The 72,089-nt window shown below is 38.8% G+C and overlaps 1 protein-coding gene across 3 annotated transcripts; it reads left to right on the top strand.

Annotated features, from left to right (window-relative positions):
* The first annotated feature begins 15,724 nt into the window (after window positions 1-15,724).
* Window positions 15,725-51,639, top strand: LOC133778060 (uncharacterized). Of its 3 annotated transcripts, none has more exons than XM_062217882.1 (35): window positions 15,725-16,025; window positions 16,293-16,383; window positions 17,107-17,204; window positions 17,335-17,840; window positions 17,957-18,170; window positions 18,277-18,585; window positions 18,786-18,936; window positions 19,045-19,182; window positions 20,828-20,909; window positions 21,796-22,082; window positions 22,193-22,306; window positions 26,296-26,558; window positions 26,737-26,985; window positions 27,095-27,247; window positions 27,758-27,895; window positions 28,006-28,245; window positions 28,335-28,462; window positions 29,082-29,205; window positions 29,670-29,831; window positions 29,919-30,066; window positions 30,160-30,260; window positions 30,411-30,572; window positions 37,307-37,354; window positions 37,702-37,809; window positions 37,930-38,004; window positions 38,117-38,167; window positions 38,809-38,952; window positions 39,087-39,217; window positions 46,474-46,561; window positions 49,122-49,181; window positions 49,245-49,497; window positions 49,631-49,782; window positions 49,888-49,958; window positions 50,449-50,605; window positions 50,964-51,639. In XM_062217882.1, exons 1-35 carry the CDS (start codon window positions 15,849-15,851, stop codon window positions 51,123-51,125), a joined length of 5,535 nt encoding a protein of 1,844 aa, XP_062073866.1. In that variant the 5' UTR covers window positions 15,725-15,848; the 3' UTR covers window positions 51,126-51,639. The 3 variants fall into 3 exon arrangements, with proteins under 3 accessions (XP_062073866.1, XP_062073869.1, XP_062073868.1); XM_062217885.1 differs by having other exon boundaries at window positions 17,335-17,674; window positions 18,076-18,170; XM_062217884.1 differs by having other exon boundaries at window positions 17,110-17,204.
* The last annotated feature ends 20,450 nt before the right edge of the window (window positions 51,640-72,089 follow it).

Raw genomic sequence — 72,089 nt, forward strand, 5'->3', positions numbered from 1 at the left:
GACCCCTAGTCATCACGCTTTAGCTCACGAACAGGAGGGTACGTAGAGTCTTGATTGATAACAGGAGCTCTATGAATATCCTTTACAAGGTCACTCTAGAAAAAGATGGGACTCACGCTTCGAGATTTGAAAGCTTGTGCGACCACGTTGTATGAATTTTCGGGAGAAGGGATTGCCTGTACGGGATCCATTGAACTCCCTATAACATTGGGAGACTATCCAGACTCGGTAACCAAGATGATGGAGTTCGTGGTGGTGGATACCCCGTCAGCCTATAACATATTGCTCGGGAGACTAGCCCTGATTGGTCTGGGGGCAGTATCATCTATCAGGCATTTGGCCATCAACTTCTCGACTTCTAGTGGCATCGGGGCGCTGAAGGGAGACAGCCTCGTGGGAAGGGAGACCAGCTCACGGGAAGGGAATGCTACAACATTTCCATAAGGGGGAAAAACCAAACAAGTGCCCAGACACTTCTGATCATTTAGGAGATGGATGGATCCATCTTCGAGATGGAAGAAGAGATCGACCCTAGAGTCGAAGAAAAGGTCGATCTCAAACCACTGAAGGAGCTCGAAGAAGTAGAGCTCAATGAAAAGGATACCATGAGGGTGGTAAAAATAGGAAAAAGCCTTTCTAGAAATGCAAGATAGCAATTAACCTGCTTTTTGAAAGAAAACCAAGATGTATTTGCGTGGTCACACTCGGACATGGTAGGGATTAGTCCAAATGTCATAAGCCATGCACTTAACATCGATAAAAGCTTCCCCCCGAAGTAACAAAAACAGAGGCTCCTGGACGATGACAGAAAGAAGGCCCTAAAAGAGGAGGTCGAGAGGTTAAAAGCAAATCGGTTTATACGAGATGCTTGTTATCCTGATTGGATTGCCAACCCGGTCCTGGTACCAAAACCCAATGGAAGATGGCAAACTTGCATCGACTATTCAGACCTTAACAAGACGTGCCCCTGCTTTCCCTTGCCTCGAATAGACCAGCTCGTAGATGCCACTGCAGGCCACAACATCATGTCATTCATGGATGCTTATTCTGCATATAACCAGAATGCCATGCATGCACCTGACCAAGAACATACGAGCTTTGTAACTGATAAGGGATTGTATTGCTACAACGCCATGTCTTTCGGGCTCAAAAATGCTAGAGCCACATACCAAAGGCTGGTAAATAAGATGTTTGTTGAACAAATAGGGAATAACATGGAAGTTTATGTGGACGATATGTTGGTCAAATCAAAACATAATAATAACTATGTGGATAATCTCGCTGACTATTTTGATGTACTTAGAAAATACAACATGAAACTCAACCCACAAAAATGCTCATTCGAAATATCTTCGGGTAAGTTCCTTGGATTTATAGTAAATGCTCGGGGAATAGAGGTTAATCCAGACAAGATCAAGGCGTTAATAGACATGCCCTCACCTCAAAAACATAAAGATGTCCAAAGCCTAACTGGACGAATGGCGACCTTAAGTAGGTTTATCTCAAAATCTACAGACTGTTGCCTTCCATTCTTTAATCTTTTAAGAGGGCGCAAAAAGTTCGAGTGGACGGAGGAGTGTGAACTCACATTTTAAAATCTCAAGGAACACCTCGCCAAACCACCGATCTTGTCCAAACCTAATATAGGAGAAATATTGTACTTATACCTCGCCACGACCGAGCACGCCATTAGTGCAGTACTGGTGCGGGAGGATGAGAAAGTACAAAAATCTGTATACTACGTTAGCAAGAGATTATTAGGGGCAGAATCAAGATATCCATTAATGGAGAAGCTAGCTTTGTGCCTAATGCACGCATCTCAAAAGCTTCGACTCTATTTCCAAGCACACCATATCCATGTGTTAACTGTCCAGCCACTAAGGCAGATTTTATCCAAGCCTGAAGCGTCCGGAAGACTATTGAAGTGGGCTGTCGAGCTCAGAAAGTTTGAGAACACTTATCACCCAAGAACGATAATCAAAGGACAGGCTCTGGAAGATTTTATTGTCCAATGTACTGGGATATCCAACGATGAAGTTTTAACCCCAGTCCCGGGAGTTGTGGAAACTTTATGTCGATGGATCCTCTAATAAAATTGGATTGGGGGTAAGCATCATTCTAATTACCCCAATAGGAAATCGCTTCCACTCAGTACTAAGGTTTGGATTCGAGGCGTCAAACAACGAGGCTGAATATGAGGCATTATTAGCAGGACTTCGAGTAGCCACCGAGCTCAAAGCAAAGGCTATACATTGCTATAGCGACTCCCAGTTGGTGGTTAACCAAGTCTTGGGGGAGTATCAGGCTCGTGGTATAAAAATGGCTGCATACTTAGAGAAAGTAAAGGCAGCCCTCGAAGAGTTTGAGTTCTACGCTATAGAGCAAGTCCCTCGAGAACAAAATTCAAATGCAGACGCAATAGCCAGGCTGACACACTGAACATGGTCCCAGTAGAATTTCTACCGACCCCAAGTATTAATGAGCCTGATGAAGAAGATGTATGTATGATTGACTCACAACCAACCTGGATGGCCCCAATAGTTGACTACCTCAAAACCGGAAGTCTCCCAGCGGAACAGAACGAGGCTAGAAAGTTGATGTACCAAATTTCAAGGTACACTATTGTGGAAGGGAAGTTGTATAGAAGGGGGTACTCTATGCCATTACTTCGGTGTGTAGCTCCTCCCGAGGCGAAAAATATTTTGGAAGAAATCCATGAAGGGTTTTGTGGAGATCACACTGGGGGGCATAGTTTGTCGAAAAATGTGATTAGGCAGGGGTACTTCTGGCCCACAGTCAAAGCAAACTCGTTCGAGTATGTAAAAAGATGTGATAAATGTCAACAGTTTGCCTCAATTCCACGAGCTCCACCCACCGAGCCCACCATGATGAGCTCCCCATGGCCATTCGCAGTATGGGGAGTTGACCTCATAGGCTCCTTGCCAACTGCGAAAGGTGGAGTAAGGTATGTTGTGGTTGTAGTTGATTATTTTACAAAATGGACCGAACCTGAACCCTCAACCACTATTACCTCGAACAAAGTCCTAGATTTCGTAGTAAAGAATATCATCTACAGATATGGGATGCCCAGGGAGATAGTACCAGATAATGGGACCAAGTTCGATAGCGATTTATTTACACATTTCTGCGAAAAAAATGGGATAATAAAAAGTTTCTCCTCTATGGCCCATCCCTAGTCAAACGGCCAGGTCGAAGTAGTCAATAAAACCTTAAAGAGCTCCATGAAGAAAAGTTTAGAAGAGGCAAAGGGGAAATGGCAAGAGGATTTGCCTAAAGTCTTGTGGGCTTATAGAACCACAGCGCGGACTTCAACGGGGCAGACTCCCTTCTCCTTAGCTTATGGATGCGAGCCCATGTTGCCTATTGAGGACGAAATCCCAACAATAAGGCACAATGCGTACAATCAGGCCTCGAACATGTCCCAGCTCGAAGAAAGTTTGGACCTCATTGAAGAAAGACGAGATGAAGCCTTATTAAAAAATGTTGCATACCAGCAATGAGCTACTAGATATTTTAACAAGAGGGTATGAGATAGAAAATTTGGATTGGGAGACCTGGTGCTAAGGCGCGTATTCTTAGCCACACGAGACTCGTCTGCTGGGGTACTTGGACCTAACTAGGAAGGACCTTACCAGATCGAGTCCATTATTCGACCTGGAGTGTATAAGCTGGCGAGGTTAAACAAAAAATTGGTTCCGTGAGCTTGGAAGGGTGAACATCTACAACCTTACTATCAATAATGAAGGGGTGATGTTTTCATTTGTAACCAAGCATCTGCTTGATTTTTTGCTTTTTATCAATAAAATTCTAAATTTCGTTCAAAAGTTGTATTGTTTATTGTTATACTTTTTTGCAAACCCTCATATTGTAATAACCTAAGATCATAATCATAGGATATTAATGGGGCATAAGTGGTATACAATCATACCATAGGTTTGAAAAAATATAACATAAAAAGTAATGTCTGGATTATCAACCTGACATGAAAAATGTATAAGTGTATGGATCATTAACCAAACACGCAAACTCAAAATGTTTGGATAATTAACCCGACATGAAAAAATAATCAAAATGTTTGGATAATTAACCTGACATGAAAAAATAATTAATAAGTGTATGGATTATAAACCAAACACACAAGCTAAACAAGTCTGGAACAAACCAGCAAAACCTAACCAATGGTAAAAAGTTGGAATTCTAGATAAACCAACTGTAAACCAAGTCGACTCTAGGGCTGGAAAATTTTGCAAACAAGTTTCGACCTCGCAACCTCGAGACAATACTCGAGATGAGGAAAAGTGGCTGGAAAAGCAAAATTTAATTAGACTACTAAGATTACATGCCAATTGAGTACTTTCAAGTACATGGTGAAAGTAAGGTTCGACCTTGACACTAACGAAGTCGAACATGGATTTTTTTGAATAAACTGTGTGTGAATGCATTGAAATTCAAACTTAAATCAAATAGATATATTTGTACGAATAAACAAGTATAAAAGCAAGTCATTAATAGTGGCAGGCTCGAATTATTTCGATCTAGAAATGTAAAGCATAACATTAAGGCAAAAAGCTAAAAGTAAAATTGAGTGCATAAAGATTTTCGAGCTAGAAAGTTGTGTGCATAAAAATTACTATTGTTATAAGTTGATAATTAAGATAGCTCAAAATCAAGCTATAAATTGTCATTGCCTCAAGGGCACAAAAATTATAATGGGTCGCAACCCATAATCTTGGCCTCAAGACTTAGATGTCTCCAACCGCAACCCCTGAGGCCTCTGCCGCCTCCTTAGCCTCGAGCCTGGCCTCCTCCTACTCAAGTCAAGTTGACATTTGGTGATAAATTCTGTCTCTAAGTTGTCCAGGAAGTTGGTGTCGAGGTCGGGGTTGTTCACCCAAATCTGATACATCACCATGTCTACGGCGCGATCTTTTTTGGTTTTGAACTTCTTTAGAAGATAAGCCTTCTCACCTTCAATAACTTTGAAGGTCATCTTCTTTTCCTCTTCTAGCTTGGCATTGAGTTCCCAAATTTCCTTGATCTTGGAATTCTTAGCCTCGACATTCTTCAAGGTCACTGCCAGCGTCAATTCAAGGTCGGGGACCTTCTGGACCTCTTTCAGAGCAACCTCCAGCTTTGACTCGAGTTTAGAAACCTTCTGAATGGTTGCATCCCTTGCTGCCACCTCCAGCTTCACTACTTTAAGCTCATCCTAAAGCCTCAGTTGGGCATCTCTAGCCTCTTGTGCAAGCGCCTTGCTCGCGGTCACTTCGTTATTCAGTATAAAGTTGTGCTGAACGAAGGATGTAAGTGCCTACACACAAAAAGAAACACAAGTTAGCAAAGCTCAGCCTAAGTTAGTGAAAGTGAGAAGGTCAAAGCAAAACAAACTAACCGAGGAGAGAAGCTCACCACCCTTGTAAACAATAGTGTTGGCATCTCGGCAGAAGGTCAAAAACTCCAATTGAGGAGCCCCGAGGTGGCTGAGACTTTGACCCACGCAAGTCAAGGTGTTAGAGCCTAGGTTGACTCCATGAGTTCTGGCTGCATTGTCGACTACAAACTCAAGAATGTGAGTCAAGATCGACAGGAAGCACTCCCACACAAGAGCCTAGCCTTTTCGAGCTAGGACTGTAGAGATTCCTTGAATTTGTTGGGCAGTAGGAAGAGGCAAAGTGGTGGGAGGCTCCGTGGGCTCAGTACCTGTACTTGGACTGACCTCAAGGCCAGGCTTGAAAGCTTGATTCAAATCCTGGGGAACCGAGACTGGAGGGACTATCTCAGTCTTTTTGGGTATCTTGGAGGGGCGACCTCCTCTTTACGAAGCTCGTTGGCACTTACTCGCCTTCGCGACCATAGGCTGGTTGAGCACATTATCTAAGTCTGAGTTCATTTCACCTAAAAAACATAAAGATCATACTTTAGTAATCAAGCAAGTGTTATTGAAAGAGATAAGACTCAAGGATAATATAAACCTAACTGGTACTCTCAACCGAGCTTGAGCTCGAGGACTAGGAAATTCCCCTATCTTTTGATGACACTGGGGGAGTCCCCTCTCTATAAGTGGGAGATAGCCTTGAAAGGTCTCTATAATCATTGGTCTCGTATTGAACGGCTACCCCATCCCAGACTTCATTTAAACTATACATGGTCTTGTACTGCCCTAACTAGCTATCGAACCTACGGACTCTAAGGTCCACCCTTGACCATGCTAAAAAGTTATTTCTAGGATCTTCACATACCACTATCATGTCAGGCTTGTGTTTAAGCATTGACGGAGACCACATGGAGTGGTCTAATACAACTTTACCTCCATCAGCCGAGCTCGGTGAGGCCTTGTCATGGGCTTCATTGCCCGAGCCTGGTCGCTCGTGTAGACGGGAGACAGTGGCATGGAATCGCGAGCCTGAAGGTTTCCTCATGGGGGGAAGTCTAGCAGTGGGGAATGGCACATGCTCCCACTTCAGGTATTTGCGATACCCCGAGTCATTAGTGGACTCGCCTTCGCCTAAAAGGACACAAGCTTGGAGCTTATCTTTGTGAAGGAGGTAGGACAGGGACCTTCGACTGTAGGGAATTCGAAGGATGGCGGCCTTATGTTCCATCATCGCTTATGATGGAGTGGGGCGATGGTAGTTGGTTGCATGAACAAACAAGTGTTAATATTTCGAGCATGACTATTTAATAAGTATGTTGAAATACTTACATATGCGTTGTAAGGAGTAAAATCTGGAAGGAGCGAGACCATCCGTCTAGAAGAAGGCGAGCTTGAAGTTTGGAGGATGATTTGGCATATCTTCGAAGAGCCATTTTTCCTTTGGATAGCTCGATAAATAATAGAAGTCGCCTCCTCCACAAGCTCGAGAAGGATCGCTCTTAAGACAGAAGAGATATAATATATCTTGTGCTGAAGGCCCTTCCCACTTCATTTTGTGATACAACAATCTGACGGCTGAGAAGACCCTAAAGGAGTTGGTCTGGAGCTGGAAGGGGGCGAGCCTGACAAAGTCCAAAAAATTCTTGAAGTATGTCTTCAGTGGTAGCAGAGCCTCAGCCTTCATGTGCTCGCGACTCCATGCGGGGAGCTTGATTTTGCTGTCGGGATTGCCATCCCTCGGGGCATTGCAGCTCCTCTCGTTTGAGATCACTGGTTGGCACATCAAGGTCCCAGAGAGCTTAAGGCCATGATAAGCCAGCAACTCGGATATTTGGCTGGTGGACGTAACTGAGCTTCAGTAGTGCTCATCCCCAAAAAACTCCTCCTTCGAGGTGGGGATTGAGAGAGCTTAGGAGGTGGAAGGATGCGTTGAAGAGTCCTCCATTAGGGAGAATTAAAGTACACCAGTTACGAAGGCGACAGTGACTTTGAGTTTGGGATCTAGCGGAATAGGCCTGATCTCGGGGTTTGGGTCAGGATAAGCCGCCACTCAGAGTCTTTTCCTCTTTTTCTCTTCGACCTTGTCTATTTGACGTCGAAATCGGTCTCATATATCCTCTCGCTCACACCTTTCTTTGTGTTCGCGGATCAGTCGCTGGTTTCAGGTAAAAGGTGACTCAGGACTGGGTGTTGATGGGTGGTAAGGGATAGCGAACTCGGGCCCCCATCGATTCTCAGAGTACTGCGACATCTAACAAGGAAGAAAAAGGTGAGGGCTCAGCATACAGGAAATCATAAGGAACTTATAATTTTGATAACTCGAGCTTGAAAGATCGAGATAATAAGATTGCTACAATCGAGGCTGAAGGCTCGAAAGGGCGAGATTGACTTAGATGTCTTTCCCGAACTATTGTAAAGTTCAGGCATCAAGGTCGCACCCACGCGATAGTGGGGAAGTTAATACCAGTTTTAAAAAAAATCCCATGTTTCAAGGGAAAAAGTTGGCAGTTACCTAAAAAGGTGATATTTTCAGGATTTGTGCATTAAAACCCTATACCAAAACCCTATTTCTTAAGCTACACGAAACCTTTAACCAAAAATTCCCCATTCTAGAAAAACTCCATTTTTACACATTTTTACCAGGCAGTTTTTGGTCTAACACCATGATTCTAAGCATACTATGGCTATATACAGCGGGAAAAAAAAAACTTGCCTAATGTAAGAATAAAGGTCTTATAAAACTGGTAAAAATCAGTGAAGATATTATCACAAAACAGAGGAAACATAGAAAAAGGAAAATAAGCGAATGAGGATCAGAGCACTTACACAAATTGGTTCGTGGGAACGAGAAGATCATCGATTGAAATATGGGAAGTAGGAATGATTCCACTGAGCCGGAAGATTTGGAGTTGCTTTGTTTCTTTGGTTTGGAAAACATACACAGATGTCCTGGTCGTGACGTATGGTCTGAGCGTATCGCTCCCTTGCCTTCCCACTATCTCCTACAAGGGGTGGGCCACCACAGATGGTGAGTAACGTACCTGCCACAAGAGCTGGCTGTAAAGGTGGCGAGCGTTGGCGTGCAGACGCCTGCTCGTTGCCTCCTTGAGTGTCACGACCCGAATTTGCTAATCGGGTTTAGGGCCTTGATTAATGTGCCTGGAGGGCAATAAATGGATTAATATGCTAATATGTGGATTTATGTGTATATTTGATAATGATGCATGTTTAGATGAGCTAAATGTGCATGTGGGCCCCGTCTGAATATTAGGGGCATAAATGTGATAAATTGTTATACCCAGATTTTGAGCCATGTTAAATGTGACCTCGAAAGCTGGATTCGCAGCGAATAAACTCGTAAAGTTCGAAGTATGCTCCAGGACTAAATATCGAGCCAGCAAGACTGAGACGACCTCGAATGTGGTGGCCTCGAAATGTTCACGATCTCGAAGGGTAGCTCTCGAGACGCATCTATCCTCAGGGATGACCTCGGGTCAGGGGTTCCGAGCCTGACACACGAACGATCTCGAAAGCCATGTGACCTCGGGAGATGTCATTAGCTCGAAAGCTGATGAGAAACCTGGGAGAATAAGGCCTTGGGGATATATGATAATAACCTTGAACATCTACAAGTGTTATTTATAAGGGACGTGTTCTGCATTTATTATTGTAAATCCCATAAAATCATGGGATATTATTTGATTAGTTATACACCCCCTGGTTTTCAGGGGACGTTTCCTTTTATATCGGATTACAGGCATTTAAAGCCATTTAATTTATTTACACAAAAAGAGTAACTACCCAAGATATGTGGGATAATATTCTGCATACTTCTCTATAAATAGAGAGGTCATGCACCATTGTAAAGGACCGAAATTCTAAACCTGGAGAGAAAACTCTGAAGAATTCATGCTTAAGAATTTTCAGAGATAATCTTGAGTTTAATAACAGAGACTCGTGGACTAGGCAGATTTAACTGCTGAACCACGTAAAAAATCGTGTTTTGAATTGTCATATTTTAATTGGCCATTACTAGTAATTGTTTACGTGCTCTTCTTTCACTGTTGACGAAAAACGGCATCAACATAAATGTTATATATATGTGATATGTATGTGCAGCACGATCCGAGACAATCCTGGGGAGCGGTTAGCCAGGAAGTCACAACGGGGTTGAGAATCCGACTCGGGGCGAGTCGAGGGGTAGTTTGGGTACTAGGTGTTATGGGATTATCGGGTTATGAAAATAAATATTTGGAGATATATTTGAGGATAGAATGTCTAGGAGGGGACATTGGGGAAAATTTACCATTTTTCCCTCGGGGACGTTTTGGTACCCCGAGCCTTGAGGTAACCACATAGACTTAAGTTAAGTAAAACAAAACTTAGAACTGTGTAGAGCATTCAGAAACCGACTCTTTCCCGTTTCTCTCTTTTTAGGTGGTCTTTCTTCTTCTCTCCATTTGAAGATTGGGAGAATCCTTGGTGGAATCAAGAATAAGGTCTAAGGAGTTCAATTGGGAATTTAGGGAGCTTGGAGCATAAAGGGCTGGTTCTAAGGTTTAATTCAGCAAGGGGGTAAGCTTTAATTATAAAGATTATGTGTAGAATTGCAGCTGGTTGTTAGAGTTTGCATGCGAGTTAAGTTTGGATTGTTCTTAAGTGTTTTAGTTGAGTTTGGAGTAGATTTTAATGGGTTCTTGATGTTGATATTGAGTTGGTATGTTGTGTTAATTATCAGGGATTGCTAGCTAAGTTCTAGGGTCAATTGGCTTGAGGAAATATAGGAAATTGGTGAAGAATTCTGGGTTTGGAGGTGAGGGCCACGACCCTAGGAGGGGCGCGCCGCGGCCCGTGTGCGCGCGTGGCCATGGGAGGCCGAGAAGTTCATGCGCGCCGTGGCGCTTCGTGTGCGCGCCGCAGCCCGTGTGTGTTGTAGGGGAGTGCTAGTCTCTGTTTTAAGGCTAGCCGCGACGCTTGAGGGAGGGGCCACGGCTCTTAGTGCCAGTTTGTGTTTTTAAGGGTGTTTAAGCTTGGGGACTCAATGGTTAAGGCTCGGGATGGATTTTATCACCCGGATTGATAGAATTCAAGGTCCTGGAGGTTAGGGTTATGGCTCAAAGTTATTTATCGGATTAGAACTTGATGGATGGATGTTGTTGATGTGTTGTGACTAGGGTTTCAGCGAGGCTCAAGTTAGAGGACTATGCTCGGGACATCGGTGCTCGGTGAGCTCGGAACTCTGGTAAGAAAACCCTTGTTCCCATAGAGCTTGTATGCAGGGCTGAGCCCAATGTGTTTGAATAGAACTGGTATGCAGGGCTGAGCCCAATGTGTTTGAATTGCGGGGAGTAGCCCTTTAACTGACTTTGCTAGAATTCTGTACTTGCTTGCTATGCTATGAATGTTATTATGTGAGTGTTCGGCAAGAGCCAGGAACGGCGTTAGGCACGTTGAGTGCAAGGCCGAGTACGACAAGGGGCCGGGAGCAACGTTGAGCACGTGGAGTGCAAGTTGCTAGGGTGAGTCCCTAAAAGGATACTTGGGATATCCTCACGGTGTGGACCGCGAGCCCAGGGCTTGGTAAACGCTTGGGACGGCTAGGCCGTATGTGTTTAGCCCATTGGTGGGCTGTTTATATGCTTGATATATGTGTTGCATATGTTATCTGTTTGTGGGTTTTCTTGCTGGGCTTCGACTCACAGATGCTCTGTGGTGCAGGTAAGGGTAAGGAGAAAGCCAACCGACCATGAGTGTAGCAGGTGTGAGGCGGCGTGTACATGTTTGGCCAGCCTGGCTGCCACAGCCAGTGGATTTTGGGAGACGTTTGTAAACAACCCTAGATTTTGTCGTTTAGTCGACTTGGTTCAATTTATATGTTGTAAATATTTCTAAACTGTATTTTGGGATCCCAAGTGTTAAAATTTTATGATTTTCAATGAAATTAATTTATTTCTAAAGTTTTTCCTCTGTTTATGGCTTAATTACATTGTTTGACCTAAAACCTCGATTAGCGAGTTGAAAGCACATTTTTAAACTCACTTAGTAACGGCTCTAAGGAAGTAGGGCGTTACATTGAGCCTCTCGCTGAGACCCTCCTACGGCTCGTACATTCCTCCTTAGGTATCCCTGTCTGATAAGGAACTCAATCTCGTCCTTCAACTGGTTACACTCACTGGTGTCATGTCCGTAGTCGTTGTGAAAATGATCGAATTTTGTTGTATATCTCTTAGAGATATCCTTTCTTATAGGTGTTGGTCGCTTATAAGGGACATTGGCATTGGCCGCCTGGCAGACCTCTGCTCTACTCTCGACAAGGGCCGTATAGTTGGTGAATCTCGGCTTGTATCTATTGCCTTTGGGGCGTTTATTTTCGGACGTTGATGGCTCATTGTTCGCCCTTTTTTCACCATTCTTACCATTTTCATTCTCGTTGCCTTTGCTGTTGCCATTGGGTTTATCCAACCCGTTGGTAGCTTTGGTGGGATCTTCCTTTGGTTCCTTGTCTTTCGTAGGCGATTTCCCCTCGTTGGCAATCGCGTCCTCGAGCTTGATGTATCGATGAGCTCGATCAAGAAACTCCTAGGTACTTTTTACCCCATTCTTTCTTAGGTTGTTCCAGAGGGGAGAATGGCGCCTAACCCCTGTAGTTAGCGCCATCATCTTTCCCTCACCGCCCACTGTTTTGGCTCCAGCTGCTACTCGCATGAAATGCTGGACATATTCCTTTAAGGGTTCTCCCTCCTTTTGGCGTATCTCGACCAGCTGGTTGGCCTCATTGGGGTGTACGCGACCCGCGTAGAATTGTTCGTAAAATTCCTTTACGAACATTTCCCATGATACTATACTAGCAGGAGGGAACTTAAAGAACCACTTCTGAGTAGTGTCGGATAGGGTGGCAGGGAAGATTCTGCAGCGGGCATCGTCCGACACCTTCTGAATATCCATTTGTATCTCAAATTTGTTTACGTGAGATACTAGGTCCCCGTACCCATCAAAGTTTGGCAGCACTGGCATCTTGAACTTGCTGGGGGTTTCTGCCACAGCAATCTTCTACACAAATGGAGTGCCTCTCCTCCGATCGTACTCAATGTGGGATGTTCGACTCCCCACCAGTTGTTGTACCGCCTGATTTGGAACATCAATTTGAGCATGAACAACGTCTGGGATCGCTGGGGCGACTGGTGTCGAAGGAGCGTACTCATCATGCCTCTTGCACCTGTCGTTGAGCACGTCCCTCAGGTCATCATCTCTGCGCCTTTGTTCGCTAGCGCCCAACCGATCAAAGACGTTATGCTGTTTGGGCTACCCCCCAACGTTATGGCTCGCAGGCCTATTTTCTCTTGGTGGGGGGTTTCTGTCTCCACCTCTTTCCTCACGCCCTCGACCAGCATTCCTCTTGCCGGAATCGACCTCATTATAGCATGCCCATCCCTAAACTGCGACCGACTATGGCGCGACCGGCTGGTCACGCTATTTCTTGCTCTAGCTGGCATCTCTCGAGCGTCAGGGGGAGGCCTGCGTTGGTCGGTGGGTCCTCGTGCATTATTATGCCGTGGGGGGCCCCTGACCGCAGAGCCTGACTCATTGTGCCTTCTGTTAGTAGAAGGACGCTACCCCCTGCTCGGTGGATTTGGCTCATCACCCCCTGGGCGTCTAGGGCTTCGGGGAGGCTGCCCGACCCTATTCTGCCTCTGGCGCTGGGAATTGTCGCGACCAGCTTGAGAGGGTGGCTGTTGCTCAGGATCTTGAATTGGGACATCCTCCTGAGCAACAGGCGGTTGCTCTGGCCTTTGAGGGCTTGCTGGCTAGAGCGGAGGACTCAGATTTGGGGCTCGTTGCGGTGGTGCATTTGGTGGCTGATCCGGTTGAGAGGCCGGCGCAGCTTGTCCTTGGCCCAACTGAATGGCTGCTTCAAGAGCGGCCATGGCATCTCTCTGTCGACGGTCCATGTCCACCTACCGCTCATTCAGCTCCTGACGCTGATGCTCAATCTCCCTCTGCTGCAGTGCCAAGGTCTCTGTCGCATTCTCCTAATTAGCCCTCAATTGGCCAACTCGTCTAGCAACACACTCATTGTTGTCCTCAACGTTTCCGAGTCCATTTCTTCCTCCTCAAAATCCAAATGTGGCTCATTTTCAGCCACATTTGGAGGAGGAGGTTAAGTGGATGCAGCGCCGGAAGCCTGTCCAGCTCTCTTGGATGTCTTAGCCATTTGATCTTCTTGAAGTTTTCTGAATAATCTCTCAATGAAAGCACCAAATGTTGACCCTTGATTCGGTCAACGACACAGAGTCAAATAAAAGACAAAGAACAAATAGGAAATCAAGAAGAGAATCAAATGGAAAGAAAGTGTTCGGCCCCAATTGGATGATAATGACCTACGCCCACTTAGTGTTCTTATTGATATTGAATCCCAATACTGTGATCAAAGAACTAGGGTTATTGAGTTTCACCAGTCTTAGCAGAATTACAATTTTGGTGGATAATCACACTATGCTTTTCTCTCTGAATCCCAAAATTAAAAATTCAAAAGTCCCTTCCTTGAGCCCTCTCATTCTTATTTATAGGCTCAAGTAGGTTCATGGGCCGATGGGCCTTAATTACCATTAAGATCAGCGTATCAAGGTAATAAAAAGAAATACAATGAATGTAATTATTACAAGATTGCGTATCTCAAAGGAAGTAAATGGAAGTATGCGACCAGGCTGGTCGCACTTAACCGCGAGACTTGATGAATCAACAACTATCTGATCGATGATCGAACAGGATCCCTTCACTCAGAACTGCCACGTGCCAGCCACGTGTAAGAAATTCCTGCCACATCATCAGGAGCCATTTTTGGGTAAACAATATGATAGATGGGGTTTGGTTATAGCATTGGCGGCAAAAAATTGGAATGTACGTGCACGGAAAACGAGGGTACTCAAGTACTCTGCATGCGCAATCCCTGAGTGACGCGTGTCCATATTCGAGTACAATAAGTGGCACGTTTTTCGAAAGGAGAAGTTCAAAAGTTTCCTTCTCATAGGATTCGAACCAACACTTTTGAGGAGGCAAAATGTTACACCCAAATTTCGAGAATATAAATTTTTGGTCTCGAAAGATAGGCTTGTAAAATGTAAGCTCGAAATAAGCAAGTATGCCACATCATCAGCATATGCGCGAATTGAGTTTGACAGTTTCTCTTGGTATCAAGGTGACGACGATGGAATTGGTGAGCTCGAAGCTACACGCGGTCTTGAATGTGTTTCGAGGTTACAAGTCAAGCTCAAAGCCACAACTGATCAACTGCAAGGGTTCAACACTTGTATAAATTTCCTAATTTGTTCTTATTGGCGATTGAGCACTAGTCGGGAAGGTTCGAGCTTGGGCATTGCAAGCTCGAAGGGGATGATCTCGATAAAGTTACTGGTTAAGGGTGAGGTTAACCAGAATGACGAGCTCGTGATGATTGGTTGATCTCGAAGGCGTGTAAATTATGCGTTCGAGGTCGGTAATCTAGTTTGAACACGGTTATTGTTTGAAAATCCCTATATCTTGGGGATTTGTTGTAATCTAATAATAAATCCCTAATATAATGTGATATTATGTATTTAATGCATTTATTTGTATTTATTTCAAATTAGAATTGTAACTTCCCGAAATAAGAGGGAATATATTTTGTAAACTAGTCTATAAATAGATTGGAGAATTTTATTTATAGATATGCACAATTTGGTACCAAGAATACTCTGCAGAATTGCTTTAAAAAAACTTTAAGAGAATTCATCCACTCAATAATATTGACTCGTGGACCAGGCAGATTTTATCTGCTGGAGTACGTAAAATCTCGTATGTTTTTTATTAGTTTTCTTAAATCAGTGTTTAGTGTTCTTCTTATCTAAGTTGACGAAAATCAGCATAAATTCAAATATTATTATTATAATGATATTTAATACAAGACTAAATATTTAATACTTATATCAATATACATTTAAATATTATAAAATATTATTATAATAATAATCTATAATATACAATCTTAATTTTATTAAAAAAATTATTATTTATGTTTAAAAAATTTATCATATTATATATATTTAAAAATAATTATAAACAATATTTTAGTCTAATTTTTTATTAAATATGTTTATATTATTTTTTATATATAATATTATTTATTTATTTAAAATATTTATATGACGATAATACATTTAATAAATATAATTAATAAATTATATAAATAAAACTCAACCAACCAACAATGACACTACTGTTACTAGGTAGCCACCTAATAAAATATATATATAAAAAATGAATTTAGCTTTGAGGGTTTATGTATGATTAGGGTTTATAGTTTAACTGAGAAAATGAAGGAAAGAAGAATAGTCACCTGAAAAACAAATACGGTTATTGTTTTCCCGCTCTTTGACCAGAACACAGAGAGGACGCTCTCTGCCACCATTTGAAGATTATGGCTATAAACGACAACATTGCTACGGCTCGTGTGATTACTTCTCTATGTAATAGCTTCCGCCAAGTACCTCCAGCTGCTGTTCCGGTAGTTCTGGATTGTGTTCTGGCTTCTACTGGGTTATCTTCGTCGACCCTTTTCGCTGCTCTCATTGAAACTTCTCCAGATTTTGATAAGGTAATAACCACATTTCATTGAATTCCCTCTTCTACACAAAGTGGATTACTATGTTTAGCTGTTAAAAAAAATGCAAATTGAACAAGATAAAGAGGTATCCATTTTCGTTGAAATTCATGCAATTCTGTATTTTGATCAATATTCAGTTCTTGGTATGTTCATTTGTTTTGGTCAAGGTCCTTTTAGGCTCAATTTTCATTTGTGATAAATGTAGGGTGGTTGGTTAAATGGGCCAATCCTGTAATATTGTCTAATTGTCATTGCTAGGAGGAAAGAAATGGCGACAACTTGGATTCTGATCAGTGTAGATACCTGGCTTCGTTTGTCAGCGCGCTTTGCCACCTTCTAAGAAAACTTGGTGAGTGATGATTCTAAAGCAAATACAAGAATTGGGTTCTTCTTTGAGTTACTCATACTTATTATATTTATTTATTTTTATTATTCTTCTTTATTGGAAAAGGTTTGAAAATTTCTTTGAATCTGTTCAGTGTCTTATATGCGACCAAGTTGATTGTCATTGATATTTTGAGTTATTTCCTTTTAAATTTTAAGCAATTTATGTTCAATTACGTCAACTGAATGTTGTTAACCTGGTTCATGCAAGTTAAATCTTGTATCTTGAACACCATATATATATATGTGTGTGGCGCTAAATATGACAGGGAGCATTATATTGAACACCGTACTGTGATTTCGTATTAATTTATTTTTTGATAAGAAACGAAACTTGTATTAATGAGTAAAAATAATACAAGTAAAAGTGTAGAAAAGAAAACCAGACAATAACACCGTACTGGGATGTTGAAAATTTAGAGCCAATAGTTATTATTTTTTCCCCCTAGTGTTCTGTTACGATTTCTAGCTAACTTGTGATAACATTGTGATCATAATTGTACTCAAACTTTTTTCGTTTGTCAAAATGCAGTGTTATTGCTTTAGTGTCGTTTTTTCTTGTGAAAAAAAAGTACTTAGTTTTCCTTTTATAAGTAGATTGGGGAGGTTTGTACTGTTAATAGCTTTCAAGGGTGCAGACAATATGTTGGTTTTTAGTCTTAACCTGGCGACTGATAAATTTTCTCAGCAGGCTCTGATCACAATGCTTTTAAGTTATTCATCTGGAGGAGTTTCCTTCCAATGGTGAATGCCCTACATAGTTTCAACCGTGAATTCGTTAACCAGGTAAATGGTTAAAGCTGGCCTGTTGTATATCTTGTTTTAGTTTCTCTCTCTCTCTCTCTCTTGTTTTTTGTATCTAATAATTGCTTATTGCCTTTGCTGTTGTTTCTTTTGCATGAAACTTTGTCATCAGGTTGCAGAAACATTCGTTTATGTTGTGGTTGAGACAAACAGCTGGGTGGTTGCAGAGGCAAACTTGGTTCCATTTTTATTAAGATCAGTTTATCATTCTTTATGCATACTTCAAAATGAAGAATTGGAAAACATGGAATGGGATTTGTGCCCTAGTTATGTTTTTAGTTGTTTAGGGCTGGATAAAGAGCAAGTTCGCTATCCGAATTGGTCAATTCCACCGCCTATATCATGCTACATTCTTTCTATAATGCTTGATGCTGCACTTTCAAACCTGCAAACAGCTGTTGCGTCAGAACTAGTGGTGGCAAATGGGTGTGTTGATTCTTTACATTTTGCAGGTAATTTGATTTGGAGTCTTTGTAGTATGGCTGAACATATGCTTTCACAAAGTTTGGAGCATCGCTCTTGTACTATTAGCTTTCTTCTCCCTCTTGTTTCCAAAGCATTTGCCTCTTACCACTCCTTTGAAGTTGTAATTCAAGGGAAAAAGTTTTTGTTTTCCAGGTAAGATCTACTTCTTTTGAACACGTTTGTTTTACACATACATCTCGTAATTATCAGGCATGCATGCGCTATAGTTTAGTATTCTGCTGTACTAAATAAATCTGATCGGCATCCAGGAATGATTTTTTTGTGAAAGTTTGGAAGTGCTGTAGAACACTATTTTCTCTTGGACCTATAGAGAGGAGAGATGCCTATAGTGTACTGTCTCTGTATTTGTCTTTCTTGCCTTGTACAGAAGAATCTGAAGATGCCGACATCAGGAGTGATAAAGTCAAAGGATTGGATATAAGAGCTGAAAAAGAATTTTGGAATGAAATTAAAAGAGGCTTGGTACTTGAGCAGTATCTCTTTAAAATTTTGTGGTAATCACTTGAGCTAATAAACATGGTTCACAATCATAATGAAAAACACTTTCTTTTCTGGTGTCACTGTTTAGGTTGATAAGGAGAGCTTTGTGAGGAAGCAGTCATTATATATGCTCAAGAAAGCAGTGCTCATAAACAAGAGCAGCCAGTCCTCCAGTGTTTCGGAGATTACATTGCAAAATAAACAATCAGCACCTCAGGGCATGACAAAGAGAGAGCTGTGGGCTGAAATGGAAGCCCAGTCACTGGGTCTAGGGAGAATTCGCAATTCAGTTGAGCCTGATTTAAACAGTCAGCAGAAGTGGGAGGCCTTTGTCCTGCTATATGAGATGCTTGAAGAGTATGGTACTCACTTGGTTGAAGCAGCTTGGAATCATCAGGTCTACTCTAATGTTTTGATTGGGTCTCTTGTATTTATGTGTTCTAAACTCCGGATGAGATAAGGTTTATTAATAGATACAATGAATGTGCAGCAGCATTTCTAAAAGCCCATTTGTGTGCCGAGATTTTTATTTCATTATTATTTTTTAGAAGTTCATTTATCTCACTTATCTCATATGTATACTGCTTCTTGTTGCAGGTTTCCTTGTTGCTCCAATCTTCCACCTCACATGTAGATTTTGCAAGCTCTAATGGAGGAAAAAATCAAAATCATCTTGAAATTTCAGGTGAAATCTTTGATTGGTTAGCGATTTTGTGGGAGCGTGGTCTCCAACATGATAATCCACAAGGTAATGGTGACTTTAAGGTCGTCTATGCATGCAGTGTTGTTATTATTATGCTAAATAATATTTTAGATGTAGTCTTTTGTTGTCTTCGCATCTAATGGATATGTGCAGTTAGGTGCTTGATCATGCAGTCAATTTTAAGCATTAAATGGAGGGATAATGGAAATTGTGCAAACTCAGTACCTGAAACTTTTATTCATGGTTCATTCCTACAAGCATTGAATGATCCTGTGCACCACAAGGAATTTGGTATGCATTTTAAAATTTTAGTCTGGCAACTCTTCAAGATTATTTAATGATGTTGTTAATAAATCGAATGATATTTTACAAAAGAAAGGAAGTAAGTTATTTGTTATCTGTAGTGCTATGAATATTGGAACATGGTTGTGCATGTGCTCTAAACCTACTTAATGTAGATGGTAGAAATTTGAGTGCCTTGCCAACGATATTATAACAAAGCAATATTCTGCATGAGTTGTAATGTATATATGCCTACAATTAGACAATCTATAAGTAATGCAAGTAGGATGGGCTTAGTTGTTGATAGTTATAGTGATTGCACTTGTCATTAATGTTATTTCTTATGTCTTAATTTTTTTTTACTTGCCATGCTTTTCTTAAGATCATATTTGTTGTGGAGGGGACTTCCTGTGCATTTTTTTTTCGTGTTTCAACTCTTCTAGTGGATATATATATAAATTATTTTTTAAAAGAAACAAAACTTGTAGTGTTGTTGTTGTTTTTTTTTTAAAAAGAGACAGAGGCCTTTGTCTTAGACTGGCCTCCTCTCACGTATATAAATAACCTTCACTTTTGGCGGAGGAAAACCGTGGTAACAATAAAAAACAAACACAACAGAAATAAAGATACAGACAACAAGAAAACACCCTCAACAACTTAACACTCCAACTACTACACAAACAAAAAACTGCTCCACTCCCTAGTGAGGTCTAAAAAGGATAACCCCTCAAAACCTTTGGTACGATACACCCAAGTGGCAACCCAGAACTTAACCCTCTCCCAAATTTGATTACACGAAGATGCCTTATCATAAAAAATTATGCTATTACGCTCTAACCAAATCAACCAAAAACAAACCAAAATCGTAGACCTCCAGAACTTATTCAATCGCTTATCCCCCACTAAGCTACAACATAACAACTGAGAGCAGGAACTCGAAAAACACCAACTCAAGCCAAACTCACCCGAAACTCTTGACCAGAATAACTGAGCCAAGTCACAATACAGAAATAGACAACTGAGAGATTCAGCCCGCCTTTTACAACAAACACACTAGCTGGGAGAAAGACACTGATGAGGACGGCGACGTTGAAGAACATCATTAACGCTAAGCTTCTCAACAAACAACAAACAGCCAAATACCTTAACTTTAGAAGGAACTTGACTCCTCCACAAAATCTTAGCCCGCAACACATCAATCCGCCCATCAGCATATCTAAGATGATGAAACTTGTATTCATGATGAAGAACACTAAAACAAATACCTACTAGTATATATATATATGTAGATTATTCAGTTGATAGAAAATAAGAACAATAATTATTTTAGAGGAAAATAAATAAAAATGTACTGAAGATTTTTGACACACGACAAAAAGGTATGCCTAGAAACCAAGTTATCTATTTCTCCAATCTCTCTAAGTTATAAACGCTTATCTTAAAAAAATGACTTCGAAAAAATGTCATTAGTCATGATTTAATTTTGTGCCTAACAAAATTTATAAGATTCAACAGAGGGCCTGTCAAATAAATATTGTTTTTATTATTTTGATGTTTCATGCCTTATTCCACTATGTTTACTTGCTGCTTTTAGCCCTCCTTATGTGTTCCACTATGTTGATGATTGAGTGTCGCCTTAATGTTTCTCTAATAGGTGTAAAAGGAGTATACTCATCAAAGACAATGGAAGGTGCTGCTGAGTTCTTAAGCCAATATGCTAGCTGCCTGAGCTCAAGGTAATGCTTTGTTTGACTTTTTTTTCTCTTGCATTTTCTTTAGTAGCTGTAAATGTAAGTTGATATGCTATGCAAGTTGCTTGAACTCACTTTGTAAATGTAAGTTGATATCCTATGCAAGTTGCTTGAACTCACTTTAGGCTGTAGCTGCATCTCCAGTATGTAACCTAGACAATTATATGTACATATTTTGGGTTATTGGAAGCAATAGAAGAGCTCTATTAAATTACCTTTTATTCTAATAAATATGTCATGCATTTTTAATGTTCGAATGCCTAGTGTTCGACCTTGTGCCTTGTTACAGTTTATGTTGCATTCAACTTCAAGTGAAGAACTATCTTGAGAAATTACTCAAGGATACTTTATTGTACATGTATACCTATTGGGATTTGAGCTTTAGAAGCATATTGTGAAGTATGAATCAATAAATCACATATGTATGAATTAAGCAGGAGGATTCTAATAAATTAACTAAATTTTTTTTATTCATAATTGAGTCCTCCACTAAATGTTAAAATTAATTTGTTTTATTCAGAACTCATATTCCTAATGTCTAAGTTATTGTTCTAATGTTCATTGTCCTTGTTTTGTCAACAAAACTAATCTGATTAATCCAGAATTTGCTTTTGAATGCTCTTTTTTACCTTGACCCTCGCCGGCGAATTTTTTTGCCTTTACTGAACTTTTGTTTCTTGTTTTCCCCTTATTTTATTTATTATTATATAAAATTAGTGTTTGGCTGAACATGCAAGGGATATGAAGGGTTGTATTAGTTGTTCATGTTTACATGATCAAGGAAAATGTATCTCTGTTGAATTGATGAAAGAAAATTGTTATTGGTTCCAATAAGAGAATGATATCTAGTAAATATTTGAAATGGTAACAGGAAATGGATGGTTTTCCTGATCAATTTAGCATCTGCTACAAAGCAGCAGTCATTTAGTAGAGCTGGGTTGATGGGACTTGCTGAATGCATTGCTTTAGCTGCTAGCAGAGTTAGAACACATGATAATGAAAGTGAAGCAGAAAGAGATGATATGTATGCTGACATGACAAATCTGGAATGTAACTCGGAGTGTTTTCTTCAAAATGACAAAATTGTTTTGCTTAACGCCTTGCGATTTATCATTGAGAGCAGCAAACAACACTTCAATCCTAATTATCGCCTTCGAGGTCTCAAATCACTCAATTGATTGGATTATAACTCTCATTTGCAGGTCAATATTCACATTATAATTAAAACCAAGAGAACTAACAATGTATTTTCTTTCTTATAACTCCAGTTTGTGAGAAAGTCCTTGAAGTTGGTGATTCTGTTGTGTGTACATTTGAGGTGCCTCTTGAGATACTATTGCACTTTATTTCAACTGTGCCACGAGATTTTACTGATTATGGTGGTAAGTTTGATGTTATAGCAACTTTTAATTTTTAGCTTCCCATTTCAATCTCTACAGTTATTGGAATGTGTTTGTATGTGTAAGTATACGCTGATATAGCTCACCTTTACCTGCGGGTCCTACAAAGAATATATGTTGAAACAGAAATGAGCCAAACTGAACATTATTTAGTGAAAAAGTAAGGATAATACATCAGTGCAACTTGTTTGTTGAAGATCTAGGCTCATGTAGTGGTTCAGGAGATTAATTTACATCTAATTGCTCTGCACTATGACCCAAATGTAGATTTCAAATTTATTTTATGTCAGGTCAGGTTCTAATTAATCAATACATCATAGGTTCTATGTTAGATCATTCATTAACTTGTCCATCTATTTTTTGGTTACTCTATGTTAGATATATATTAGCTATAAATTAGGACTAATTAGGTTTTTTTATTCTCCTAGTTTCCTAGAATAGCTTCCCAAGTTTGTGTATAAATACATGTTATTTTCTCAATAAAATATACAAGAATACAATTCTCTTCACCATTGTTTACATGGTATTAGAGAATAATTCGAAATTCGAAATTAGGGTTTATCACAAAATTAGGATTTGCAATTAGGGTTTGTTATTTATCTTTCTTAGGGTTCCATTTTTCGGAAACCCTATTTAGAGAGTACTTGGACTCTCACCGCTGGCACCATCAGACTGCCCAGCCGCTGATCGACAAATCCCCGGAGTTTGGTCGCCGGAATCCTAGGGCGTGAGCCCCATGCACCGCCTAAAGAATCGGCGACGACACCCACGCGCTAGCGTGTGCACGCGTGTGAGCCTCCTTTTTCTGGCCGTTTTGCTGCAGTTGCCTTTTTCGGTGTTTCCGACTCAGTGCTGCATTTGTTTCTACCATCGCTTTCTTGTTTTGTGATTGTTGAGGTTTGTTCGTCATCCTTTGTTGTGGTTCTTCCTTTTCTGTGCTCACTGTCCTTGTGTCGTTTTAGCATCATGGTAGACAATAAATCTTCTATTGTGATGGATGTGGTGCCAGTAATGTCTAAAATTATCGACCATAAACTCAATGGTTCGAACTCTTTGGATTGGAGCAAGACTATTCACCTTTATCTACGGAGTATTGACAAAGATGATCACTTGACGAGTGATCCTCCAAAAGCAGATTCGAAGGAGAAAGCATATTAGGGAGGATGCTTGCTTATTCCTTCAGATTCGAAATTCTATTGATAATGAGGTAATTGACTTGATCAATCACTGTGAATTTGTTAAAGAACTAATCGATTATTTGGAATTTTTGTACTCTGGAAAAGGAAATCTCTCCCGTATGTATGAGTTGTGCAAAGCATTTTATCATGTGGAAAAACAAGATCAATCCCTCGTAAACTATTTTATGGCATTCAAAAAAACGTACGAGGAACTTAGTACGTTGTTGCCCTTTAGTCCTGATGTGAAGGTTCAACAACGTCAGCGGGAGCAGATGGCTATCATAAGCTTTCTAGCAGGGCTCTCCTCTGAATTTGATTATGCTAAAACACAAGTTATTTCTGGGTCTGGTATCTCATCTGTGCAAGACGTCTTTAGTCGTGTTCTCCGCACTGAAATTACTCCATCTGTTCCGCTTACTAGAGCTTTGGTAAGTCGCATGCCATCCTCTGTTCTTAATGGTGAGATTCCCTGTAAAGCTCTTTTTCCCAGCAAGTCATTATTTCCAATTGATCCGAGGATATTTGGTAGTACTTGTTTTTTTCGAGATGTTCGTCCACATGTCACTAAGTTAGATCCCAATTCATTGAAGTGTGTTTTTCTTGGTTATTCTCGTCTTCAGAAATGTTACAGATGTTATTGTCCTAGTCTTAATAAATATCTTGTCTCAATTGATGTTACCTTCATGGAAGATACACCATACTTTCTGTCATTGCATAATCTTACTAGTCAGAGGGAGGATGATGATTTGTTGGTCTATGCAATCACATCCTCTAAACCTATCCCGACACCAGCTCATGCTAAACCTCCTATCATTCAAGTCTACTCCAGACATCCACCTCCTGATTCATGTCCTGCATCTGCTCCTTCGTCATCAGGTCCAGACCCGAGCAATGATCTTCCTATTGCATTGCACAAAGGTAAACGTCAGTACTTATCCTATTTCTTCTTTTTGTTTCGTATAATGACTTGCTGTCTTCTTCTTGTTCCTTTATTGCTTCCCTGGATTCTATATCTATTCTTAAAACTGTTTGTGAAGCCATCTCTCACTCTGGTTGGCACAATGCAATGATAGAAGAGACGAGTTTGTCGTCTTAAAAAATCTTTATATGGTTTGAAACAGAGTCCTTGTGCTTGGTTTGAAAAATTTAGTCAAGTTGTTGAGAAATTTGGTATAATGAAAAGCAAGTCTGACCATTCGGTGTTCTACAAACAATCAGAGGCTGGTATTATTCTGTTAGTTGTGTATGTGGATGACATTGTTATTACTGGAAGTGATGATATAGGAATCTCATCTCTCAAGTCTTTCATCCATACTCAGTTTTACATGAAGGATTTGGGGTGCTAAAGTGTTTCATGGGTGTTGAAGTTACGAGAAGTAAAAGATGTATCTTTCTATCTCAGAGAAAATATCTCTTTTGATTTGTTAACTGAGACAGGAAAACTGGGAGCAAAGCCTTGTAATACTCCAATGACTCCGAACATGAACTTTATAGGAGATGGGGAACTATTTGAAGATCCTAAGAGATATTGAAGATTGGTTGGGAAGTTGAATTATCTTACTGTAACTCGTCCAGATATTGCATATTTCGTCAGCGTTGTGAGTTCGTTTATGTCATCTCTAACAGTTCATTATTGGGCAGCGTTAGGGTAAATTTTGTGTTACTTGAAAGGAGCACTTGGACGTGGTATTGTGTATACAAATCATGGGCACACTCATATTGAATGTTTTTCAGATGCTGATTGGGCAGGTTCCAAAATGGATAGAAGATCCACTTCGGATTATTGTGTCTTTGTTGGAGGGAATTTGGTCTCATGGAAGAGTAAGAAGCAAAACGTTGTGTCACGATCCAGTTTAGAGTCGGAATATTGAGCTGTGACACAGTCTGTGTGTGAGATATGTGGATATATCAGCTCTTGATTGAAGTAGGACTTAAAACTTCAGTACCCGCAAAATTGTGGTGTGATAACCAAGCTGCTCTTCACATTGCATCTAATTCTGAATTTCACGAGCGAACTAAACACATCGAAATTGATTGTCAATTTGTTCGCTAGAAAATTCAGTAAGGTTTAATTTCCACAGGATATGTGAATACTGGAGAACAACTAGGGGACATCTTCACAAAACTTTTAATAGGGTGCGGGTTGATTATTTTTGTAACAAGCTGGGCATGATTAACATATATGCTCCAGCTTGAGGGAAGTGTTAGATATATATTAGCTATAAATTAGGACTAATTAGTTTCCTTTATTCTCCTAGTGTCCTAGAATAGCTTCCCAAGTTTGTGTATAAATACATGTTATTTTCTCAATGAAATATACAAGACCACAATTCTCTTCACCATTGTTTACACTCTACATGTCTCTACTCTATACCAAAAGAAATCAAACAATAAACATAGAAGAGGGGCAATTTTTCCTTCTTATTGACACTAAGTTTGAGAAAATGATAATTATTCCAAGTTGTCGTGTTTGGATGTTTATATGATTGTTGCTCTATGCAATGTCAACAAGGTTGCAATCTTTCTGTTTGGACTTCACAAGGTATGACTCTATACAATGTAGGCTATAGATTTATCATATCATATTCCATATTACATGGACTCAAGCATGGCTACATGTTGTTGTCTTGGATTTTTCTGCTCCCCCGTTTTTGGGGGTGTCTAATAAATACTTATTTTATAGGAAAATAACACTGTTATAGTGGCAAAAATTCTTTATTTTTCCCATCACTTGTATGTGCCTCCTTTTATAGTTTGATTGAGACATTGAATCTCTCCATCTCTAATTTCTAGGCTCTTTAAGAGTTAAAGTACAAGGATGGCTTATGGGGTGTGGAAGGAAGCATTGCAGAGTCAACTGTTCTAGTACTGAGTTTAAGTTTCCGAAGAGCCTCCATGACTTCCCCAGCAGGTTTACGAGTCCTCACTATATAGATAATGCATTTTCTACTTATGGCGATGAAGACTTAGATGCATGGGAATCTGAAGCAAAGAGATGGGCAAGAGTACTTTTTCTAGCAATCAAGGAGGAGTTTCATTTGAAGCCCATATGGATGGTGAGCCTTCATTTTGTTTCCCCCTGTTTTCATTTGTTATCTGCATTGATAATTATTTGGCATTTCTGCTGTCAGTTAGTGTATGGATTGTTATTTCTTACTTTTAAGAATTTTCATGCAATGTTGCTTTTTTCTCTCAGCGGAAGATATTGATAAATTATACCAATTTTATATGCAGTTTATTCAAAATCATGGTACTACTGTCTGCAGTCAAAATGAAAATTTGGAGTATCTACCTATTAAGTTTCTCATCCTTATCTTGAGCTTGGTTCTGGAGCTTCAGATAATGCAAGACAGGACTACTGTATTTGGAATCAAGTTTAGAACCAGAGCAGAATTTTCTTCACGTGAGACAATAAAAAAGCTGGGTTATGCAGAGTCTGCTGCTTTATATAAGAAGTTTACTAATGTTTTCCATTCTATCATGGTATGGCCTACTTTTTGGACCAAGCTTTTAAAAGATTTTAAATTACTTGGTGCTTCATATTGACTTGCTGTTATGATCTTGTGGTATGATTGTTTTGTCTGATTTGCAGGAAGAGCTGGTTTCATATGCAACCTTGTCTTCATCAATATTCTCTTCTAGCATTAAGATGGAGAGTAATATCCCCAGTTCTGTGAAAGGAAAACTTGGGGGCCCGAGCCAACGCCGATTATCATCTTCCACTACCACTCTGGTGCTTCAAGCTGTATGATTCTATGAACAAATCATCTTTTGGTTGTTGCTGTTGTGTGTGTGTGTACAAACTTATCTGTACTTTGTAAATTCTGTCTAAGTTCTTTAGTTATATAATGCAAAGGATTTAAAGGGCTTTTTGTTCTTTGATTTGATTTGATTAGAGTCTGGAGTTTGTAATGATATATTGTTTCTTGATCTTTTGGTGTGATTCGCCCACTCCTTCCATGCTTTAATTTCTTATTAATACAAATTAATTATTCTTTCCAGGAAAAAAAATCCAATGGTTCCTGACTTTCTAGTTGAATTTTTTGTAATTTTTTTGTCATCTGTTCAAACTTAAACGTTAGAAGCTTGCATTTCTGAGTCATCTTCTGTTGGCAATTAATTGTTTTATGCCTTTTTATGTAGTAGAAATCCATTTCTTCCTTTAATATATGTTTTATTTTTTTCCTTCTTTTTTTTTTCAATTTTTTTGAAGAAACTACTTCGTTGGTAATTTTGAATTTCTATGGATTAACAGATAACATCCATGAAGACTGTTGCACTTGTATCATCTTGGTGTGCACAGTTTGAAAGTGATTATCCTTTAGATTTTGCTTTCGAGTTTTTATGGAATTTCTTTCGGAGCACTATTTCATCTCCAGCTTGTGATTCAGAGGTGTGTACCAAGTTATTTAGTTTAAAATATTTTTAGATTTGTGCTCGATTAAGATTTACTTTCGAAGATTTTAGTTTTTATGATATTATTTCTGTGGGAACTGTGTGCAGACTGGAGCAGAGATTTGTCTTGCAGCATATGAAGTATTAACTTTTGCCCTCAGAGCTTTAGTGTCTGTGTTTTCTACTCAAACTTTGGATTTTATCAGAGAAAATGACAAGTTGCTGTCAAAAGTAGAAGGCAAAGCTATGCTCGATTTTTTGGTTCTTTCTTTTCTTGAGAATATCAATGGTCTTCTTGGTGTTGGAGTTTTGGTGCGAACAAGACGTGCAGTTCTAATGAATTGGAAGGTGAATAATTCATCAGATTCCTAAAAGTATTTTTTATAATTCTCTCTCTCTCTCAGGTCTTTTAAACTGATTTGTTGTTAATAATGCAGTGGCTTTGCCTAGAATCTTTGTTATCTATTCCTGGTTATGCTATTACGCACGGGCTTAATTTAGAGGACATGAAGCCTTCCTTCTCAGATGCTGCTCTGAGACAGATTTTTAATGATATTGTTGAAAAGTAAGAAATGATGAGATTCTATGTGATATGCTATTTTAATGTGAGTACTCAGCAATATAAGTTTTGCTGATTAACAGCCTGATTATTAGTTGGAGTATGTGAGTTAATAAATAGTATTTCATAACTGAACCAGTTGTTGGCTGTTATTATAATTATTATTTCGTATTGTGACTTTGGAGATTTATTTTACTTTTATGAGGTTTATTGTGGTGCTGAAGTTTTCCAAGCTAGATTTGTGAATTGAAAAAAAAAAGTGTAAAGTAGATGTATAAAGAAATAGGCTAATTATTGCAATTTGAGTTTAAGTGGAGCAAATAGACTTTCTTCTATAAATATGTATATATATATATATATATATATAATAAATGTAATAGTTTTCAATGGTTACGGTGGTTGTTCTTATTTTTTTTTTAAGAAAAAGAGACTGGATTGTCATTAATCCCAGATACTGAGTTGACATGCTTAATAGAATTTTTTTAGTCAATTACCAAATTGGTTACTACCATTGAATAATAATCTAACAGCTGAAATTAAGTACTAACATATAAATATATATATATAATTGGACAAGAAAAGAGAGCACTAGTGAATATAATTGTCAACTTCCATTATCTTGCAGCCTTGAAAACGCAGGAGAAGGTTCTGTTTTACCTATACTGAGATCAGTAAGATTAGCTTTGGACCTCTTTGCAGAAGGAAAGTCAGGTTCACTTGTCTCCTCTAGCAACGGAATTGAAGCCCAGGTTCGATTGTAGCATGTGCTCTTGGCAGTTGAAAATCTAGGAGACTTTAGTTTATGCTATCTTAGGAATATAGTATACCATAAGTATTAAATAACATATAGTACTTCTATTTTGTGATTGAAGTTTGTTGGAAGAACAGAGGATTTTAATCTTGGTCTGTACTCTATGTTTTTATAAACGAGACCTCTGCATATGCCTTCTTTTTGTTGCTCCCGTCAGTATTTTTTCTTTTTCTGCTAAGTCAAATGTCTACTAAATATCAAGGGCATGTTTTTTTTCCCTTCTTTTTGTACTTGACACGAATCCCAAATAACTAAAAAATATGATAAGTATATGGTTTAAATATGATTTAGAGTATTTTGTTGTCAAGTTCAAACAAGAGTTATGATTAGTTGAAAAAGTTTAATCTGATGAAATGAGGGAACTAACTGTTCATAATCATTTGGGTCCTGAAATTAATTCAGATGATTTGGAATTTGGTTCGTTCTTCTTGGATACTGCATGTCAGCTGCAACAAGCGTAAGGTTGCACCCATTGCTGCACTCTTATCTTCCATTCTGCATTCCTCCCTGTTTACTGATGAAAGCATGCATATGTCTGAGAATACACCTGGACCTCTCAAGTGGGTGTGTGGTCTCTCTCTCTCTCTCTCTTCTGTAGTATGCCAATTAGTAGTTGAAGGTTATTAATTGTTATCTCTCAACCATTGACAGTTCATTGAAAAAATTCTTGAGGAAGGTACAAAAAGCCCTCGTACAATTCGTCTTGCAGCACTACACTTAACGGGAATGTGGTTGTCAAACCCGGAGTTTATAAAATACTACATGAAGGAGTTGAAACTTCTCTCACTCTATGGTTCTGGTTCGTCATGCACCCTTCGTAATTGGTATTCCTTTTGTGGTTTTACATCAATTTTTTCTAGTTATAACTATAATTTGGAATATTTCTTTCCAGTTGCATTTGATGAGGATTTTGAAGCTGAAATAGCTGATAATCATGATACAAGGATTGAACTCTCCTTGCTGGCAAAAAGCCCTGATTCTGAACTGACTGAGGTGAGTAATTTGTTCATTTGAGTTTTTTAATTGTTAAATACTCCTAGTGGCTCTGGCATTGTCATGTAACTTGAATGGCCTTTTATTGTAAACAGATTTGTGGGGTTTTTTCGTTTAAAGTGTAACCTATTTAATCTGGGTTTTTTTTAGGTTTTTATCAACACCGAGTTATATGCACGGGTGTCTGTTGCTGTTTTGTTTTCCAAATTAGCTGATTCGGCCGAGATGGTTGGATTAAGAAAAGAAAAAAAGGAATGCCTTGCTGCTTTGGAATCTGGAAAATTGTTTCTGCTTGAGCTTCTTGATGCTGCGGTAATTATGTTTTGCAATTGGAATTTTAAGTTTGGGATTCTTAAACTAGTCTTAAATTAGAGTATCCAATAACCCACACGAGAAAATTATCTGCATCATTTATTATATTTTTTTTAAACAAAAGAAAGAGTTTATTCTATCTTTTTGAAAAGATGAGTCAGAGGTCAGAAAGACCTCTCAAAAACAATTATAAATCTCACTTTTGGTGGAGGAATACCGTGGAAACAAAAATAAGACAAAAACAAGGCCCTAGAAAAAGAACCAGAACAAAAAGATTAAGACCACAAATACATCCATTCCCTACAAAGATCCAAAAAGAAAACATCCTCAAATCCTTTCGACCTATAACCCCAGGTAGCCACCCAGAATCTAATTTTATCCCAAAGAGAATCAACAGAACAAGGGGACTCATCAAAGATCTTGCTATTTCTTTCCAGCCAAATAATCCAAAAAGTTGCCATGACTGTACTTTGCCAAAGACGAGCCATTCTTTTCTCTCTCTCTAGTTGACACAAGAACAGTTGCGAACACGAAGAAGGCATACACCAAGATACCCCAAACTCTTTTAACACTTTACTCCACAAAGCCGTGGAGAAAGAGCATTCAAGGAAAAGATGGGTAATTGATTCGCCATTGTTTTTACAGCAAACACACCAACTTGGTGACAAATATTGAAAAGGTCTTCTTTTCTGCAAAATGTCGAAGACACTTAATTTATTCGAAAATAACAGCCAGCCAAACACTTTCACTTTGTAAGGGACCACACTCTTCCATAACCTCTTAGCCCAAGGTAACTCTGGACCTAAATTAGCATAGGACAAAGATTGAAATGCAGTCTTGCAATTGAAAACTCCACTAGTATCTGGAATCCAAATCCTCTTATCCTCCAAAATCTGGGATAAATCTACAAACTTAACCAAATTAAAGATCTCAACCAAACTTGGAATCTCCCAATCAAAAAGATTCCTTTTGTATCTAAAGTCCAAGCAACGACCTTACGAACTGTTGATCTCCTCCCCCACTAACACGTCCTTAATCAAATAATTCTTGGCCTCCGATACCCTGAACAAATCTGGGTATTTCAGTTTGAAAGATGAATCACCAATCCAAACATCCTCCAAAAAACGAATTCTGTCTCCCCTTCCTACTTTAAAATAAACCAAGCTTCTATACTCCTCGTACAAAGACGAGATGTCTTTCCAAGGGCCACGAGTCGAAAATCTTCCTCCAACATTAGTGTCCCAATGGCCCCCATCACTCCCATATCTGCTTCTGACCACCCTATGCCACAAAGAAGTACTCTCCATAGGAAACCGCCACAACCACTTGAAAAGAAAAGCCTTGTTCCGCAGCGCTAAATTTCCAATACCCAAGCCCCCCGTGACTACGTGATTTACAAACTTCGTTCCAAGATACCAAGTGGTCAGCCCCTGAATGTTCTGCCCCTTCCCACAAGAAATCACGCATCAGCTTTTCTATAATCCCCACCACACTCTTAGGGATACAGAACAAAGACAAATAATAAACGGGAATTGAAGACAAAACTGATTGAATAAGAGTCAATCTGCCATCTCTAGACAAAAAAGCGCTCTTCCAAGAATCCAAACGATTAGCACATTTCGAAATAACAGGCTCCCAAAAACCCTTGGAACGAGGAGAATCCCCCAAAGGAAGACCCAAATACTGAATTGGCCATTGACCTACCTCACAACACATCTCTTTAGCTTGCCGTTCCACGATCTCCTTATTCAAATTGATTCCCAACAATTGACATTTCTGCAGATTGATAGATAATCCAGACACCACACTGAACACCTTGAGAATATCCAAAAGTACAACCAAAGACTCCTCATCGTTCACAAAAAATATCGTATCATCGGCAAACTGAAGATGACTGACATCCACTTTATCCTTTCCTACTGAAAAACCTCTAAAAGCTGAATTACTTTTAGTCGTATCAATCATTCTTCCCAGAACATCTGCTACCAGAGTGAACAAGAACGGGGATAAGGAATCCCCTTGCCGCAGACCCCGTGAACCTTTGAACTTACCCCTTGGACGACCATTTAAAAATATTGAAAAAGAAGTGGAGGAGAGACAACCACGAATCCACCTTCTTCAGAGATCGTCAAACCCTTTCTTTTTCATAACTAAATCCAGGAATCCCCAATCCACGCAATCATAAGCCTTAGTGAAATCAATTTTGAAAACCCAACCCTTCCTACCCTTGCTCCTGTACTCCTCTATTGCCTCATTTGCTATCAAAACTGTATCCAGAATTTGCCTACCTTCTACAAAAGCTCCTTGCGATTCTGCAATTGTGTCCGAAAGAACCCCCCTAAGTCTATAAGCCAACACCTTAGATATTACTTTGTAAAGACTAGTCACTAGGCTAATAGGCCTATAATCCCTCACTCGGCAGCTATTTAATTTCTTAGGAATAAGACAAATGAACGTTTCATTAGTCCTTCCATGAATGATTCCGTCGTTGAAAAAATCTTGAAAGACTGCGAGAAGATCATTTTTGACAACATCCCAATTATTCTGATACACAGCCATGGAGAAACCATCTGGCCCCGGGGACTTAGAGCCATCACAAGCGAAAACCACTTGTTTGATTTCATCTTCCTCGAAAGGCCGCTCTAAAAAGGAAGCCATAACTGTTGAGATCGGTGACCACGAAATGCCCTCCACTCCAATCCATTCTCTGGGGATCGCTGAATACAAAGCAGAATAGAAAACCAAAATAGCCTTTTCAATATCCTACCATCTTCTTCCTCAATCCTAGAGATAAAGCTTCTCGCTTTCCGCGCACTGAGGATGCTATGGAAAAGTTTGGAATTAGCATCCCCTTCCTTGGCCCATTGACACTTCACTTTAAACCAAACACTCCTTTCCTCCTCAAAGACAATCTGCTGCCATTCTTCCTTTACCTTAGAACGCTCCTTTCGAAAATGGTCATTCCACGATCCCCCCTCCTCTAATCTGTCTAAATCAAGCAACCTTCTTTCGAGCTCAAATTTTTGCACTTTCCTAGCCTCAAAGACCTCCCGACTCCACTTCTTTATTTTATCTCGAACCATTGCAAGCTTAGACATAAAGTGACAATCCGGCCAACCATGCACTTTAGTCGACTCCCACCACTTTTTGAAATAGCTAGAGAACTCCTTATGCTCCAGCCATGAATTGTCAAAGCAGATAGGAGCGGGACCCCAAGAAGGAGGGCTCGTATCTAACACCACCGGACTATGATCAGAAACTATTCGAACCATAACTTCCTGGCGAACGAAGGAATATAGTCCTGACCAAGAGAGAGTATGCAGGAATCTATCCAATCTACAGCAAACAGGCTTAAGTCTAAAATTTGACCACGTGAACTGCCCATTTTGCAGTTTAGGGTCAACCAACTTTAACTCTCTAATCAAAGCATCAAACTTCTTCATACTCCTTGTATTTGACTTGCTATTTAGTTTCTCATCAACCCTCCTAACCACATTAAATTCTCCACCAACGCACCAATTATTACCACAAATAGCACTCAAACTAGCTAATTCATCCCAAAAACTCTCTCTTACCATACACTACTGGTCCATAAACACCTGATAGCCACCACGGATCCTTCCCTTCAGCCTTCAAGAAAATAGAAACGGAGAAATCCCCAACTAACGAATCAATAATGGAAACACTCCTTGTATCCCAGACCACCAAAGTACCTCCTGATCGACCAATCGCCTCCTGCAGAATCCAACCTTTAAACCTAGATCTCCAAATACTACCAATGAACCTCCTATCTATAGACGCCTTTTTAATCTCTTGAAGAATAATAATATCTGGATTAATTTTGCAGATTAACTCCTTAATCGCTTTACGTTTTTCTTTGGAACCACAACTCCTCACATTCCAAGAAAGAATCTTCATAAGTCCAGATTATAACCCCCAACATTCCTCTTTCTTTTGTCATAGTTGACATTAAAGCTGAGCTTTCGTAATTCGCGGCGACTTTTCTTAGAAAGACTTACAGAACCCCCTTTATCTACCTTTTCCAAGACACAAGGAATGACTGAGATACCAAGAGACTGCATGGAATTAATAAGTCTCAGAGACTCAGACAAGCTCTTGTCCTCCATTTCCGCGGAGATGCCCAAAGCTACTGAATTGTCCTGTATCGTCTCTTCCACCAGTACCTCATTCATGTTCTCCTGAGTAGAGCCTTCCTCCAGTACCTCATCCTTGACCTCAGCGCCAAGCAAGTCATCTTCTTTACTAATATTTTCCTCCCACAAACTTCTAATTTGTAATCCTATATCATCCCCGTCCACATTTCCATCATTGGAAAGAACATCGATAAATTCTTCTTCTGAGCTTCCAGAATCAAGCTCTTCAACCACTGGATAAATAAAATTATCCTCCTCCAAAACAGGGTTAGGGAAAGACAAGGCCCCTCCCTCTTCCTCTTCTGAGACAGGACTTACTGTGCTCCTTTGAGAAGATTTGCGGGAATACACCTTCCAGCCATTCAAGTCTGCTACAAGCTGTGAATCATTGTCCTCTGTGCTTTTCGACAAGACACAGTGTTTACTAGACTGGGTCTTCCTGACCGAATCATTCCAGTAATTTATTTGTCCATGAGAGAATCTACCCCTTCCCAATGGATTAAAACCCCGGTGGAGTCTAATACAGTCAGAAAAAAGAGGCCCAGCAACAATTTCATGGCCCAGAAAATTAAAGCCCAACCTTGGATGGAAGAGAGCCCTTATTCTTAAATCAACTTTGAACAAACAAGGCCCATCAGCCTTAAAAACTGAGAACCAGCCCAAATCCTTGGTCAAGAAAGAGACTTTTAAACCCTCCAATTGCCACGTGAAGAAGGAAATCTTTCCCTTTTTAAAAACTGAACACGTGTCTTGCTTTTTTGAATTTTTAAAAGATAAGTCTAACTTTAATCTTTTAAAAATCTCCTTTAATGGCATGCACCCGTTACGTGATCCCTGGGATTCTACCAAAAGAGGCGCCTGTAACTGCTTTGCATTAAAAGCTCCCAGATCACCGCCGGCCACCGAAACTCCTCCCCTAACACCAGCGGCTTCCTCCCTAGACTCCATTCTACCACGACTGAAGCCCTTTGAGACCGTCGCACTGAGCTTCGCTGGACATTTCTGACCACTGAAAGACTTCGAAGGGAATTTCCTCATCCACACTTGTCTGGAATGCTTAGGGCGCTTCCCTTCAACGAGTAGGCTTCTAAACAATCTCAGGGATAACGTTTCCCCATCGACTGGAACTGTAATGCAGCTGGGAATGAAGCCGAAGTCATCCCCAACCAATTTGAGGTGAGCACGACAATGATTCTTCCCTTTTAACGTATCTCCATCTATTTCTAATAACCCTCCACAGATTGTCCCAACCATCTCAAAAACCTGAAAGTTCCACAAATTCAGAGGAATTCCTTCAACATCGATCCACTCATATTTACATGATATTTTCCTTTCCATCAAATGACTCGCCCAACACCATTTGACAAAAGAAACTGAAGTGAGTCCAGGAATGTTGACCGATCCATAGGAGACCAAATTCTTCTGCATACTCTCGTTTTCACACCATATTATCACCCTGTCATCTGAGAAGGAAGAGAATCTTAATTTTTGACCCACCCATTTCTGCACTCCCTCCTGAATAGACAACCAGGTTGATCGACTATCCAATCTAATCAAAAGAACAGCCAAACGCCAGTCGAGAATTTCCTCTTCCTCGGAATCATCCGATTGGCAGTCCCCCAGTTTCCTTTTATCAGATTCGACACCCGTCTCCTTCACTGCTCTTGAAGACAAACTTGAATTCCTCTTAACAACTGAGGCCCAAGAACCTGGCTTGTCCACCCTCCCTCCAAGAGTCCCTTGAAATTCAACTTTTCTCTTCCTGACCAATTGACTCAAACAGTCCGCTAAACCTCTCCATCCTTTGCTGAACTTCTCCTGAGGAATGATGATCGAATGAAAAGCACTGTTTTTTAAAACTGAAATCTTCAAGAAAACTCCTTTGACATTCTCTACACACTCCAACAGAACCCTCAAGAAATTATTCCTGAAGGTTCTCCTCCGAAAACCAGAATGATTACCTCTAGCACCCAGCGCCCCTTCCACTTCTTCTAACAGCCACAAAGAGGCGTCTAAAGACAACGAAATCTCGAAGCTTGAAACCCTTGTCCTTTCACAGATTCGAATAGAACCACCATCCCTAGAAAGGGTCAACATAAAAACCTTATGAGCCGTACTGAAGCTCCAATATTTTTGACCAGACACCGTACTGAATTGGGGCTCACCGAATGAGTATTTTGACCAAATCCAGTGGGGAAATGGACAACTTTCTTCCCATAACCAGAGGGATTATGGTGCCCTCTAGACCTAGATCTAGACATCTATTTTTTTTTTTTACTGTGCATCATATATTATATTATGCATTCTTGCCTCTCTCGCCTAATGATATTTATGGTAGGTACTAGTATATTGTTGTTTTCAAATTGTATTCTGTAAACATAGCTGTAGAGAGTCTGCATAAGTTTTTTTCAGGTCATTAATCATGGTTACATTCCAGGTCAGTAGAGAAAGAGATTGCTATAAAAGAATAAAAAAAGGTTCTTCAGAAAATGTTGAAAACACTCGTTGTATTAGTGCATGCTAACTCCAATTAGCTTGTCTAAACATCCTCATTTTGATGCATTTTTGTGCTCATGTCAGGTAAATGACAAGGATCTTTCAAAAGAGTTATATAAGAAGTACAGTGCCGTGAGTATATATTTTCTTTTGCTTGATTTATTGTCCTCTACTTAGCTACTTGTACTTTAGTGAATCAATCCAGGCTCTTGTTTCTTTTTAATATATAATTCACAAGAAATTACTTTAGCTATATAATGTATTTGGTAAAGGATGTAATGATGCAAAAATAGAATATTAAATTTTTTTAAGCAATCAGTTATTGTTAGCATTTTTGTTCTCCGCTAACAGCTGACATTTATTATTAACATTTGAATCTTACTTGAAAACAGCATACAATAATTAGTCACTGTTATTTCAATCCTCATCTTAGTTATATTTTTCTAAAAATTCATCTTCATTTTTTTTATATTTGACAGATTCATAGACGTAAAATACGCGCCTGGCAAATGATATGTGTTTTGTCACGTTTTGTCTGTCAAGATATTGTTGGGCAAGTCACAAATTACTTGCATATATCCCTTACCGTAAGTAAATGTTACATTTAACAATTGGTGAACTCCATTTATGAGTATCATCTTCAAAAATGTATTATAATGTTGTTCAATAGATTTTTTGATGATTGTGTTTTTTTATTTTTATTGTAGAGAAACAACTTACCTGCTGTTCGCCAGTACTTAGAGACATTTTCCATTAACATATATTTGAAGTTCCCATTGTTGGTAAGGCATTTTTTGCTAGTCCATGGTGCAAATAGAGCCTACTCTTATTATTACTGTGAAAGATGGATCAATCTGAATTCATTTTTGACTGTTATGATTATTTTTTTAACAGGTTGAAGAGCAAATCGTCCCTGTATTACGGAATTACGATATGAGGCCACAGGTAAACTTGTTTATTATTTTTTTTATGTTCTTTCCCCTTGCTAAAATAATGTTGTAGTTAGCTCTAGGCAAAACCACTTCCTAAATGTATTAACATGCATATACAAGATGTATAAAATGTGAAACAATGTATTAATATGAATACCAGATCTATAAAATCTGAGCTAGAGATATTAATATATATATAACAAAGGTATAAATGTGAACGAGATGTATTAAATTGTATATTAAAGGTATTAAAATGTGTACTAAAGGTATTAAAATGTATACTAAAGGTATAAAATATAAACCCGAGTATAAAATACAGTTAGGGTAAAACTGATCATTGATAGATAAAATCAAGTGATAAGTTAGTTAAACGTATACTTGGTACATATCAGTTAGGATGCCCAAATTATGCATTAAATGTAATTTGCATTTGCACTTCAATCTTTATAGTCGTTCATATTACTCTTATTATTTACTAATCTTATAACAGTCAGTATATCTGAAATCACTTCTGCCACAGTTTATATTGCAATAAATATGATTACAAGTTACAGAGTAGAGCAATTCCTTGTTTAATTTGTTGAAAGAGAATTGTGTTAATGTTCACAGTTCATATGTATTCTATTTCTATTAATATTTTGACATCAAATGCAGGCGCTCTCTTCTTATATATTTATAGCAGCAAATGTCATTATTCACGCATCTGAAGTTGTTCAGTCCAAGCATTTGGATATATTACTTCCTCCCATAGTTCCATTGTTAACCTCACATCACCATAGCTTACGTGGTTTCACCCAGGTGCTTATTTTTACTGCTTTCTACTCTATTTATGTTTACAAATTAAACTAAAAAGATGCTGCATTTGCTTTATTTTTGTTCTATATCTATAATTTATCATGTATTTAGAATTTTTTTGACTGATGTTTTTGCAGTTACTAGTATACCAAGTTCTTTCCAAATTCTTTCCTGCAGCAGATTTAAAAGCCACTGTAACCATGCCTCTAGAAAAGAGGTGCTTTGAGGATTTGAAAACTTTCCTCGCAAAAAACTCTGACTGTACACGGTATGAAATGTTTGTTTTTTTAAAAAAAATAATTTTGAGAGTATGGATTGTTGCTGTTTTGGCTTTTGTAGTCTGGATTAGTAGGAGGTGGTATAGTACGGTCACTGTTTTGGCTCTAGTTGATCTTTAAAGTTGTAGGGGAACATCGATTTTTTTAAGGATATTTTTGTAAAGATTATAATTCGTGGGATAGGGTTAAATTGTGCTTCTATGACCCTTGTTATCTGAGGTGAAAAGAATTGTATTCTCTTACTTTTCATTGAAAAATAATACATATTTATATACAAACTAGTATAGATATCTTAGGAAACTATGTCAATTAGGATCTCTACAATTAATCTAATTGATAACTAATTGACAACTATATACATACTGTAACACTCCCCCTCAAGTTGGAGCATAAATATTAATTATGCCCTGCTTGTTACAAAGATAATCAACCCGAACCCCTTCAACGCTTTTGTGAAGAGATCCCCTGATTGTTCTCCTGTCTTCACATACCCAGTAGAAATCAAACCTTGCTGAATTTTCTCACGGACAAAATGACAATCAATTTTAATATGCTTAGTTCGCTCATGGAATACAGGATTGGATCCAATATGAAGGGCAGCTTGATTATCACACCATAATTTTGCGGGTACTGAAGTTTTAAGACCTACTTCAGTCAAGAGTTGATAAATCCATATTATCTCGCACACAGATTGGGCCATAGCCCTATATTCTGATTCTGCACTAGATTTTGACACAACATTCTGCTTCTTACTCTTCCAAGAAACCAAATTTCCGCCAACGAAAATACAATAACCTGAAGTGGATCTTCTATCTATTTTGGAACTTGCCCAATCTGCATCTGAAAAACATTCAATATGAGAGTGATCATGATTTGCATATAAGATACCTTGTCCTGGTGCTCCCTTCAAATAGCACAAAATTTGCTCTAACGCTGCCCAATGATGAATTGTTGGGGATGTCATATACTGACTAACAACACTGACTGAATATGCAATATCTGGACGAGTCACAATAAGGTAATTCAGCTTTCCAACCAACCTTCTATATCTCTCAGAATCCTCAAATAGTTCTCCATCTTTTGTAAGGTGCATGTTCGGCGTCATTGGAGCACTACAAGGCTTTGCTCCCAATTTTCCTGTCTCAGTTAATAAGTTAAGAACATACTTTCTCTGAGATAGAAAAATACCTTTCTTACTCCTTGTGACTTCAACACTCAAGAAATACTTTAGCATCCCCAAGTTCTTTGTATGAAACTGAGTATGAAGAAAAGACTTGAGAGATAAGATTCCCACAGTATCACTTCCAGTAATCACAATATCATCCACATACACAACTAACAAAATGATACCAAATTCCGATTGTTTGTGGAACACAGAATGATCCTAACTTACTTTTCATCATGCCAAAATGTTCAACAGCCTGACTAAATTTACCAAACCAAGCCCAGGGACTTTGTTTCAAACCATACAAAGACTTTCGAAGACGCAAAACTCAGCCATACTCCCCCTAAGCAACAAAACTAGGAGGTTGCTCCATATTCACCTCCTCCTGAAGATCACCATGAAGAAATGCATTCTTTATATCAAGTTGATGCAAAGGCCAGTGATGAGTTGCTGCCATTGAAATGAACAATCGAACAGATGTCAATTTTGCAACCGGGGAAAAAGTGTCAGAATAATCCACTCCATAAGTTTGAGCATAGCCCTTAGCGACAAGACGAGCTTTCAATCGAGCAACTGACCCATCCAGATTAACCTTAACGACAAATACCCATTTGCATCCAATAGTCCGTTTCCCTGAAGGTAAATCGACCAAATCCCAAGTACCATTGTCATCTAAAGCATTCATCTCCTCTATCATTGCATTATGCCAACCAGGATGAGATATGGCTTCACAAACCGTTTTAGGAATAGGGACAGAATCAAGGGAAGCAATAAAAGAACAAGATAAAGATGACAAGTGATTATAAGAAACAAAAGAAGAAATAGGGTAAGTGCACTGACGTTTACCTTTGCGCAAGGCAATAGGAAGATCATCATTTTGGACCGGATCTGATGACGAAGGAGCAGGTGCAGGACATGAATCAGGAGGTGGATGCCTAGAGTAGACTTGCGTAATAGGAGGCCTGATTGGAGCTGTGTTTGTGGCTGAGACAGGATCAAAAGATGTGATAGAGTATACCAACAAATCATCATCCTCCCCTTGACTAGTAAAAATAGGTGTGGATGGAAAGTAAGGTATGTCTTCCATTAAGGTAACATCAATTGAGACGAGATATTTATTAAGACTGGGACAATAACACCTATACCCTTTCTGAAGACGAGAATAACCAAGGAATACACATTTTAATGACTTTGGATCTAATTTAGTGACTTGCGGACGAACATCTCGAACGAAACAAGTACTACCAAATATCTTAAGATTAACTGGAAACAATGACTTATTGGGAAAAAGGACCTTATAAGGAATCTCACCATTAAGAATAGAAGATGGCATGCGATTAATGAGAAAACATGCTGCAGAAATGGCATCGGCCCAAAAACGTTTAGGAACATTCATTTGAAATAAGAGGGCTCGTGCAGTTTCAAGAAGATGTCTATTTTTACGTTCTGCGACGCCATTTTGAGATGCAGTATCAATACAAGAAGTTTCATGAAGCATACCATTCTAAACCATATATGCGTGAAATATATGTGATGTATATTCTTTGGCATTATCACTTCGCAAAGTACGAATAGAAACATTGAATTGAGTTTTGATCTCAGCACAAAATGCACAAAATATAGAGAACAACTCAGAATGATTTTTCATTAAGAATAACCAAGTTACACGAGAATAATCATCCACAAAAATAACAAAATATCTGAATCCAGGTTTAGACAAAATATCTCAGTGTTTTGAAACAGGTCATTTCCCATCTGAACTTCATGAAACAACATTGTCTCTTATTCCTAAGGTTGCTAACCCCACCCGGGCTGTTGACTATAGACCCATAGCTTGTTGCTCTACATTGTACAAGTGTATGGCTAAATTGATCTGTAAGAGAATGGCCTTAGTTCTCCCTGATCTTATACAGGCAAATCAGGGAGCATTTGTTAAGGGTCGCTCTATAGCCCATAATATAATGATTTTTCAAGATCTCATCAAAAACTATGGGAGGATATCTACTTCTTCTAGGTGCGCTATCAAGGTTGATTTGAGTAATGCCTATGACACGGTTGACTGGGAATTTCTTGAGGACCTGTTAAAAGCTCTTAGATTTCCTCTGAAATTCATTGGATGGGTTATGTCTTGTGTTCGGAATACTTCCTTTTTTCTTCTTATGAATGGCAGAGTTCAAGGGTAAATTTAAAGGAGAAAAAGGGCTAAGACAAGGTGATCCCATGTCACCTCTGTTGTCTGTTCTTATAATGGAATATTTGACTAGAAGTCTTCAACTAGCTGCGCTTAATTTCCCCTTTAGATATCACCCTATGTGTAAAAGTCTCAAGCTTACTGTGCTTTGCAGATGATTTGCTTTTATTTTGTAAGGGTTCTATCTCAGCCGTTAAAAGTGTCAAGGAGGTGCTTGATGATTGTGCTGCTGCTACAGAGCTTTCAATCAACTCTAGTAAGTCTCATATTTTTTTTGGTGGAGTCACTAGTAGTGACAGGTCTCAGATTGCTCAGGCAGTTAAGCTGACTGAGGGTACTTTTCCTCTTAAGTTCCTTGGGGTTCCCATGAGGCCTACCAAATGGAGACATGAAGATTGTGAGGTTATTCTTCATAAGTTTCATTTAAAAATTCAGAACTGGGCAAGTAGACATCTTTCCTTTGCTGGCCGCATTCAACTTATCCATTCTGTTTTGCTTGGGCTTCGAAACTATTGGATGACCATTTTTGTTTTGCCTCAAAGCATTATTAAGGAAATTGAAAAACTTTGCAGGGGCTTTCTGTGGGGGCACTTCTGGGCAGAGAAGCAAGCTTCATATTCCTTCTTGGCAGAAAGTTTGCCTCCCCAAAGCCTATGGTGGTTTGGGATTCAGAGATGGTTCTAGTTGGAACCGAGCTGTTTTAGCAAAGTATGTTTGGGATTTATCTGCTAAACCAGATTTGTTATGGGTTAAATGGATCAATTCCATTTATTTGAAAGGAGTCAATATCTGGAACTATGAACTGAAGGCAGATTGCAGCTGGTATTGGAGGAAGCTTTGCCATCTTAGAGATCGTTTTAACCAGGCGGCTATTCTCTCTGCTGGTGCGCAAGGGAAATTTCAGTCAGCAAAATTATATAACAATCTTTTAGACCAGCAAAGGGTTGATTATTATAAGATTGTTTGGAGTAAACTTGTCCTTCCTAAGCACAGATTTATACTGTGGCAAGTGATTAACTCTCAGCTTCTAACAAGAGACAATCTCAGTAGGCTTTATATTCAAATGAATACCTTGGCCTACCCGGTTTGTGAGAGCTATCCTGAGAGTCATTCTCATCTATTCTTTGATTGTAATCTCTCTAAATTGGTGGTTAAAAGTATCTTTGATTGGTTGGGGTTTGATGCTTGGCCTATTGATTTTAATAGCTGGCAGGTTTGGCTGGCTAGAACCCGGTTTGGTGTTCTTGCTGCTATTGTGAATATGGTTTGTGCGGCTGCTATATACATCATTTGGAGGAATAGAAATAGGTGTCTTCATGATGGCTATTCTTTCACTGTTGAGAAGCTAGTTCAGAAGCTAGTTCAGGAAGTGAAATACACAACTAAATATAGGCTTTACATAGTGACTAATAGGCAGCTATCTGTTAAAGATCAAGTGTATATTCGGAACCTTCAATGTAATTAGCTGAGTTCTTTATTTGGTTTGTAATTGACAGGTTTTCCTGTTTGGTTTAGGGTCTTTGACTCTCATTTGTATTGTTCAGTGGTTAATGAAGATCATTTTTCTTCTTGATCAAAAAAAAAAAAAAAAAATAGGTGAAGGACCCCAAACATCAGAATGAACTAATTCATAAGGGACACTAGCACATTTATTAATTCTAGGACTCGAACTAAGACGATGGTGTTTGGAAAATTGACATGACTCACAATCTAACGAAGACACCTTACTATACTGAGGACAAAACTTCTTGAGCAAAGGAAGAGATGGGTGACCCAATCGACAATGAGCCTCGAAAGCGGAAGTGACACTAGAGCAAGCAATAGAAGTTGATGGCAGTGGGTCAAGAACATAGAGGCCTCCAGACTCGTGTCCTTTACCAATAATCTTCTTCGTCATAAGATCCTGAAATAAACAATAATCGGGAAAAAATGAGATGCAACAGTTAAGATTACGAGTGAGTTGACTTACAGAAAGAAAATTAAAGGATAAATTAGGTAAATGTAAGACAGAGGACAAAGAAAGCAAAGGGGTAGGATTGATAGTGCCAGATCCACGAACACAAGATGACGACCCGTCAGCTAAAGTAATGGTATGAGTGGAAGCATGTGATTGAAAAGTGGAAAAGAGATTAGAATTACCTGTCATATGATCTGTGGCACCAGAATCAATGATCCATTTGGAGGATGAGGAAAGATGACACGCATTGGATTTACCTGAATCAGCAATAGCAGTGACAGAAGAAGATGAAGGCTTGTGATTCCTGATACTGTGAGAACTTGGCAAATTCATCGGCAGAAATAATGACTGATTTTTCAGAGGTATCATCAGTAGAGGCAACGTTGGCCAAGTGTTTTTGCTGATTTTTGTGCTGAAGCTTTCAACACTCAAACTTCGTATGGCCTGGCTTTTTACAGTAGTTGCACATAATGGTTCCAGAGTCTGACGTTCGAGTTTCAAATCTGTGTGAGCCACCTCCCTTGTTGCCAATATGATTATTTGATCTCCCAAGAGCATAAGTATTATTCCGACCGACTAAAGCACCACTAACTAGAACATGTGGAGGACTTTCAGTGCGTAAAAGGCGACTAAAGACATCTTGGAGAGAGGAGATCTTAGAACCGGAGAGGATTTGTGACTTAGCAGACTCAAAATCAGACGAAAGGCCAGCCAAAAAACTCATAATAGCCATCTTCTCCCGTTGGCTTTGTTGTACCTTCACATCAGGACTAAAAGGCAGCAACATATTAAGCTCCTCATACGTCTTCGTGAACGTCATAAAATAGTTTATGAGTGACTGGTTTTGTTTGTCCACACGGTAAAAGGCTTTGCAAACTTTATACATGCGGGAGAGATTCCCTTTTCCAGAATACAAAAATTCTAAATAATTCATTAGTTCTTTAACAAACTCACAATGATTGATCAAGCCAATTACCTCACCATCAATGGAATTTCGAATCTGAAGGAATAAGCGAGCAGCCTCCTGAGCCTTGCCTGTCTCGAATCACCTTTGTCTTTAGGAGGATCATCAGCCAAATGGTCATCTTTGTTGATACTTTGTAAATAAAGCCGAATAGTCTTACTCCAGTCCAAATAATTTGAACCATTCAGTTTATGGTTTGTGATTTTAGACATCTCAGGAACCACATCAGATACCACGGATTTTGTCTCAGCCATAACTGGGCAGAAAAGTGCCGAGAAGGACGTGGGGACCAACCGGAGTCGAAAGCACGGCTGTTGAACGGCGCACGCGCGTGCACACGCCGATGCGTGGGGGACTGGGCAGCGGGCTACGGCGGCACGTGGGCTCCACTCGCGGCGTTTCTGGACCTCGGACGGCGGGGTCTGGTTGGTCGGTGGTTGGGCAATCCTTCTGTGCTGGTGGTGAGAACAAAAGAACACTCTAAATAGGGTTTCCGAAATAGGAACCCTATAAATGAAAGAAAATTAAACCCTAATTGCAAACCCCAATTTGTGATGAATTCTAATTTCGAATTTCGAATCTCAAACCCAGAACCTGGCTCTGCTCTGATACCATGTTATCTGAGATGAAAAGAATTGTATTCTCTTACTTTTCATTGAAAAATGATACATATTTATATACAAACTAGTATAGCTATCTTAGGAAACTATGTCAATTAGGATCTCTACAATTAATCTAATTGATAACTAATTGACAACTATATACATGCTGTAACAACCCTCGATTTTTAAAAATCTCGGGCTTGCTTTTTGTTAGACTTACTTTGGGACTGTCCTTGTTTGTTTTACATCATTTGTTAATGGATTGTTTTTATTTTTGGCTTTGCATCTTGTATATGTTGTTTGTATTTTAATTCCAAATTTTCTGTAGTACTGAAGAAAAAAAAATATTTTGATATGATAATTGCAGCTTACGAGCATCAATGGAAGGATATCTTGATGCATATAATCCTACTGTTTCTGTCATGCCTGCTGGAATTTTCGTCAATCGAGTTGAGGTCAGAGACTTGGTTGAACAAAACTTGTGTTATTGATCTGTTAAAATTAATACGCAAGTATACGTGGTCGAATCAAGTAATATATGATAAGTAAAGTGTCGATTCCACGAAGATTGATATTAATTACCAATAATTAACTTCTAACCCTAATTGATTTAAATAATAATTTCAGAATTGTGAGTTAAATAATTATTACTAAATTAAGGAAACAATTAATCACTAGAGAAATTCAGAGATAAAAATATGATTTAATTCAATGGATGTAAATGTTAGGGTTTTAGTTTCATCAACCATCCACTTATGATTTCTAACCAATTTTCAATATTTCTTAATTCTATTGTGATAGCAGATTAGAACTATATATTATAGTCTTGCTAGGATTTATAATTCTCTACAACATATTATTTCCTACATCTCTGTGATAAATCAACATATTGCAGGCTTTAAATACGTAATCCCTGAACTACACAATTTATAGAAGTACTCTCGTCTAATATAAAATTGTGATTATCTACCTATAGCATAATTTGCCTCTCTTCTCAAAGCATAGGTTAAAATCATGTAAACATGTAAATGGTGATCAATCATTCACAAGCATTAAGCATAAGATAAATAATTCACAATAGTAGAAAGAAATTTAGAAAAACTGCATTAAGAAATCAAAAGCTTCAAGGAGAATCCACTAACACCCTAACAACAAGATTAGTTCAAGACAAACATAATGGAATCAATCAAATTAAATATAAACATAAACTCAAGAATAAATAGAATAAAGAAGAGATCGAGAAATAAAACTCTCAGATCTTCAATGTTCTCCCAGGTCTCTAGTAATCTCTGAGCATAAAAATCTTGACTCCTCTCAATTAACTCTTAAAAACGCTTTTAAATAAGAACCCTAAAACTGTTTTTCAAAATAAATGACGATTACGCCCTTCTGATGACCACACAAAAACTACACGCGTCGCGGCCCGCCTCTCTGAATTCGCGCAATCATGGTCTCTGATTCCAGCACGCGCTGCGGCGCTCCAAACATGCGCCCTTGAAAATTCCAGAAAATGGCTCTCTCTGTTTTTCCCTTTGTGCCGCAACTCTTCACATTGACCTCAAAACTTATTTCCAAGGCTCTAAAATGAACAAGTCTCTCCGCATATGAATCCTCAACTCTCTTCTTGTCAACTTTTAGCATAACTTTCCCAATTGCTATGGTTTTTTCGTTCATTTCCTTAACTCCATGCTTCCTCATTCTATTTTCTGCAAACATACCAAAACAAGCGTAATACCGCACAACATTCCACCAAATTGACTCAAACTTACCTTAAACACAGGTTAAAAACTATGCTAAAAACCGACTCATCAGTTATCACGTTCATGTGACTTTATTTCTGTTTAGTGTTGTTTTTTCATCATACCTTATCAAGCTGTGTTGCCATTCTTAATGTGTATTGTTTTAGAATTAAAATTCTCCAATTAAGAACTTACTACTTTAAAAAATAGTGTTTATTTTGGATATCCTTATACAAGGAAAGTGCATTATTTTTTATCCACCTCATCAATACATATGGCCTTTTATGTTTGTTAGGTTGGAATACATGATTCCTAGAAAATGAGGATGACAATTTAACTCGAAATCCCATTTACCTGCTAGTACCTTACCTGTTAGGCAGGCAATACTTGATCTAATAGGGTTTAGAGTAGGGTGAGAGTACAATATTTAATATCTGATGCGCGTATAGTTGGGTCAGGGTATAGGGATACCCGAACTTATTTCTCAACTTTTCAACCCTAAACTCTAAAACCTAAAAAATATGTATACAACTATAAAATATTATATTAACACTTATCACTCATATTATTTTATTTTTTATGATTTTAACTTTAATAGGGTAGGATTGCCCATTAGTACCCTTTATTTGTTAAGGTAATGCCCATGTTCTATCAGCTTAAAATGATAGGATAATAATTAATAAGGTAGGGTATGAGGGAGGGAAGAGGTTGCTGCGTTTATGGCAGTGTACCGTCCTCGCTACTTTTTGGGTTATTTGGTTGGAGAGGAATAGTAGGATCTATGACGAGTCCTCTTCTTCAGTGGACACTCTTTGGGATAAAATCAGGTTCTGGGTAGCCACGTTGGTGTATAGAACGAAAGATTTTGAGGGTGTGTTCTTTTTGGACCTTCGTAGGGAGTGGGTGTATTTATGGTCGTAATTTTGTTTTTACTTTCCCTTTGTTACAACGGTATTCCTCCGCCATAAGTGAGGGTTTTCAATGTTATTGAGAGGAGGTCTCCTCGACCTCTATCTCATTTTTTTAAAAAAAAAATAAGGTAGGGTATGAGTAGAACCTATTTTTAAGAAGGTAGAGTTGTGGAATAGGCATATTCGATTTGAATCCTACCAGTTTCCATTTCTACCAGGAAAACAGAACACACTCACAAGTTATCTAATCACGTGATTGATACCTGTGTCTCTGGCCCTAAAAAGTAATCAGTTTTATTATTAACATTTTATTAAAGGTTTACCGTGCTAATCTTAGCTTTTTCCTCATTTTCCCCATAATAAAGGAGCTAGAGTTTGAATGTGCGCCGAAATCCCTCATGGAGGAAGTGCTCACCTTTCTAAATGTAAGCCCTTGTATTTCTCTACCATTTTCTGCATTGTTAGTTTCTCATAATTTATTATAACAGGATGTCAGGGAAGACCTTAGGTGCTCAATGGCTAAGGATTTGGTGACTATCAAGAATGAGAGTTTAAGAAGTGATGAAGATCACAACTGTGTGGATGTATCTGCTAATGACATCCAACAGAACGCTATTATTTCACAGCATAAGGATGTATTGTTAGATTTCCAGAAAAAGATCACTCTTTCTAAACATGAGAAACAAGACAGTGATAGTAGTCTCTTCTTGGGCCACAAGGAAAGTTACAGACAACTTGCAGGTGTGTATAAAATTGTACATCCATCACTAATTTTTACTCAAGTAAATCTTTCTTTTCTTATAAATTGATATTTGGCTTTATGTCAAATTAGTATCTGCTATGACATTTGATCAAATTTGTATATGAAAAACAGAGATTGAGAAGGAAGACCAGCTTCTTGATCATATATTGCAGTCTACAAGTCTGGCAATGGAAAAAGTTAAAACCAGTCGTCAACAATGTATTCTGGTAGCATCACTGATTGATCGCATACCCAATCTTGCTGGATTAGCACGGACATGTGAGGTGTGTAACGGGGCTTCTATATATGTTCATTGATGTCTTGCGTTTCACTTAGCTAGTCCTGTAGATAACCCTTCTTAATATCTGTTATTCATTTGCTTACACCAGGTGTTCAAGGCATTAGGTTTAGCTGTGGCAGATGCAAGCATTTTACATGATAAGCAGTTCCAACTCATTAGGTTTGACTTTAATCGGTTACTTCTGTTAACCTTTATCTACGAGCTCCACTTTTTTTTTCACCATTGAATTCGTTCTTTGATGCTGCTGCATTTTATAGTGTCATAACTTGTAGTTTAAAAACAAAAGTGTTATTATCTTTGTGGAACTTGAGTTGCAAAACCTTTTTTGTTTTAAGATGCAACAATTCTTTGCTGTAATAAAGAATGGGGCAGAGAGAGGAAGTACAAGTCCTTTTAGTGCAAAACCTGCCTTTTGAAGATCATTATACAGGGAAAACATCCGTAAGAAATAATTGAAACAAAAATAGAAGCTTGGATCCTAAATAGGGAATACAAGTAAAAAAAGTAAATTAAACACAACAGAAGCATATGTTATCTTATGTAGCTTGTGATTTTCTATAATTATATATGTTGTATTTTAATTAGTGAAGCAAGTTAAGTATGAACACCTTTTAGTATAATAAATAACAAGAGATGTTTTGTTTTTCAGTGTGACAGCTGACAGGTGGGTTCCTATCATTGAGGTCCCAGTAGATAGCATGAAGGTTTTCCTAGAGAAAAAGAAGAGAGAAGGCTACTCTATTTTGGGATTGGAACAAACTGCAAATAGCATACAGCTTGATCATTACACCTTTCCTAAAAAGATGGTTAGTTGCTTACAGAACTTGGTTACTGTCTTTCTAAATTCTAAAGAGAGGGCGATTACTGAGTGGGTTGGAGAAGGAAGTAGTATAAATTATTTGAACACAGTATCTCTATTGTTTTTCTCTTCCGTTATCATTCTAATGCTTTGGTGGAGTGTTACTTTGGCTAAAAAGTACTAATAAGCCTCTCTTTACCCCAAGATCTGAAAGAAAAAGCTAAAGAGATGAGTGCATAGCAAGCTAGCTCTACTAGACAGGAGCATTGCGAGTAGCTGTTTTTGTTTTTCATTACAAGGTTTTTTTTTCCAGTTATGCAGCATGTTGCGATTGTCACTAATGATTTTGCTCCTTCTATTGCTAGGTACTTGTTCTCGGGCGTGAAAAGGAGGGAATTCCTGTGGATATCATACATATTTTGGATGCTTGCATTGAGATCCCACAGTTAGGGGTAGTGAGATCTCTCAATGTACATGTCAGTGGTGCCATTGCTCTTTGGGAGTATACTCGACAACAGAGATCCTGATTACTCTATCGTCAAACATGGTGATTTTGAATGTTCGATTTTATGAACTTGCTGAACTCAAACTGTCCAGAAGCAATGCTGTAATGTATTACTGACTAAAATTCTCAAGTTACATGACTTCAATTTATTGACATATTATACAATTATCACATGATTTGTTTACACAGTGTAGCTATCTAGAGTAAAGTATGAGAAATGAAGTCTTACAGTAATTATCAGCTTTTCTGTTTACAAACGTACACCATTGTAAAGAGTTATACTCCAACTTTGACTGTCTCCAAGCATTTGCCAATTTTGTAAGCATCTCTTGCTGTGTCACCGAAGTTTGCAGCATAAATTGTATAATCTTTTGGTACACCCAGTAATTTTGCAAGTGTACTTCGTGATAAGTAGTATCTCTATCTGTAACACAACATTGTATTGCCGTTTTGGATTTTAAACTTCTGCATTTGCAAGCATGCATGAGCTTTATATCTCCAAATGATGTATTGTGAATATGTTTTTCCCGGATAAACTGGCTCTAACATTTCTTGTGAACTAATCTAAAAGGCCAACCAAGGCTGTCCTCGGACAATTATGTTAGTGTCTTGCTGAAAAGATGAAAAAAAATCCAGCAAGTAGCTCACACCAAGTGGCAGCTTTGAAACCTGTAAGTATTGGATACAAGCTCTTTCCTTCTTCTTTCTTATTCTTTTTGTAGTCATAATCGTTCTATTAGTTAATGCGATATACATAGAGCTTTGAAACCAGTAAGTATTGGATAGAAGCTCTTTCGTTCTTCTTTCTTATTCTTTTATGGTCATAATCCTTCTAATTAGTTAATGAGATATACATAGAGCTTCATCTACGCTTTGTTGATGTTAGGGACAGTTTAGCAAGAAACCCACGCCGCTTTTGGCCCTGTAAACGTTTGTCATTTAGATTAGGTTCTCAAACACTGATGAGTCATGATACAAATCATAAGAGAATGTCAAAAACATATCATGAAAACTTGACTTATTACCTCTAAGCTTTTCAGAAATGCTTTAATCTTATTACTTGTCTTCTTTTTGCTACTTGCTTTCTTAGTTGGGAAACTTAGAAGTTTGAAAATGTTTGGAATCATTAGTTTACAATTGCCAAAGCAAGATGGGGCTACACCATCCTTTGGCTTTCTTCGAGTATTGACTGCCTACGAAAACCAAAAACATAGGCAACTATATTACACTTAACATTAAAACCCTTTTTGAGAACAGAGCTTAAACAAGCAAGTAAAGAACAAGAAATAGAGATTTTGATCAAACATTAGCATTAGCATTTTGAGAACCAGAGTGGTACTTTGGTTTGAGGAGACTTGTGTTTATTGGAAGAACTTGGCGTCGGAAGTAAAGGTGTGAGTGCCGGTAGTCTTGCATATTGCCGAAGGCATTGAGAGTGCTGAAGGAGCTCAGCTCTCCTGTTAATGAATCTTTTACCGTTAGCACCATGCCCATAATGAATTACCTCTCTTTTGATGTTGTGATGAACATGATGGTGGTGGTGGTGGTGATGGTGATGGTGATGCTGATTAGCTACTATTCTCCTCGGCCTCTCTACATGCCTTGTCACTATCACTGCGTTCCCTTTCCTGATTGTTGCCTGCAAATTAAAGTGATCATCTTTGTGAATTTATGCAAGTGAGAGGGGGAGAGGGAGAGAAATGATATTACCATTGTAGTTTTGAAAGAAGAAGACAGAATAATGAGTTATGTTGTAGGAGAAAAAGAAATGTAAATTCCGAGATTGATTATGGTTAGTGTATAAATGTATGTAACAAGGTGGCCAAGAAGATGTTATTCCAAACTGAAAGGCCAATATGGTGCCTTTGGTTGCAACGAAACTTATTATCTCATCGTTCTTTGTTCAACGAAGTTCTTATTATATAAATACCTTAGATGTATTTTAAGCAAATTAGTTATATAAACGCCAAAGAAACCACTATTTAATTGTTTCCATTACCTGCCACGTGCCAACGTTATTCAATATTTTACCATATCATCTTCGTTTTGATTTGGTCTCTAGTGCTATTTTAAAATCCCCATCGCATATGTACAATGCATATTTTGCTTAATTTTATTTAAAAAATTTATTAATTAATTTTATTAAGTTTTTATGATTGTCATACAAATTTTAAATAAATAAATTATTATATATAAAAGAATTACAAAAATATATTATAAAAAATGTGAAAATTACATTTTAAACGGACTTTTCAGTGAAGTTTTAAAAAATATGGTTTTTTTTTTCAACATAATTTTTGTATGGCTTTTTTTACTTTTCTATCATTTTTATGGTTGTTTTTTATCATATTTTTGTCAAAATTTCTGATTATGCCATGTCTTTATTACTATAGAACTTTTTTTTTTCAAGTAGAATGGTAGTTTTTGTAATTTCATTTTATTTACTTTTTTTAACTTTTCTATACTACTTTTACATGGAATAAAACTTACCTTTTCAGTTATTATAAATGGTAGTTTTATATTTTTATATTATTTTATTATAACTTTTTTATATTCCTTTGTATATTATTTTAGGTGTCATCAACAACACAAACTGTTAAAATTAAGAATTTCTGTTATTTACACATTTTTTTTTATATAAAAGAGATATATAAGTTTAGATTAAAATTTATTCTACAAGTGAATGTACCATATTTTTTTAAAAAATTTATGATGCATTTGTTATATATTATTTTGATTAAATATATATATCATTATATTAGTGTTTTGAAAATATTAAAAACTAATCGATTTTTATTCTTAACCAATCTAAACTAATATATATCTATAGAAATCAGAAATAAGATTTCAATACAGAATGACAAAAATCGCTTACTTTACTCTTTTACCATCTCACATATTAATTGAGGCTTCATTTTCAGGTGACAATGAACATAAAATTGGAAAGAAATTATGTTTTTTTTTATGACCAGATAAAGATGAAAGACAATGACCATGCAAGTCCAAAAATAGAAATCAACAAATCTAATAGCACACTTGCTTATAAAGATCGTTTTGAACATAAAATCTTGTGAAACGTTACGATCTATTAGCTCTCAAATATTCAAAACACAACCATAACAAATATTCCCGAAACAAAAATGTCATTTGAAAAATAATTAGATATGTTTTTAGGTGCCATCAAACCAACTAAATAAGCATGAAGTAAGAACTGTCATTGGTATTTTAAAATCATTTTCAAAAATATCTTGAAAACTTCCTCCTGCCCTCTACAATCAACCAGTTCTCATAATGATGTGAACTCCAATGTCGGTATCCACAATATCGCTAATCTCCCCAACCTTAAGAGCAAAGGTCGCCTCTTCGAAAGGCTTCTGCATTTGACCATGGCTAAATGAACCTGCATGGACAATTTACACTTGGTTAGAACTGGTTTGTTTTTTTTATATTATTTTTATATAACTAATTTTATATTAAATTTTTCTTTGGTTGTTTTGCAAAATTCTTTTTTTTTGTGATATGAATTGTGTTTATTATTTTTTTATTTATTATAAACATTTTTTGCTTATTTTTATATTGTATGTTTCTTTTTTCAAATCCTGGGTGAGGTAACTAGTTACTTGATTGTTCTTTGACAATTATGTAAAAAAAAATCCTAGAGCTAGATTAAATAACATGTACCAAGAAGAGTAACCAGTTACCCTGAAAGGAGTAACCTTCTGCCATAAGAGGGGTAACCAGCTACCATAAGAGGGGTAACGGGTTACTCTTATTAAATATGAAAAGAAATATCAAATATGAAAAGAAACATCAAATCTGAATGAAAAAGAGGAAGAACACTTCATTATAAAAAGGAAGAAATAACTATGAATTTAGTAACATAGGTAACCAGTTACCATAAAGAACCTAGAAATATATACACACATCATAACGTGAAGGTAATCAGTTACCCACAGAAATATACACACAAAGAACCTGAATGTAACCAGTTACCCCAGAAATATAATCACAAATAACGGGAAGGTAACCAGTTTCCACAAATTTGAAGATAGAAAAAAAAAATCAGATCTGCCCCCTTTCCCTTCTCTCCCATCTTCTTCATATAATTTTTTTTCTAGATTTGAATGTTCCCATCAGGGTAACTGATTATCCATTCATGTTTGCATATTTTTATTAGTTTTCTTTCCAAATTTTTGTGTTCCTATATGGGTTACGGTAAAAAGAAAATGCTGAAAAAATTGATTTGAATTTATTTACATACAATGGAAAAAACTATAAAAAAATTACAATAATAAAAGATAATAAAAAATAGTAAAATAATTATGTAATGTTAAAATATGTGTGAAAAAAGGGAAAAAAGAAAATAGAATGAGAAAAGAATAAGTACAAAAAAAGAAGAAGAAAAAAACTTAGGAAAGAAAACTAAAAAGAATATGAAAAAATAAAACAAAACAAAAGAAATGACGAAGGAAAAAAAAATAGATGAATGAATAAAAATGAAAAGAAGAAGAAGAAAACTAATGGGAAAATGGAAAGAGAAAATTGGTTGAAAAAAATACAAAAGTAATAAATTTGATAAATACAAAAACATGCCAACAGAATGATAATAATTAATAATAAAAGGACGAAAGTGTAAGAGAAGAGACAAGTTCCACCATTTCTTTATTCTTTGTGGATGTTAATAATGCAAGAATATGATACAGAAAAAATATTCATTAATAATATATTTAATGAGTTTGGATTCTTCTAACATAAACATTCTCACTCTCCTCATAACTTAGTCAATACATTCATTTCTTTTAAATATTAGGTTATTTTTACAAAATGAGCTGTGTCTCGTCATTACACATATTAATTATATAATACATTTAAAAAATCATTACTATATATTATTAAATGATATGGAATCTCACTCCGAATTAGAGCTCGAATTTCAATTTAAAAAAAATGGGAGAAGAAAATAATAAATACAAAATTGAAGAAAAAATAGAAGGAAAAAAAGGAGAAAAAAGGGAAGAAAAAAAAGAAAGAAAATTGAAAAAATATGAAGAAAAAAAACATTACAAATGAAATAAAAAATTTGATAAATTAATAAAGAAGAAGAAGAATAATGGAAAAATGAAAAGAAAAAAAAGATAAAGAAAAAAATTAGTAGAAAAAAAAAAGAAAAAATAAGTAAGGAAAAAAGAAAGAAAAAATAACTGAAAAAATAATTAAAAAATGAAGAAAAAAATAAAATAAAATCACCTTCAAAATCAAAGAAAATATAACTATGATAAAAAAAATGTGACATTTTCATATTTTAGTTAGCTACTAATTGTATTTCCCATATTTTAATTTTGTCTTTAATAAATTTCCTATACAAAGTAAGAAAAATATAATTATTATATTTTTGCACATTGATAGTATAAAAGCCATATTTTTTTAAAAATCCCCTAAAAAAAATTAAACCAAAATATTGTTTATAGTTTTTTTTAAAAAATATGATAACATTTTTTTATCATAAGTTATCCTATTTATTCAAATCACACATCAATGATTGGAGAGAAAGCTTGTTTATTCTTGATAAAAGATAAATGTTATTCTTATTTAGTTACACATTCATACTATTTATACATATGACACTTGTATATGATGCATTTATTATGTATTATATATTATTATAATAATGATATTTTATAACATTTGAATTATATTGATATAATTAATAAATATCTAGTCTTGTATTAAATATTATAATAATAATAATATTTTATAACATTTAAATTTATATTAATATAATTAATAAATACTTATTTTTAATTAATTTTAAAAATATATTATATTAAATATTTAGAATATTCTGTTAAAATTAATAAAATAAATCGTTAAAACCAAAAATTTCTGTTGTCTACTGTTATACCCAAAAATTGGAGATCAATAACGTGGCAATAAAGGTGACAAGTGGCAGTGCATGGTCAGTAAAAGACACATTAATAGTCAATTAATACATTGACTCCTCAGAGTTGTGATAAAGGGACCCGGTAGACTGACGAAGAATTTGGACTGCCTGAAAGATGTCATAACCAAGCCAAGTGCACCTTGGTCCGAGGAGGCTAAGGAAAATGCATCCTAGGAGGCTAAGGAGAATGCATCCTAGGAGAGCTAAGGAGAGTGCATCCTAGGAGGCTAAGGAGAATGCATCATATGAGAGCTAAGGAGAGTGCATCCTAGGAGGCTAAAGAGAATGCATTCTGGAGAGCTAAGGGGAGTGCATCTTAGGAGAGCTAAGGAGGGTGCATCCGAGGAGAACTCAAGAAAGTGGTCCTAGGAGACCCCAAGGAGGATGTGGTCCTAGGAGACCCCAAGAGAGTGATCCTAGGAGACCCCAAGGATGAGGTCCGAGGAGGAGAGCCCAAGAGACCTTGGTCCTAGGAGACCCCAAGAGGGTGGTCCTAGGAGACCCCAAGAGGGTGGTCCTAGGAGACCCCAAGGATTTTGTCCGAGGAGAAACATGGCATGCTAGAGGAGAGTGCCATGTTAGAGGAGAGAAGAGCATGTCCTACCACCATGCACGTCCAACCAACAAATATTTGTCCTACCACCATGTACATGTTCGACCAGCACTTGCATGGGTGGTCAGTAGGAGGTGGATCAACTAGCTAGAGGAGACTACGTCAAGATTCCCAGAAACAACTTCAACAAGATATGCGGGAATCTCTCATTCTTCCCACAAATGGGGGGTTTGTTACATTTTGAATTTTGAATGTTTCTTTATAATTTAAATGTAATAAATATAATAAAATATCCCGGTTCTAGGGGATACCGTATGTATGACCCTAAGCCTATAAATAGAGGGCTTATGGGATGAGAGAGGGGCTTTTTATGCTTCTTCTTGCTAGAGAGAGAAAATTTGGGTCTGAGTATTCTAGAGAGAGAAAGTGCTGATATTTGAAAGAACTCTTGTATTTTTGCAATCTGTACTGAAGAAACTCAGTTGGCTCAGTCCATCTGATCTTGAGTACAGATCTATAAATCACAACTCTAAGTGGATTAGGCTATTACCGACTATCGGGGCTGAACCACTATAAAAATCTCTTGTGTTATTTACTTTCATTGATTAAACTGTCTGTTGTTATTTACATTCTCTTGAAGGCTTGTCGTTATTGACGCTCTCACGTCGTTGGCTAAAATCACAGTCAACATCTACACATTTTTTATATAAAAGAGATATCTATAGGAAAGCTCGAAGAAATATGCACTATTAATCATATTTGACTTATTCTATACCTCTTTCCAGCATTTTTTTTTTAAAATTCTAACCTTTTTGAGACAAAAATACTACTGATTTAAATTTGAAGAAATTATAGTAAATGTCCCAAAACAACAACACCAAGAAGCCCAATGTCTTCATTTCAAAATGAGAAAATTACATCTTTTATGGATTTTTTTAAACAATCTTACAAAAATATACCTTTTCTTTTTTCAAAAGAACTTATTTTATGGCTTTTTTTAAAAATAAAAATCAATTTTAGGGATTTTTATACAACTCATTACAATAATATTTTATATTACTATATTAATACTGATAATATTAGTTTTCATTTTTGATACAATTCTTAACCATTTTTAGATTTTAATTAATAAAATTCTTTTTAATTCTGATTTTATTTTATATTTTTTAAGATACAATTTATTGTTAAAATTGTGAAATTAGGGATTTGTAATCATAACTTCCTATTTTAGTAATCCCTTCACATTGACATTTATTTAAAAAAACCAACACATATATGCCAAAAACTAAATAAAATCGTGACCCTTTCACGTTTGCATTCATTATTTTCTAATGTTAGTTTATTTCAAGACTGTATTTTTTATTGATCAATGATTATTGTTCATTGTTATAAACAAATATATTTATTATTATTTTTAACATTAGTGTTTGTTTATTTTTCTAAATTGAACAATATATTTTTATTTTAAATTTAATGTATTGGTTATTATTAGTAACAATTTTGTTTATTTTTATGTTTATGCTCATGATGTCATTTTTAATTTTTTGGATTGTTTTGTATGCTATTTTTTTTTTCCTTTTTATGAATATACAGTTATGTTTATGTTTATATTTATTTTTATGAATATTTCTTGCTATGAATATACAGCTAAGTTTATGCTTATTTTTTGGAAAACACTGTTTATTTTGTCAATGTTGGATGAATATATTGTACTTTAAACGAATTTGTTTTTGCTTTAAATTGATAGATGTGGTAAATGTACACAGTTGTCATATTTGTGTATCATGTTTTAATAAAATAAATAGTATTGTATATGTTAGACAATAATGCTATTGTTAAACATTGTTTTCATTTATTTTTATCATGGTATAGTATAATAAACAAAAATATTTTAGTTAGACATGTAGGTTATAATTATACATAGTTGTCTTTTTAAAAAAAAAAATATTTATCAATAAAACAATACATTAGAATAGCAGGTTATAACTATATAAACGTTTTTGTTAATTTGTTGTTCAATGTGCACTTTTATACTGAATACTATTATTTTTTAATTGATTTGTTTTTCTTCTTCTTCACTATATTAGTTTATCATATTAAACAATATTATTTAGACAATTTCTTTTGTTTTTTGAAGATGGTTATTCAAATATTTCATGAATCGCCGCCATTTAATTGTAGTATCTCATTTAATTGAGATAATAATTTGCATATTATATAATTACTATTTGATTTATTAATTGAATTCCTATAATATTAAATATGGGAAGATTTATATATATATAGGACAATTCTTCTATAGGTGTTACACGCAGATTTCGAGCCTTGAGAATTGTGATCTCGAAAGCTGGATTCGTCAGGTATGAGCTCGCAATATCTAGAATACGTGTTCGCAACCTAGGCGCCGAACCTACAAAGCAGGTGGCAACCTCGAAGAGGGGTAGCCTCAAAGTCCTCACAAGCTCGAAAGACAGACATCGGAGTACGTCTATTCTCAGGTGGCCTCGGATCAGAAGTTCCGAGCCTGACATAAGTATGAGCTCGAAACTACGTGGTCTCGGAGAAAATATTACAACTCGAAAGTCACTCAGAGACTTGGGCTGGTACGATGCTAACGACGTTGATTGCTGACTTCGAGCATCTTAGCGAGTCACTTGGAGAGACGCAATCTACATTTATTGTTGTAACTTCCCTATAATAAAGGGATATTTATTGGTCAGTTACGCCCCCTGGTCTTCAGGGGACGTTTCCTTGTATATAGGAGTTACAGGCTTTTAAAGCCATTAAATTTATTAATGTAAAGGATAACTTCCCAGAAACGTGTGGGAGAGTATCCTAAGACTTCCTCTATAGATAGAGAAGTCTGGTACCTTTGTAAAAGGGGGAAAAATTTTTGTGATCTCTGAAGAAACTCTGGAGAATTCATCTCTGAAGAATTTCCAGGAATTTTCTAAGTTCTAATAACAAAGACTCGTGGACTAGGCAGAGTTAACTGCTGAACCACGTAAAAAATCCTACTTGTTTTATTGTATTCCTCTGGCCATAACTATTTATTGTTTACGTGCTCTATATTCACTGTTGACGAAAAATGCGTCAACAGTTTGGTGCTTTCATTGAGAGCCTTAAGCATTCAGTCCTTGAACAAGTTATGGCCGCAAACGATCAAAACATTCCTGAAGAAAACTATCCGAGACGCCCTGGGAAGCAGCCAATGGTAAACCCAGATAATGAAGAGAGAAGCGAGTCCTCCGATTCTCGGGGACCACCAGCACCTCCAAGGGATGAGGATATGTACTACAATCCTGAGCGGTACGTTCCCATTGTGGAACTTGAAAATCGGCAGCTGAAACAGCAATTGGCCGAAGCCAACAAGCAGAATGAGGAGTTGGCTAGGATAGTCGCAGAGGCTCAGGCGGCTCGGCTCAGCCCCCACCTCCGCGTGAAAACCAAACCCCTCCTCCGAGGGACGTGCATGTTCCTCCCCGCAGGCCTCGTGGGCGTCCACGAAAAAATGCTGCCACGAGAAGGCCAGAGCAACCTCCGGCACCAGCAGAGCCATCCGCTCCCTCGAGACCCCAGAGGAGCACCCGAGCTAGGGCTCCGGTTAATTCAACTCCGGAAGTACCAGCGAGAACTGGGAATAACCGAACCCCTGCAGAGGCTCGGACTCAAATCCCTGGTAACACGCAGAATGCAACCAACTCGTCTCAGGCAAACTCCGGGCCATCTAGGCCTCAAAATGGGTGGAAACCACCTTCACCCATACGCTTCCCGCCATCACCTATAAGATATCCTTCACCACCTCGCAAGAATGCTCAGCCAGATCGAGATAACGAGGAAAGACGTGCGGGAAGGAGGCAGGGGAGCAGAGAAGCCTTCAGGGAGCGAAGAGGCGCCCAGTCTACAAGAAGTCAAATGTCCCGGTCCCGCACTGCAGAAATGAGGCAGCATGAAAGAGACCCCTCTCGAGATAATCATGCGACAAGTCTTACCAGTGACGACTCGGGAGATACTAGATCGGTCAGTATGTATGACCGAGGTCGAAAGAATATTGGGAGTCGCACGAATCGCTTCGACCTACGGGAACACTTGAATCAGAATCGGGGTAATGTTAACCCGACAAACCCAGACCCGAGGGATTTCCTAAATGGGCGAAAAGATCCCCTGCGGAGGCGCGAGCTTGGAATTGTGATTAATGACAACCAATTTCAGGCAAGACCCCTCACGGACCCGGTCCAGGAAAGAATTGATCAGTTGGAGAAGGCCTTCAGACTTTTGCAAAATGAGCAAGGCCAAGGTTGGCATGAGGACTCTGATGCGGAGCTCGAACCGTTCGCTCCCCATATTTCCAATACCCCATTTCCTCAAGGATTTCGGATCCCTCACGTCCCAACGTTTGAGGGATAGTCTGACCCGTACAACCATCTGAGTACATTCAATACCATAATGACAGCAGGTAACGTGGGTTACGAGCTCAGGTGTATGTTATTTCCGGCATCGCTAACAGGACCAGCCAAGAGCTGGTTCGAAAAATATAGAAGACACTCAATCACTTCTTGGGATCAGCTGTCTAAGGACTTCAAGAAGCAGTTCAGAGCCATGATGGGGGTCAGACCCGAGGCATCAACTCTGACTAATGTTCGGAAGCATCCAGGCGAGACATTAAAAAGTTACCTTACGAGGTTTAACTTGGAAGTTTCCTGGGCTCGAAATGTGGATGACAGCGGTCATCTAATGGCTGTCCAAGCTGGAGTAATGCTAGGAAGCGCCCTCTGGGACGACATGCAGAGAAAACCAGTGAGGTCCCTAACCGAGTTTAACAAACGGGCACAGAGGTTTTTCAATGTAGAGGAAGCGAGGTCGACACTTAATGTGACCTCCCAGCCCGTAACCACAACGATAAATGTAAACTCTGCCTCAACTTCGGTGGACCCACCAGCGTCAAAGCCTGCTGCGGAAAACCCTTCCAAGAGAAAGAAGAACGAAGGGAGTAATCCCGAGGTTGAGGGAGGAAAGAAAAAGAAGGGGGAAAGATATTTCTCCGTGTACAGAGTGTACACCGAGCTCAACGAATCTCGGGAGAACATATACCTGGCTAATGAAAACCAGGTCCCCTTTAGACGTCCAGACCCAATGAGAAATCAGAAGTCCAAGAGGGACTCCAGCAAATATTGTCGATTTCACAGGGACACCGGGCACACTACTGATGAGTGCCGACAGTTGAAGGACGAGATCGAAGGATTGATCTCGAGAGGCTACTTTAGGCAATATGTCAAAAACCAGAATACTAATCAGGCGTCTACAAGCCAGAGGGCAGCTGCGCCACAACCTGCAAAAAACAACAATTCCCGAGCTAGGGAAGAAGATAGGCCCCCTCCAATTGATGGAGAAGACGTGATAAACTTCTCAGGAGGGCCTCATCTCGCGGGAGTGGGCAGAAATGCCCAAAAAAGATATGTGAATGAGCTAAAAACTGGGGACGGGTCTCCTTACGAACCCGAACCTAGAGCTCCTAAAAGTCAAAAGATAGAGTCTCAGCCAATTACCTTTACTGAGGACGACATATCCCATGTTCAGTTTCCTCACCATGACCCACTGGTCATCACTCTCCAGCTGGCAAATAAGAGAGTTCACCGGGTTCTCATAGACAATGGGAGCTCAGTTAACATTCTCTATAAGGCCACCCTAGAGAAAATGGGACTCACTCTTCGCGACCTGAAAGCATGTGCAACAACACTGTACGGTTTTTCAGGAGAAGGGACCGCTTGCATGGGATCCATCGAACTCCCTGTAACCTTGGGAGACTACCCAGTCTCAACAACCAAGATGATGGAGTTCGTGGTAGTAGACCTACCTTCGGCCTACAACGTGTTTCTCGGAAGACCAGCCCTAGTAGGGCTGGGGGCAGTCTCGTCTGTGAGGCATCTGGCCGTTAAGTTCCCTACTCCTAGTGGCATCGGGACATTGAGGGGAGACCAGTTGGCTGGAAGGGAATGCTATAGCATCTCCCTAAGAGGAAAGAAATAGACGAGCGCACATGCACTCGTAATCATTCAAAACAAAGATGGGACGATCTTGGAGATAAATGAGGAGATCGACCCAAGGGTGGAGGAGAAAGATGACCTCGTACCATTAGAAGAGCTCGAAGAAATCAAGCTCGAAGAGTCAGATCCTTCCAAAACAGTAAAGGTCGGGAAGCATCTCCAGGAGGAAACTAAATAGCAATTAATTTGCTTCTTGAAGAAAAACCAGGATGTCTTCGCGTGGTCACATTCGGACATGGTAGGAATAAGTTCGAACATAGCGAGCCACGCACTAAATATCGATAAAAGCTTCCCCCCAAAGCAACAAAATCGAAGACAACTGGATTATGACAGAAAAAAGGCACTGAAGGAGGAGGTTGACAGGTTAAAAGCAAACCAATTCATTAGGGACGCTTTTTACCCTGACTGGGTAGCCAATCCGGTGTTGGTCCCAAAGCCTAACGGGACGTAGCGAACCTGCATTGACTATTCAGACCTCAACAAGGCTTGTCCTAAGGACTGTTTTCCCTTACCGAGGATTGACCAGCTCGTGGATGCCACGGCAGGGCATGGACTGATGTCGTTCATGGATGCCTATTCTGGATATAACCAGATTCCCATGCATGCCCTTGACCAGGAACATACGAGTTTTATAACAGACAAAGGACTATATTGTTACAACGTCATGCCATTCGGGCTCAAAAATGCTGGGGCCACATACTAGCGGCTCGTGAACAGGGTGTTTTCGGAGCAAATAGGGAACAACATGGAAGTTTATGTTGATGACATGCTAGTCAAGTCTTAACTTAACGATAACCATGTTGACGATCTCGAAGAGTGTTTTGACGTGCTTCGGAAGTATAACATGAAACTTAACCCTCAGAAAATGCTCCTTTGGGGTATCATCCAGAAAATTCCTGGGCTTCATTGTAAACGCTCGTGGGATAGAAGCTAGCCTGGACAGGATCCAGGCCCTAATCGACATGCCCTCACCTCGAAGACACAAAGATGTCCAAAGTTTGACCGGAAAGATGGCGGCACTAAGTAGGTTTGTCTCGAAATCTATAGACCGTTGTCTTCCGTTTTTCAACCTATTGAGGGGAGGTAAAAAATTTGAATGGACGGAAGAGTGCGATCTAGCCTTCCAGGAGCTTAAAAAGCACCTCACAGAACCCCCCATCTTATCAAAACCTATTACGGGAAAAGTACTTGTAACGCCCTGGATAGCCAAGACCGTTACACTGTGTGTTTATAAGGTGCCAGACTTGCTAATCAAGTTATTTAAGTAAAATCATGTTACTGAAACAGTGGAGGAACTAGGGTTAAAAGTGTTTTGGTCTCAAAAGTTATATTTTCATTACTAAGCATTGTTTATCTACATGGGATCCCAAAAACGACAGTTTAAAAGCCATTTACAAAAGTTACAAAGTTTAAATACATTGACTGGCCATAGTAAGGCAAAAACGAGCAGTTAGGTAGTCCTTGTCCTGGTCCACTCCTCGATCGTGGTGATCGAACAGCTAGCTATGTACATTTCACCTTGGAGCTCTCCACCTCGGGCTTGGTCCGGCCTGCCCTTGCCTTAACCTGCACCACGTAGCACCCGTGAGCCAAGGCCCAGCAAGAAAGCATGATAACATAGTAAGATCAGCAACACTTAACAAATATTTCACAATGCTCAACCGAGAATTCAACATTTCATACATTTATCCAAACAGCAATAACAGTTGTCATTCAGACAGTCAATTAACTATAATCATAGCACAATATTCACGTTCATAACTAATAGATTGTCATACCCATCAAATAACATTCAGGGTTGGTGCCCTTAGTCGCACCCTCCATTTAGCACACTGTCTTCGGCTCAATAGGGCCGCCCCCAGTGTAATACTCACTGACTCTGGCCAGCTTAACCAAGCTCAGTGATAAATAAGCTGCCTCAGCTCCCAGTGGCCGAGCTGCGCCTCAATGCGCAAATATTGATTCCGACACCCTTAGGCCGGTAATCGCATGTCCCATGGCGTAATAACACCATCTCACGACATGATATACAAATATTGGGAACACTTAGTCCCATCGTGACCACATGGTTAATCACACTCACATAACAATACATACCAACATAGGGAACACTTAGTCCCAACCTAACCACATACTCAGGTGCAGCTTTCTTACCTTTCAATTCACTGGTTTCCGATGCCACGAAGCCGCGAGCACGGTCCTCTACCCCGAGCCTCTCCAAAGTCCTAATCACAACACAAAAATAATATTCTTTGTCACTAACCAATCCAAGACTACCTTCCCGGAACCTAATCCACACTCTCGGACCCCCCAAAACCCTAGAACAACACCCCGGAGACATCCCCCGAACCCCCGGGGCAAAGGCCAAAAATTGCCAAATGTGACACCCTGAAAATAGCCTTGTGCCGCGGCACCCACCAGTCAGAGACTCCAAGCCGCGGCACACAAAACCCGTGCCGCGGCACGCCTTCGCAGCCCTGAATTCTGGGTTTTTCCTTCGCGTTTTTCCCCAGCCTAACTCACTCCAACTCACCCCAATTTCATACCCAAGCCCCAAAACTCATTTGAAACCCCACATAGACCAACCAACAACTTATAAACACTATAACCCAGCTTAACTACACAATCACCCACAGAATTCATACCTAAATTCAAACTCTAACACCTAAGCTGAAACTTGAGAAAAGTACAAACCAGGCCCCTAAATCTTTAAACCATAGCAGCTATGAAATTGCAAACATACTTAATACCCTTACCTCAAACAGAAATTTGACCTGAGCTTCCTCCAATCCAAGCTTGACCTGAATTCCACCTTAACAAACCAGCTGAACTCCAGACAAGAAAAACCATGGCTATCTCTCAATTCTTTCAAAAACCAAATTCAGAACTTAACAAAACAGAGACCAATCCCTTACCTCAGTATAAACCTTGATATATGCTTGATTCCACCCCCTTAAGCCCTTCTTTAGCCTCAAGGAACTCAGTTCAGTTCCTCTCCCACCTTGCCTCTTAGGTTCTTGATTCTCCCTTTCCTTCTTGACCTTTCTAGCCTTCCAAGACTTAACTTCAGCTTTACTTAGCATAAATAAATCGTACATATCTTTTTCCCTCAGCCAAAGACTCTATATTACTGCCAAAAGACCTTTTTAACCTTCCTCAAATATCCTTTTCTAACTAAACCTCAAGGGTACACTTGTCTTTTCACCAGCTTTGCAATTCTACCACTTTCCCCATAAAACTTGTTACTCTTTATAGTTACTAATAGTTACACAGGTTACCAAATTACCAGTTACCACTATCTAGCTTTCTAGGACCGTCTCGGCACGTGCATCACACTAGTATCACAACACCCACGTGGTACGATTCACACATCATAATTATCACATAATATAATTCACATAGTCATATAACATGCTTAAAATCATAATCATGCATCTTAGTCATAATCATCACACATAATTCTCATCATGCCCTCCTGGCACACTAATCAAGGCCCTTAAGCCTTATTAGTGAATTTGGGTCGTTACAGTACTATACTTATATCTTGCCACTACCGAACATGCAATAAGTGCAGTGCTCGTGCGAGAAGAGGAAAAGGTACAGAGGACCATATATTACATCAGTAAAAAATTATTGGGGGCAGAGTCAAGATACCCCTTGATGGAAAAGCTAGCTCTCAGCTTAATTCATTCATCTCGCAAACTTCGACCCTACTTTCAAGCGCACCCCATCCATGTATTAACCGATCAACCGCTGAGGCAAGTCTTGTCTAAGCCAGAAGCTTCAGGTCGACTTCTTAAACGGGCGGTTGAACTCGGGCAATTCGAGATCACCTACCACCCGAGGACGACCATTAGGGCACAGGCCCTGGTGGACTTTTTAGTGGAATGTACTGGCATGACAAACGATGAACTTATAACCCCGGCCCACGAGCTGTGGAAACTTTACGTCGATGGATCATCTAATGAAAATGGATCAGGGGCAGGGGTCATTTTGATTACTCCCGCGGGAAGCAGATTTCATTCTGCCTTAAGATTCGACTTCAACGCATCGAATAATGAGGCCGAATACGAGGCTTTACTGGCGGGACTCCATATAGCCAAAGAGCTCAAAGCTAAAGCAATGCATTGCTACAACGACTCCCAGCTTGTGGTTAACCAAATTTTGGGAGAATACCAGGCTCGTGGCACAAAAATGGCAGCTTACTTAGAAAAGGAAAAGTCCGCATTGGAACATTTTGAGTTTTATGCGATCGAACAGGTTCCCTGAGAGCAAAATTCAAATGCAGACACCTTAGCTCGGCTCGCTACTTCCACCGAGAATGATGAGCTAAATTTTGTGCCAATAGAACATCTCTCGGCGCCTAGCATTAACGAGCCGGAGCAGGAACACGTGTGTATGATTGATTCCGAGCCTACCTGGATGACCCCGATAGTCGAATATCTTGAGACCGGCGTCCTTCCGAAAGATCGGAACCAGGCTAAAAAATTAATGTATCAAATTCCCTGTTACACAATTTTGGATGGAAAGCTGTATAGAAGGGGATATTCCATGCCATTACTTCGGTGTGTGACCCCACCCGAGGCCAAGAAGATCATTGAAGAAATTCATGAAGGGTTCTGTGGAGACCATATTGGGGAGCATAGCCTGTCCAAGAAAATCATACGCCAAGGTTATTTCTGGCCTACCATCAAATTAGATTCTTTCGAATATGTAAAGAAGTGCGATAAGTGCCAGCGGTTCACCACGATTCCTCGAGCTCCACCATCCGAGCTGACCGTGATGAATTCCCCATGGCCATTTGCGGTATGGGGAATCGACCTCATAGGCTCTCTCCCAACTGGCAAGGGCGGAGTGAAGTATGCTGTAGTTGCCGTAGATTACTTCACAAAGTGGACAGAAGCTGAACCGTTAGCAACAATAACTTCCAAGAAAGTCCTTGAATTCTTGGTAAAGAACATTGTATGCCGATTTGGGATGCCGAGGAAAATTGTGTCCGACAACGGAACCCAGTTTGATAGCGACTTGTTCACCAAATTTTGCGAGAAAAATGGAATAATAAAGAGTTTTTCGCCAGTAGCTCATCCCCAGGCGAATGGCCAGGTCGAAGCTGTAAACAAAACTCTCAAGAATTCACTGAAGAAAAAGTTGGAGGAAGCCAAAGGACGATGGCTTGAAGACTTGCCCCAAGTCCTATGGGGATACAGGACTACAACCTGAACATCAACAGGACATACCCCGTTCTCACTAGCATACGGTTGCGAGGCTATGTTGCCTATAGAGGTCGAAATTCCTACAATTCGAACCCACGCTTATGACCAAAGCTCGAACCACACTCAGCTCGAAGAAACCTTAGACTTGATTGAAGAAAGAAGAAATGAAGCTCAGCTAAGGAATGCTGCCTACCAGCAGCGAGCTGCCAGGTACTTCAAAAAGAGGGTTCGAGATCTAAAATTCGGTGTGGGAGATTTGGTGCTAAGGCGTGTATTTTTGGCAACGCGAGATCCGGCAGCTGGTGTGCTCGGACCGAATTGGGAAGGACCCTACCAGATAGAGTCAGTCATCCGATCCGGTGTCTACAAGCTAGCGAGATTGGATGGGAGCCTAATACCGCGAGCATGGAATGGCGAACACCTAAGACCTTACCATCAATAGTGTAGGAAGGATGTTGCTTGTAACCATGCTTGTCTATTTGTACTGTTTTGTCTACTCTTGGATTTGATCAAATAAAGAGTTATTTCGTCTGATATGATTTATTTTTGCAATCTCTCTTAATCTAATAACCTATGGTCACATTCATAGGATATTAAGGGGGCATCATTGGTATATATATAAATACCACCAGCTTGAAAAATAAATTAAGATACACGAAAAACGTAAGTGTTTGGAGATAACCAAATACGCGAGCTAAGATAATTTGGATATAACTGAATTATTAAAAACATAAGTGTTTGGATGTAACCAAATACGCGAGCTAAGGCAGTTTGGATAAAACCGAATTATCAAAAACATATAAGTGTATGGATTACAAACCAATCACGATCTTAAAAGGTTTGGAGCAAACCAGCTAAAACTAATCGACGATAAGTTGGAGCATAAACCTACTTCGAGTTAAGTCGAGATCGAGGCTAGAGTATCTTATAAAAAATAGTTTCGAAATCATAACCTCGGAGATATAACCGAGGATGAGAAAAAGTAACTAAAAAATAAGATATGACTAAACCGTTTGCATTACACACCATATAATTACTTTCGGGTTCATGGTTAAAGTAATATCCGACCTTGATGAATAACGAGATCGGAAGCGGATAATTCGAGCAAACTGTGCATGAATGCATTGAGCCTCGAGCCTAAATCCAAACTATGTTTGTACGAATAAACAAACATACACGATTCTTTAATATAAAATGTGCAAAATATTTCAAACCAAGAAATGTAAAGCATAAGTATTAAAAGAAAAGAAAAAGAAATTGTATCAGCCCAACGGGCATAAAATAAAGCAGTTACAAAAATAAAGGGTTGCAGTCCCGAGATGAGATTCAAGAAGGAGCAGTCTCCTTAGCCTTCTCAGCACCAGCAGCACTAGACTCCCCAAGACGAATAACATGACTATCCTTCTGAGCAGCCTCCTTAGCGGCCTCCTGAGCAGCCTCCTCCGCCTCAAGCTGAGCATTCCACTTATCTAGGAGCTTTGCCTCGAGAGGGCCTAGGAAGCTGGTATCGAGGTTGTCATTATTGGCCCATATTCTGTACATAGCCAGATCAACCGCCTGGTCCTTTTTCTCTTTGTACTCATCAAGGAGGCGAGCCTTTTCACCCTCAATTATATCAAAAGTGGCAGCCTTGTCTTCTTCGAGCTTTTTATTAGCCTCCTGGAGCCGAGTGTTCTCCATCTCAATCTCCGCGAGCTTAGCGTTCTCCTTCTCAAGCTCCGCGAGCCTAGCATTCTGCTTCTCAAGCTCGGATGCCTTGGCCTTAAGCTCCTCGGCTCCTGCCTCAAGCTTTGCATTTGCCGCCCTTAGTTCATCACTCAGTTTGAGTTGAAGATCCTTCGCCTCCTGAGCATAGGATTTGCTCGAGTGGATCTCATTATTCAACTTACAGTTGAGCTGAACAAAAACAGCAAGAGTCTGGCACACAATTTTTTTTTCATCATCATTAGCACACGGACCGTCTATAAATATAGCTAAAGGCGAAAAGAGAAAAGTTACTGTGGCGGCAAGCTCGATACTCTTCTCGTAGAGAGTGGTGCAGTCTCGGGCGTTGTTCAAAAATTGCCATTGGGGAGCATCAAAACTGCTAAAGCTCTGGCCCACTCGGGACAAGACGTCCGAGCCCAGCGTAGCCCCATGGGACCCAGCAGCATTGTCAATTACATACTCCTCAATGTGAGTAGAAATCGACAACTTGTGGGTTAGAGAAGCAGAAGGTTTTTTAGGAGGTGGACCGAGCGTCGGGTGAACCAAGACAGGGGGTTGGGGCTTGACCATAATGGAGGCACCGACCTGTGAAGTCGGCACCACAGTGGAGCTCGTGACGGGTGGAGCTGGTGGAGGAGGTGTCTTCTCGGTCCTCTTGAGGACCTTGGCAGGTCAGTCAATCTTTCGCGACCCCCTGGGGCGCTTGCTCCTCTTGGCACCACCACTCTTGAGGATATTGTCGAGATCGGAGTCCATCTCACCTACACAGTCACACCGCAATAGAGTTAACAAAAAAGAAAGGAATATATAAAAAGTAACTCAACATCACACCAATATGCAAAGTGATGAAAAGGGCAAGTGGAGAAAAACCTAACTGGAACTCTCCGTCGAGCTTGAGCTCGGAGACCAGGAAATTCCCCCATCTTCAGAAGAGGCGGGGGGAGTACCTTCCCTATAGGTGGACATCAACCTTGAAAGGTCCCTATAGTCATTGGTCCCGTATTGGACGGCTATTCCGTTCCATACCTCATTCAGGCTATACATAGTATCGTATTGCCCGAGCCAGCTATCAAACCTATGAACCCGTTCATCTACCCAAGTCCACACATAAAAGTGGTTCCTATCGTCCTCGCACAATACTAACCTATCAGGTTTGTGTTTTAGTAAGGTGGGGGACCACATTTTCGAGCTTAGGATGACTGTACCTTGATCATCCGAGCCCGAGCTCGAGGCTTCATCGTTGGCCTCATTCCCTGATTGCAGGCTCCTTCAGGGAACTGGAGGTGGGGGCTTTACCTCTCTTCTCGGGGGAAGGATGCCTGTTGGCAAGGGAACGAGCTCCCAGCGGTCGTATTTTTTGTTAGACCAGTCTGAGGTGGACTGGCCATCTCCCAAGAGCCCGTAAGCTCGAAGTTTACCTTCATGCAAAAGGTATGAGAGTGATCTCCTGCCATAAGGGAGTTGGAGCAGGGTCTCCCTACGCTCCTTCATCTCGTCAGAAGGAGTGGGACGATGATAGTTGGCTGGA

The sequence above is a fragment of the Humulus lupulus genome, chromosome 5 (assembly GCF_963169125.1).
Source record: "Humulus lupulus chromosome 5, drHumLupu1.1, whole genome shotgun sequence".
NCBI classification, from domain to species: domain Eukaryota; kingdom Viridiplantae; phylum Streptophyta; class Magnoliopsida; order Rosales; family Cannabaceae; genus Humulus; species Humulus lupulus.

Bases quoted from the DNA above. Each gene is read 5' to 3' on its own strand.
- LOC133778060 (XM_062217882.1), top strand. From the start codon at position 15,849: ATGGCTATAAACGACAACATTGCTACGGCTCGTGTGATTACTTCTCTA. The intron at 20,910-21,795 runs GTAATGCTTTGT...AAATGGTAACAG, and splicing joins GCTAGCTGCCTGAGCTCAAG to GAAATGGATGGTTTTCCTGA. The intron at 30,573-37,306 runs GTAATTATGTTT...TGCTCATGTCAG, and splicing joins TTGAGCTTCTTGATGCTGCG to GTAAATGACAAGGATCTTTC.